General features: G+C 39.2%; 1 protein-coding gene across 3 annotated transcripts; it reads right to left on the minus strand.

Moving 5' to 3' along the window:
- Window positions 1-626: 626 nt before the first annotated feature.
- On the minus strand, window positions 627-41,633 carry GNB1 (G protein subunit beta 1). 3 transcript variants are annotated; one of them, XM_072426620.1, is made up of 11 exons: window positions 41,213-41,633; window positions 18,415-18,515; window positions 14,499-14,537; window positions 14,313-14,419; window positions 13,233-13,296; window positions 8,793-8,955; window positions 7,854-7,920; window positions 6,990-7,191; window positions 5,845-6,061; window positions 3,449-3,560; window positions 627-2,094 (listed from the first exon to the last, which is right to left on the minus strand). In XM_072426620.1, the coding sequence occupies exons 2-10, from the start codon at window positions 18,469-18,471 to the stop codon at window positions 3,454-3,456; spliced, it is 1,023 nt and encodes a 340-aa protein (XP_072282721.1). In that variant the 5' UTR covers window positions 18,472-18,515; window positions 41,213-41,633; the 3' UTR covers window positions 627-2,094; window positions 3,449-3,453. The 3 variants fall into 3 exon arrangements, with proteins under 3 accessions (XP_072282721.1, XP_072282723.1, XP_072282722.1); XM_072426622.1 differs by lacking the exon at window positions 41,213-41,633 and adding an exon at window positions 19,924-20,063; XM_072426621.1 differs by lacking the exon at window positions 41,213-41,633 and adding an exon at window positions 18,858-18,994.
- Between the last annotated feature and the right edge of the window lie 30,456 nt (window positions 41,634-72,089).

Raw genomic sequence — 72,089 nt, forward strand, 5'->3', positions numbered from 1 at the left:
GATGCAAGATCCTCTTTCTACAAGAACAGGCTGAGAAGCATCAACTTAAACCAGGGTAAAAGTTTAATTTCACATTTCCCAACCCTTCCTGAAAAATCGATTTTATTTTTTTGTATGCAATCGTTTGAACAGGATGTTTTTTTTTGTTAAAAAAAGTGAAATCGAGCTACTCTTCAAAGTGCTCATTTTTTTTGCACTGAACTTTTTGAAAACGTATACAGAGTAGCTGTGATTATAAAAAAAAAATGAGCACAACCGCAATAGTCATTTCATTTTTTTTCTGTTTAAACAGGTTTTTCTTCATTAAAAGGAAAAAAAGAATAAACAAAAACATCTAATGACTCTCTATTTGCACATTATTAAGCAACTCTACAGCATGCAATCTTAAGAGGAAAACCCATCCCTATGGCAAAACAAGCCCACCCCCCGACGCCAACATAAGAATAAAAGCTTTCATTAAGTTTTAACTTAGAAAGTTCAAGATCATTATTTTCAAAAACATTAATTTGTACATCATTTCATACACATCTGACTGTATATCCAAAAAGTACAGACATGTACTTCCGTCCACGGCTGCTCCAAATCTATTCTATATGGGATCAGGGTAGTGTTCTCATAAGATACCCTTTTTTTTTTTTTTTTTTTTTTGATTCTTTAATGGTTTATAGCTTCCCAGTGTTAACTGAACTTGCAAGGGGACTCGAGTTTTAATGGTTCAGGTCTACATGAATAAAGGATTTGACATGGGTTGAACAGTGAAGGACAAAAAAAAATAAAAATAAAAAAATATTCCTAACTGGCAACAAGATACAGCACCAACAAGTCCACTAGATCCCTATCTAGCGGTACATATCGCTCAATAGGAGCATGCTGTACCAACCGGTATAGGTGCGTATAGAACTAGAATGAAGCCAGTCTTACCTGGGAGGGGGAAAAAATGTCCCCACCCTCACAAAAAAACAAAACAAATCTATGGGTTACCCTCAATAGCAAAGGCTGAACTGGACATTGTTCTACAATCTAGCATGCTCTCGATCCCTGAAAGAGTTCTAATATTGTGGTGTGTATTTGTTGTGTGTGCAGGAGGAGGAAGTGGCGTGGTGTAGATGCATTCATAGAGATCAGAGGACAGTTCACTGGCTTCGGTGGTATAAAGAACTGTACATGGTTTAACAAAGTCCTTCCAATGCTCCCAAGTGGCATCTGTTGCATTGCTCCCCCAACAGCCATATCTCTCAGATGACAGAGGTTACCGAAAGGCACTCCAGGCATTGGGTTACTACATTTCCCCCGAGCAGTTGGCGCTCTAAAGTAACTCAATTACTGGAGCAACCTAGTCCGGAGTTGACTTTTTTCTTCCTACTATAGGATGACAATTACATGGAGGGCTTGTGGAAGGCTAATTATGATCTTTAATGTTCATATGGTTCTGTATCTGCAACAGATTCACAAGACAAGACAGGGACAGTTTTATAGCATTAAAAGGCCCTGACACAAAGGTCTATCACATCCCACCTTCACTTAATGGACCATAGAGGGAGTACAGAGAAAAACAAAAAAACAAAAAGTTAACTGTTCTGCTTTTTAACAATCTTGGTACTGCTGCAGTTTATACAATAACTGCCATTAACATCCAACTTAAACCAAAAAAATAAAAAAGCCAAACCAGACTCACTGTTCTAGAACCTTCATGTTAACAATCATAAAATGGACTTTATGAATCAATACAGCTACTTCTCGGTTATGTCATACTGCGGATAGTGTTTTGTATCATTATTTCAAGACAAATGAAGGTGAAGAAAGGGTTGAAGAAATAGGAAAAAAAAATATAAACAAAAAAAAAAAAACAAAAACAAAATGGTCCCAAAAGGAATGCACAATTCTTGGTTTCAGAACCACAAAACAATTCTTCCTATAGCAAATAATTGTGCTCTTGGTTTCAGAAAGAAATAATGAGAGGAGAGGTTCTGCCCTTTGATGTATGGGAGTAGGGATAGTGGGTGTCCACGTTAGTATGGTTGGATCGGATATGCTATGATTTAAAATTTCGAAGGTTGGAATGCTCTTCCAGTCATGGAGAAGTCCGCTGGGTATCTAGCAAGAGGAAAATAAAACATTTAAAAAAAGGGAGAAATAAATGTCTGCTAATTTCACTTAAAAATGTACAAACAAATGAATTATCCATAACAACCCTCTTATTTCATCAGTAAGACTATTATTTATTACAAACAGCATCCTCAGATGTCCATTTTCAAAGCTTGCTGGAATTCAAAAATGTATGCATGACCTTGCCGTTTTAACCCTAAAGGAAGCATTTATTTTTTTTAGTATTTCTCTAATTCCTGAACTTTTTCCCTTTAATTGAAAATGAATGGATAAAGGAATTCTCAAGGATGTGTGACTTTTCTTTTCTAAAAGGAAGCTTTGAGCCTTTAAAATTTTATCTATTCATGGTAAAAGTTATAAATGTTATCCATCTACTAACTCTAGGTCAACTTTAGGGTGTCAGGACTCCAAACAAAAAATGTCATGTTCTTTACTCCTAAAGTTAGGAGAAACACATCTGAATATAGGTTACTTGATTTAAAAGATCCATGTTCCAGGGCTCCTCTATTTGCATACTTTTCTACACAGAAAATTCCAAACCAAACACAAATGAAATGGGTGTTAATGTTTGTTCTGGGTCTCTGAAAGCAATGGCAGATCGACTATTTCTATCAAACAGCTTCTTAAAGGGAAATTAAAAATTATTTTTAAAAGGTAGCAATGCAAACACTTAAATTTACAACATGACATATCAAACTAGTCAGCAGCAGGCTCATTGTTTTGTCAAAAATTTTCTCCCTCGTCATCTTATTAGAGATTGCCATTCACTTGTTTTGGGGCAGCAGAAAGTACAGATTTCTTCCCAATTAAATACAGAACCCCCAATGAGACATCCGCTTTAGGAACCGCCCCCATTGTTAGATATTCCCTCATGTCCTGGTGACTAAAGTCTTAGGTTCACCTTGAGATTTTTTTTTTTGGACAGGACTTTAAAAATAATACTAGTGGTAATATCTGAAGTGGATCCACAATCCAGAAAAAGCCAAAAAAGATACATGCAACACAGTGAAAGGGGAGAGTTACAACTCTGTTGGAGTAAAGTGCTCATGCAGTCATGGCTCCAATGACATTGTTTGAGCTTGCAATGTACTGTATGCTTTGTGGAATCATAAGCAAATCTATTCTGGCTTAACATTTGTTGGATGCTGGCACTTTTCCATAGCTTTCTCTATTTATAAAGGCTGACAAAGAAGGGTTTCATGATAAATGAGGTTTGCCAGGAATCGGAGAGAAGTTTAAATAAATGTGCGCTGTTTACTAAACATCTAACTCCACTTGTTGGAAGGAAGTAAACATGCCACAGCAGATTAATACTGTGAGGAGGTAGTTGGCCGATACTTACAGACTTTAGTTCCAGATCTTGAGGAAGCTGTCCCATGACCCTGTCGCCACAGCCATGCCATCATCTGTCACTCCCAAGCAACTTACACGGTTATCGTGACCAGCAAGGACACCTTCAAACAAAACAAGGAAGAGTGTTAGCTTGGCAAGGCAGGAAAAGGTTAAGACATTAACACACTGTCTGCTGAGCTCTGCAGTAGACAGCATTAGAAATGCATGAGTAGTCTTAATGGCCTAAATTATTCACAATGCCATCTCAAGACTTGCTGCACTAACAGCTGGTCAAACTGCTGGAAGCTATTCCAGACCACATTTACGTAGACAAAGAGCCACACTCCAGGCAGCCTCCTTTTTCATTGCTGTATGTAAAAGTCATCTTTCACCTTCAGTCCACTGATTTCTATTAATTCCTTCCGGAGCCAAGAGTGATTTCCAACCATTTCAAAATGATTAAAAAAATCAAATTAAAAAACATGAAAGGCAGTCATACCAAGAATGACTGTGCAACAGCCCTACAGACTGCAACCACAATGCAAAGTGGTCTTTGTTTTACAAGAAGTTGAAATATTGCAGAAATCAAAAGCCTCAAAAGACACCTAACCCATACTGGTCAATAAGCAGTAATTTCTGGTGCATTTTAGGTGAAACATAGCACGTAACAGGCTTACCGCCTTTTGAGAGTATGCAAAACTTAAAGCAAACCTGTCATGCACAAGGAGACATCCATCATGCAATGAGGAGGCTGTCTGTTCTAGCTAAGACATTTCTATTGGTTACGGTAAAAAGAGCAGGCAGGGCTCAGCTCTGAATCATAGGTTGTTTAGCCCCCAGGTAACAGAATGCACCTAGAACACCCCACATGTACAGAAGGGGGTCGTTAGGTTAAAAAGACAGCTTAGCGTCTTCACTCCTTTACAAGATATTTGGCAGATGGAAAAACACACAACAGATTAAAACCTTTCACTTCTTCTTTGCACCAGATTTGAAGAAAAAAAAGGGGGAAAAATGAAATTTTCGCCAAGGTGATATAACAGCTGATTGACAGATGGAGCACTAGCAGGGCTTTCATTTAAAACTGGTAGACTTAAAACCTGCCAATACACCAGTCTCCACAGGGATGATTTTGATAACTGACTTGTTTGTAAATATTTCAGATATCTAAGACATCAGATTCAGTGTAGCTCTAGCTCAATGGTAAAGAAGAAAAATCTGTATGGAATCTCATTGCCTTGCCCAATTTAAAATATACAAAAAGGGATCTCTCTCAAGCACAAATCTCATCTCGTGTCCAGGAGATAATATGCTTGCCATACAATAAAAAAAAAATACTGCTAGAAACCAATCTGCAGTACCTGAAAGATCTGGTGAAAGAGCATAACTCACCAATCAGCAACAGTCACATTAGGGTTAGTGTACACGGGCCTCTACATCCCACAGTGAGCAGGTACCAGTACCAACCACTGCCACACCTATTTATTCAATTTAGGGCTGCCGCATGTAGCGGGCTTCATGACAGCCAGCGGTTCCTGGCGTAAAGCTGTAAAAAGGCCACAACCTTACAGCCGGTGTAAATGTAGCCTTACAGTTCAACAATTAGCTCCTAGATTAAAAAGCCATTACCCAAAATACATTACCCACCATTACCCAATATAATGTTCACAAAGGCATGCAAGCTGTACTTTTTATTGATGTACATATCTATAACCATTTTAAAAAGATAGTCCACATGTCCTCTCACTTTTGTCTTTACAGCGGCTACAAGGCTTTACTAATGCTTACATTGCTTAGGAGACTTTAGTACTTTTACTCTTGCATTTTTCTCGTTTCTTGCACATTCTAGGCCTGAAGATTACTTTAGTGCACGTGTGTGTGTTAGTAGTTTCATTTTATTTTCTCTAGTACTCAAATCTATTCCACTGAAATTAATTTTCAAAAATTAATTTTGAAACATTAAAATTCTTTTTAAAAAGTGGAGATTAAATTGGGTTTGGTAAATACCAAATATGTCAAGTGTAAAAATTGCGTACACTCACAAAATGGTGAAAACTAGGATACCGAACACATACCAACAGGGGTTTGAAAATTTTATGAATCACCAACCTAAAGACAACCTTAAATCATTCCTCACACTTTGATGTGCCCAGAGATACTAAACATACATGATGCAATTTTTTATTTAGGGGGTAAGGATGAGAATGCTTTTAACCGTTTTGATATTTAACGGCAATATGTAGCATCTGCTACAGGTCCTAGAAGTGATCAGATGTCTTTAAAGCCAGTCATGGATCATTTCCATATTAAAGCCTTGAGTGAGAAGACGTACAGTAAAGAAAATCTTGGCTGCTAAAATGACTATTAGCAAATGGCTGCAAATATGAGGCTTCTCATCATAGCTACCTGCTCTGTCAGCCTTAAGTGTGTCCCAGACATTGCAGTTAAAATCATCATATCCGGCTAGGAGGAGGCGTCCACTCTTGGAGAATGCTACTGAAGTGATGCCGCAGATGATGTTATCATGGGAATAGACCATCAGCTCTTGGTCTGCACGGAGGTCGAACAGCCTGCATGTGGCATCATCTGAACCAGTGGCAAAAGCATTACCATTGGGGAAGAACTGAAAAAGAAAATATAATGTATTCATATATTGAAAAACAATGAGAGATCATAATTTAATGATATTCAAGGCAAAGGTAATGTCAAAGATTTATATATTTACACAGTAGTCTACATTCTGAATTTTCCTGTTCTACACAACCACAAATTCAAGAGACTGGATTTTATCATACAGAATTTTTTTGGAGGCCTAAAGAGAAGCTTTATGTTTTTCCTACTCAAAGCAAACTAATACATTCCTATCAGTGGCTGAACCTGATCTTTGCTGTGCTTCCCTTGACTCCATTGGAGCACTCATCCAAGAATGCATAGCTCCATTCTAGCATACACCCGACAGGCCTGTCTGACGTTATGATAAAATGTACGTAATATACGGTCATTTATTACCTCACATCAGAGCTATCACCGGCCATTTTATGTATGGTACATCATTTTGTTTTTTTAAAATAAAAATTAGGTGTGAAGCCCCTTGATATACCTACGTCATGCACGCTAGGGGACTCCTGGCTGCTCCTTTTGCGCATGCCCAATCTCAGGCATGTGCAGAAAAGGCTTTTTTTCTGTAATGGGGGGGAGGGGGATGCTAAACTCACGCATGTGCAGTAAGAATAGCCAGCAGATTCCAGGACAGCGCCAGAGAAATTTGGGGTGGGGGGGGGGGAGAGGTTAGTAACGCTTTAGGACACAAGTAACTTCCAATTTTTCCACCATCTAACCTTAGGACCAAACAGTAATATGCATAGAAGATTTGCTTAACCTTAATAAGGTTTTTCACTATTCCAAAGAACTTTACAAAAAAAATAATCTTCCTTATGTCTCCTGGGCTCCTCCTGTACAGCATAACTTTCTCTCACACGGTGTTATTACAAAAGCCTGAGCGTTCATTCATCACTGTATTCTACAAAGGGCTTTTGACGCACAAAACTTACACAGATAGCATTTATGTCAGACTCGTGTCCGGTGAAGGTCTGTCGGCACATTCCTTCTCGGATGTCCCAAAGTTTGGCTGAGGCATCGCAGGCCCCAGACACAAAGCACCGGGAATCTGGAGCAAGGGACAGACTCATGACATCACCGGTGTGTCCAGTGAAGGTGGTTGTCTGCTGGCCAGTTTCAATGTCCCACAGAGCGCTGCAAGGAGGCGGAAATCATACGAGAATGAATACACATATAAAAGGCTGAAGTGTCAAAACAGCAAATCTTTGAAATCTGTGCATCAATCTCAATACATGTTTTCAGAATTGCTTACCCTTCTCAACTTTCACATTGAGAAATATAAATTAAATGCTCTAAATTAGGAGGATATTAAAAATATCAAGCATGCACTGCTTGTCATGAGGCAACTATAAACTGTGTATGTCTTGCAGTTACAGTGATGTTAAAGCAATTAAGCAGCTATTCTTAACTATACACAGAAGCTACTTTTGTGAACATAAGTCATGAAGTCATAAAAAAAGCATGATTAAAAATAGTTTATTAAAATGAATGCAAAAGAAGCAGCTATACAAAACATTTAATGGAAACCAGCTAACAGTCAGCCAAGTTTTTTGACATTTTCAAAACAAAACAATGCCTGCAATGCAGAAGCCCTGAAAGCTTGCAACGTTTAACAGAAGCTGGGCTTCTCCAGCTATAAAATGCTATGGCAACACAAATTCAAAAAATTAGTCAATGGAATGCAAAATATTAGTTTGGATTCCGCTATGTGATCATATTGGATCCAAAAGTGCTTAGTGAAAATTCTATAGAACTTTTCAGAGGCAAGCTGCATTTTGAGAAAAGCATCCACTTACCAAGTGGTATCTCCAGAGCTGGTAATAATTTGGTTATCATCCAGGAAGCGACAGCAGGACAGATAGCCTAGCAGAAAAGAAAAAAAAGGTGAAAAATAGGTCAAGCCATGAAGTTTTCCCTTTAATCTAAGATTAAGGTAATCCATTCCATAAATTGGGGATTTAGAATACATTTTTTTATTGGTATTACTGAACTATTGATTGTTTTGTAGAAACTTATTTATACAGTTTATTTTATGTTTCCCATGTTTCAGTTTTGGGATTGAGCACCTTTAGTATTTAGTGACCTCGGCCCCCGATTTGATAGAGCGCTGCATAATATGTTGGTGCTTTAAAAATGCAGTTTATTAATATGTAACATGATTATATTGTAGTTTTGTAAACCAGCAAAAATATTATTGCCCTGTGCTTTGAACATGGTCGTTACAGGTTAGGGTGAAAATATTTGACATGTTTTACAGTGTGGAAGGCAATAGAACTACAGATTAGGACTGAACACTAGAAATATAGGACTAGAAGAGACAGAGGCCCCCTTCTTAGATTGTTGACTAGACTATGAAGTTGGACACTGATCATGACATTAGTACATCTCTTTTGGCTCACAGCCAGCACATGTACATTGCCGTAGAGCCTGACTGGAACCAAAAGCTGGCACTCTTCGAATGCTTCTATACATAGCACTACAAATGATGACAAAGGCATTTCGTGTAATTATGGTTATAACAGGACAAAAGTGGGCAGGCAGGCAAGAATAGGATATGCACTGTGTGGAAAGTGCAGAAGCACAAGTTGCCAATAGTTCCTGATGAAGACATACATACATTATAGGGGGGAGATGGGATAACGAAGCTTGAGAAATGGATAAAAAAATATCTTTGTCCACCGTAAGTATTTCATTGTCATTATCCAGCTTTGCTGTTGCTGACTTCACAAGCTTACCTGTGTGCCCAGCCAACTCACGGCTCACCCGCACATTTCCTTCACGAGTTTTCAGGTTGTAAATTGAACAAATGTTATCAAGACCACCACAGGCCACGTAGTTTCCAGATGGGGCATATGCGCAGGTCATCACCCAAGAGGAGCGCAGGGGAATTGCATGAACCTAGGAAAAGATAAAACACTTAATGAAAACTTTGTACAGATTCCTTTAATAAAGAAAACTTTTGTCACCCTTCAAGTTTGGCAGCCAGGTTTCAGATCCCCAAATTCTGGCAGTTCACTGCATTACAAACTAATTATTCAAAGCTTTAATCTCCGTTTTAAAAGGATGCCAAGTTGGGGTGGACTGTTCACTGGCCTGTAATTTCTTACAAAGCTGGACTTTGGCTAGAGGAATATGGGGGTTGTCATTGTCAAACACCCAAACCTAAAGACGTAGATGAGGAAAGTGACATTTTAATGAGCATGCTTTGCCTCTGCAATTCAATGTATTGAAGCAAAGTCAGTATGGCCACCAGACATTTTTAGATGTCATAAATGGCAGACTTGTTTTCTCCCCCAAGGGCAGATTTGTTTAAAACTACATTTATTCTACAACAACAGGTATAGCTTTCCTTCATGGGTGACATCTTTTAGGCCATTCCACGAAACCAGAGAAAGGAGCAGATGTCGTATTCCACAAGCAGATGACATTTTTTGGAGGTTGGAAAATGCAGCAGATTTCACATGTGACCGTTCTGTCTCATGAAATGTAGCCATTTCCGTTTCTCCCATTTACAAAGAATATAAATAGCAAAACATAGATTACACTGTGTGAACCTGCCTAAAATCCAATGCTCAAAATTCTGTAGATTACTTGGTAATCCACCACTTTAGACACTTCAAATTGCTTAGCAAACCAGCATTTTACTGTGGACTGCATGCCTTGTAAATTTGTTTATATTCAAGGCAACTAAAGCTACCTAGTAAAGATCTACTCCCTGGACCAAGATTGTGGACCAGTCATGTATGGATGTGGATTGGGGGGGGGTGGGGGGGTATACAACAGATGGATATTCTATTAGGACCTGTCATAGCAAGTGAGAGGAAATCTTCCATTGGGGACAAGTTTACTAGTGACAGCATATATTGGAATTCCCTCACTCCTGTTGTGTCTCCAAATTCTCCATTCAAAATAAATGCCTTTCTTTTTATTCATGAAAAGCTACTTTTTAAAATTATACTGTTGCAATAGAAAATAAATCACACAGACATGTAAAATTACCAACAGGTCCACTTTTAAAATAAGACTAGCCGCTACAGGAGATGCAGTTTAAATCATATAGGATCATACATTTTCAGGCCTGGAGGTTTGCACAAATGGAGTTTGAGTTACACAGGCACTATGGTTGTTTTTGACAAATCTTTTGCGCTTTTCCCTACTTGTTCAACGCCTTAGAATATTCAGGCAATTGCAGAGCTCAATCAAAACTCTAATCTTCAAATTGCAATTGGGTGTGTGTGTATATGGCAGAAAGAAAATACCATAAGCCTATTTGGGCAGCATTACATCTGAATGCTTTAATGCTCATGGTAAAGTGTTGCAGAATGTGTCAGCACCAGACAAGTGAATAAATTGCAGTAGAGATAAGGGTGCTATATTTAGAATATATCTGTTCTACAACCCAGCTGTTACCACAGGGGCATATAAAAGGATGATTTGTGAGTCTCCCCCTACTATTTTTAAAGTGCCACCATATAAATGATGCTCTCATTACAGATGTTTTAATTGCTTAAAGATGGCAGTGCAAGTTAAGGGAAAAAAATATTTACAGCTGACTTCATGTCAATCATTTTACATCTAATAATTTCAAGGGATACTGAGAACTCTGCTTTTAGATTCCAAGCCCAATATGACAGTCACAACAGCCCAGTTAAATTGTATTTTAATAATAAATTTATATACTTCCCCCAAAATTACCTAAACTGGGTGGGGAGGATCTGTAGACATGTGGCAGCCCCTGTATTGTGACCCATCTTTTCAGTAACCACCCAAACACAGCCAGGTGGTTACTGAAAATGATGGCACCTCTGCTTTTTCCTGTGCAGAGTGGTTGGTCTTATACCCACCTCCATGTCGGTGGACCTCTTACCTGTAAAGGTTATGTGCAGCACAGCAGGTGCATGTCCTCCCTAATTTTTTTTAAGTTGTGGAAAATTGCCAAGTCATTTAGTGAATGCAAACTTTGCAATGGTTTCTGGCTATAAAATAAATTTCAAGGTAATGTTTTGTGTCTGGAGTTCAGCTTCAAGTTTATAAAGCAAATGTCATTTTTACGCAAACCGGCTGATCTTTAAGCTGCTTTTTACACTACTGGATTATTAACGAGAATGCATCGTAATGAGAACCCAAATTCCTCCAGATGTACATTATTACTTTATGTATTGTCAAAGATTACAGTTAAACTACATACAAAGGGTGTAATGTGTGCACATTTACTAAAACCTCTTAGCTAGCTCTTCTTACTAGCTCTTACTTGCTTGTTGTTTAGCTTGTCCCTTAAATGCATTTTTTTTCTTAAGTTTGACAAGGATTTAAAAACACTGAGATGTATGAAAGCATTGTTGTTCAGCTGTGCTGGGGGGGGGGGGGGGGAGATTGTTTTGGCTCTCTTTGGGCCACCTCGCCCTAACCTTAATGGTTCTATAGTAAAACTGTAAGCATGAAACCCAAGCTAAGCAATTCAAGACTAAAGCAGCTCTTAAAAGCTTGAATGTGTCGATTGATGCAGGAAGAAGCTGCAAACCACAAATAAAGGAGGTCAGGAACTCTGCTACATCAAGTAACCCAATCACCATTGCCAGGAAGGGGAGAAAAGTTGCTCATCTAGAAATACCACATTAGAGTTCTGTAGTACAGGCTTCAGATTACACCAGGAACCATTTTCTGCAGCAAGCCTTTTATCAATCTGGATGGCGTGAACCAACACCGAAGAAAAGACATTCACAGAACATTGAATCCACATCTTAATGAACATGGATTTATCTTCAAGATGAGCAACATATTTCTGGCAGAAGGGGTAACTCAGGTATACACTTATCACAAGAGACAGCGAGAGTGTACATTTAACCTTTAACACCAGAGTTTACACAACTGCAGGTTTACTTTACAGCGCCCTTTGTTTCCTGTATTCTGTAGCTATAAATCACAGGAGCTGTGCTGCAGGAAGAGTTGATTTAAGCCAGGCTGCCTTGAGTCCTGCCAGAAGGCTGCACATGACATCAGTAACTATTTCAACACCATTTCACCAATATAAACTGTGCAGACATATAGACTGCACATTGGAAAGACATGGCGTAGGGGAGCAGATATGCACTGGTTGTTTTGACATGCTAAAACCTTTCCTTTCTGATCTGTGACTATGATGTGGACATTTAAGTCTTTATAGATTCTTAAGCAAAGGTCCTTGCTTTTTTATTTACTGACAATAGATCAATGTACAGTGTCAATTCTGCAAACCAAATGCTTCTGTGAGCTTTGTGATTCCCATGCAAATCTCAAAAGAAACCTGCAAACTACAATGAAGAAGTGTTTTTGTTCAAAGAAGTTTCTAATAAGTGGCCATTACAGTTTTAATACATTTTAGCAACCCTAAACAAATGGGGAGCAAAAACAGTGGAAATAATAAGTATTATTGTTCCAATGATATGCATATATTAGACTGAAACCTGAGGAAACCTGCTCTATTCAGCTGGTTCACATCACTGAAATGTGGTTTAAATTTGTTACGGACACATTTACTCAAGTTTTGCTATAATGCAATCTTCTCATACATGATAAATACCCGTCTGTGACGATAATCTAAAGGTTTCCAAATACAAGTCAAACATTCTCAATGACTCAAAATACTAAGGCTACGTACACACGTGCAATAATTCTCTTACGATAATCGGCTCAGGGCCAATATTGGACAAGAATCTAGTGTATGTAGAGCGCCCGTCGTCCGAACGATCATAATGGAAGTGAAGGTGGAGAGCGCGCAGGAGGGTGCCACTCCGTGGTTCTCCCCCTGCCCTCTCCATAGAGCAGAACGCTGTATGTACAGCACTCGTTCATGCATCGTGCAGTCCTTAGCCATTGGAAAGGATCATGAAAGATCCTTTCCAACGACAAATATTGTACCCAGCTTAAGGCTATAGAAAACCACTAGATTTTTTTTCCTGGTGGTCAGCAGTGGCAGCCTTCATGTTTGCCACTACACTTTTTTTAAACAATCCCTAAAAACAGAAAAATCAGGCCAAGAGGCCGATTTAGAAGGGTAAAGCATAAGTTGAAACCCTTTGTACTAAAAACTTGGCATTCAACATTGTACAGAGTACATAACTAGTCCTTAAACTTAGCTTAGCCTCAGTATCACTATCTCAAAGCCTGCATTGTAAACCAGTGATTTTATCACGCACCTTGTTTGTGGTATAGCTGTCCCAGATGATAAGCTTGCCATCCTGGGAGGCACTAACTAGCAGCCTGTAGGGAAAAGAAGTTGGAAAAACATCAGTTAAGTACAGCATTCTGTAACAGTGATTACATTCTGTGTTCATCTTAGATTTGCCACACATTTTTGTATGAACCAAAAATTTTAAATGCAGACCCACTTTCTGCCATCATTCTAGTGACAAAGGAAAGTCACGCATAGCACAAATGTTTTCTGGAGGACAGCAGGTGGATAAGCAATACATACTGACTTCATGTGCATTGGTGCAGCAGAGGGCAAAGTATTAGGTCTATGTTACGCAGGATGGGGGAGAATATTAGCAGACATTACTACTATATTCACTGGTGATCGTAGGGAGTAGTAAAAGAGATGAATTGATTTAAAGAATACCTTGATAGTGTGAACTACACAACAGCATTTAATCATAATAGCACAGGTCTAACACCTGTTATTACATGCAATAGGGAATCACTTATGTCTGTTAAGGGATCCAGTCACTTCTAATGAATGATCTCTAAAAAGTGGGTGGTAATTGTCCGTGATCTTAGCAGCACAAGGGTGCTACTAAAAACACTGGTGTCACTTGCTTATGTGAAGGGTAACTGTCACTTTCACTCAGCATGCAAACAACTGCAAACACTTTGTATAGCATTGAAGTGGTTATGATAGACTTGCACTCAGTTTTTGATCTGCTGTTCCTTGGGAACCAAAATAAAAGTGTGTGTGTGTTATATGAAGTTGTATCTGTATAAATAACACTTATATTCTAGATTTTATAATGAACACTGTTTTTATATGTAACTGTCTCTGTAGATATAAAAACAGATCCCCAAACCAAAAATACCTTGTGCCTATTAAAACAACCGGTAAACACCAATCACCCTTTACGGAGAGTTTACATCGTATGTAATACACAATGTGTAATATTAGTCCCTAGAACTATTTAAAGCTTGTGCAAGTTGGTGTGAAACCCTAAGAAATTTAAAGTATGCTTTAAACAACATTGGTCAACACCATATGCCGGAATAGAAAATCTATAGCTACTCACCTGGAATCTGTGCCCCAGTGCATAGCATAGATTTTAGCAAGGTGTCCCCTCAGGGTACGTCTAGTGCGCATCTGAATTCGACCTACTGGATCAATGTTGGCTGTGATCTGCAAATGAAAAAAATTAAGTGAATATAACACAGCAATACTAAAGCCTGAAAAGAGTAAAATAAAGCGTTCAATTTACCTGAGCCAGAGTGGCATCTGCACATGCTTTCCTGGCATCCTGTAAAATAAACATGATTGGTGATATATAAATTTAAACAATACTATTTAGGTTAGTTAAATACAGAAAATGTTCAGGTTTCATAGTACAACATAGAACCCAACATATAACCATATTTCAGTTTTTTGTTTTTTTTTTTAGTTACCAGAAAAGGTATACGGGCCAATAGGCTTTCATCACATCATAATGCTTCCCTCTCCATGCAAAAGCAGCTAGAGCAGGTCAAGACAGCGATCATATATACAGAAGTAATGAACTTTTTAAATGACCTCAAGATTTTCATACTGATTGCAAGCTGCATTTGGAGATTCCAAAGTGTGGTAGCTCTGCACTTTTCCTGCCCAAAGGGCTCATCATGATCACCGTGCACCAATATATTCACACCTCCTTATTTTCAACATTTTTCATTTAAAACATTAAGTACTGGGACTTTTTTTCAAGCTGAAAAAGTGATTGGCGACACAAAAGCATGAAAAGTCACAAAGGTGAGGCTACATGAAAACAAGCTCCTACTGAAGTGTTGCCTAGTGGTGAATGTTCAAGGATGTATATTACACAACCTAGATTTAAAAACTAACTAGTGTTCAACCCCACCTCATTAAAGGCAAGTTTTTGAATATCCTTAGCTTAAAACTTAAGATACAATAAAAGGTTGGACTATGTACTTTGTCTAAAAATGCAAATATCTGACTTGGGACTTTTTTTTTTTTTTTTTTTTACTATGTTTATTAAAGTTTGACAGACATGTCAGTCAAAAACCAACATTTCTAAGGGCAGGGGAAATAAGGCAGAACTAGTACTAGTCATTTCAACATGTCAGCCCTCTGCAAAACAGGCCTCTTAACGGATACACTAAACTAAAGACATCCAGGAAGTCTGGTTCGGGCTGGAGCCAAGCTTTTAATAACTGTTTAGATGAGACGAGAATTAATGAAGGCATAGAGAACTGTTCGCCTGCAGAAAAGCCGATTTGTACCAAGATAAAGCAAACAGCCAAGAATTTATTTCTAGAGAGGTATTTGACCATGTACAGAAGTAACACTGCTATAGTACTATGAGGCTGTTTACCAACATAGTGTTGGGACCTGGTGCCACTAATATAAGGGAAATTATGTTTATCCACTTAATACCTTTTAAGGACGGTTGCCTGTGTAAACAAATTTAAAAATAACCCCGAATTGAAGGGAAAAAAATCTAAACATGCAATTCAACTTAAGCTACGTACATATGCTGGATTTTCACCAGAGACCATCATGAATGCTGATGAAATTCCTGATGAAAAACTATAACTGCAAGCAACTTTAGTTTAGTGCATTTCCCTGTAAATACACTAACATTAAAGAACTAAAAGGTATCTGAACATTCATAGCATTAGCCAAGGGCAGTCAAGGGTGTTGGGTACGTTGTTTGCCCTATCGTAATCCTGCAATATATAGGCACATTTTACAGACCTAGGAATTGTTTTTTCTAGCCTGCCAGTTTATGTCTAATTGTCATGTTGAATTTGTTTGGCCATGACCAGCTTTGATCAACAGTCTAAACACATTAAAACAGATCAAAAGCATGAATCAGATGAGAGCAAGAATCATGAAAACCAAATCTTTCATGTCAATATTTTAGAATTATATTTAAAAGAGTTTTTCCTTTAGATCCTTTAAGTTCAGTTTGGTTGGTTCAATTAAGAAGTAATGTGACTTTACTGTACAACTGCACAGAAAGAAGATTTTGCTCACACTACACTAAAATAAAATGCATTATATTTCACATTGCTTTGTGCTCACTGGGAATATACAGCTTGTATATCATATGGTAAGCACGTAGGGTACCCCTATCACAGCAAAATTGAGAAAACTTAAAAGATGAACCCGCTATAAAGCTTTCTATGGTGTTTGCCTCCTGCACTCCTTGTTCTGGCACTGCAGCCACTATCCATTTAGTACTTCACATTTTCAGGAATGTCAAATGAAAAATGTCCCCAATCTCATGCAATGGCTCAGTTCTCCAGCCCCTACATGACTATAAGACACAGAACCACCTGGTGCAAGAAGAGAACCAGTGCTCAGCAGCAGACACTTAGAAGTGCTAAATGCTAACAGAGGCCACAGCACTGGACAGAAAGGTAGAAGAGACAGGTCGTTGGAGGGGCGAACTTTGTTTTCCTTCCACTCCCATCACCTTTCCCAACTGTTGCATTACATTATACAATAAACATGCAGTACAAATATGGACAGTTTTACTGAGCTAAATTCAGTATGGCACAAACATAAGTATATTATGCAGCTTGTAGCTGGGGAGGGGATCCTGAGATCCGATAATTCATGAAGCAGCTACAGGATCACTGATGCACCAGGCCGATTAGCATGGGTTGGGGGAGCTTGTCTGCATGATCCAATTCCACAGAGGAACTAATGTGCAAAAGCTTTTACCAAGATGATTCCTCCAATACTACTGTCCAACAATTCTCCTATATACCTTAAAGCTTACTATTAACAGCTTTAACTTGCACCATCCCATGATGTCAAACTTAGATTACAGGAGTTCAAATGTGAAGAAAATGTAAGATGTCGGTTTAGACCTGAAAACTGCTCAATAACATTTTTGTAGGTGCAACACATACATAAATAAATGGGCACATCTGTCACAGACAGCGTTCGAGCTCATCATGATTACACCTACTGAATGAGGAAATGAAGCTTCCAATAACAATTGCAGAAAAGATTTTACAACAAAAATTTGGAAGTTAGCAGGCACTGGGGGGTATTTTTGGGATGCAAATGCTTAGCTGCAACTAATGCATCACTCGGCACGATACCTAGATTTGCATCATATTGTGATATTAATCAGACACATCTAGTCTCATTCGTGAGAAGTCACAGCATTTTATTGTATTTTAAAATCCTATGTAACTATGCTATGAATGTACCAAGATCATGTGACTATAGTGCATAGAAAATGTGCATCAGTTACTTTTAATACTGGTGAATAAAATGCAGCGCATGTTTGGTTTCTTACTATTCTGTTTCAAGAACACCATAGTAGCTTTGGGGATGTATGAATTTATAAAGATTTTATTAAAAAAATTAAAAAAATAAACTGCTTGTCAAACGTGCCACAACCTCAATTTCAAATGCACCACAGATTGCATACTTGCCATCAGTCTTTTTCTGTCAGTCCAAGTTTGACCAAAATACAGAAAGCTTACACAAGAAGTTACTGAGTTGACTGAACAACATTAATGCAAGATTCAGTCTTGCATCCGTTCAATATCAAGCTTTTGAATCCACCAGTTTTATTTACAATTTAGAATTCAGTGGTCAGCTTAGATTTAGCAATAAAGCCCAAAATGTTAATAAATGACCCCATTTTAATTTAAAATTCTGATACTGGGTAAACAGGACACAAATGCTTATTTAATCTGCTTCATGCTCAATATTAACAATTTAATAACAAGTATTTTTCATAACATAAGCCAGCATGCTAGAGATACAAACTTGGGCACAACACATTTACAAAGGCAGTTCTGCAAATACATTGTGACAAGAGTTTACATTCCAGCAGCCATGCAGTCTACTGTCGAGGTACTACATAACCAAGTCACACAGAGCAGACGTCTTTTAGGAGTGTAAAGCTCTGTCACAGTGCTCCAACATAAAACAGTCCTTAAAAATACAGGCAAGTGAAATAAAAATATTGGAATTTGTTGTTTATTAACAGCACTGCATTTTTCCTTTCTTCAAAACCTACCGTAACTATACAAGAAAGGTCCTGTGCCAACTAGTTAGGCTTGTGTGCTTGTAGAATATATATTTTACCTTTTTTTACCAGATAACTCTAAAAAGGAGACTAAAACTTTACAAGAAGACATCAATTTACTTACTCTGATTTGGTTCTTGAGTTGCTCGGCCTCCTGGCGTAGCTGATCGAGTTCACTCATTTTTCTTCACTAAAATAAATCTTCTCTACCACCAACACTCAATTCTGTTAAAAGAAAATCGAAACTTAATACAAGAATCACAAAACCCAAAAGGAGGAAACATTACATTTTTACATTACCTATACAAGCTACCAGGACATTTTTCAGATAACCTATTTAGGAATACGTTCACACAGATACTCCTGGCACAGAAACCCCCATTTGGTTTTGGTATTTTAAAACCTAAACAGAAGAAACTGCCTTCTTCCAGCGGCAAATTCTATTTTCAGGAAATATTCTGAACATAAAGATGTCTATCTATGATCTATAGATTGAATGAGGCAAGATTAAAGAAATATCCTGGAGAAAAAAAAAATGTAAAGTTACAAAGTAGTTGACGTCCATACCAACAGGGTGACACCTGAAAACTATACTTCCTTCTCCTCAAAATTCAGCACCAATGGTAGGCTTGGCAAGTTCTGGTAGAAGGCGCAAGTGTGTGTTCTTTAGCTACATTCCTTTCACCTGTCCTCCATACAATGTCATCTTTAAGCCCGGAATAGAGCTCAGTTACTCATTCAAATCCGGTTAACACAAAACCGGCTGAGAGTCTTAAACTGTCCGCTATCCTTCTGACCCTAATCCATTGGTTGCTTTTGATTCAACTGCACTGTCCTTGGAGTAGCATAACAAGTTTTTTCCATAGGTAAAAACATTCTTTACTTTTTGGGTTTCAGCTTTGGCGTGTTCATAAACATAGCTGTAGATGAAGGGTTTCTAACAGTACAAGAAAAAGAAATGCCTATATGTGGCAAAACTCCTATTCAATGATATATACAATGATACATGCGGTACTATTGAGTAAAAATATCCAACATTTGACAAAGCTTAAAAACCTCTGGATTTGAAAGGACACATCAAGACATTTGCAGAAATAAAAGGAAAAGTAGCTTGTTAGAACGGGAAATGTGTGAGAAATTGCCAGATGGCTGTATTTGATTCCAGGCTAATACACTTAGCAGCTTGTTAAAACCAGCCAGATAAGTGTCCGACTAGAGTAAACACCAACTAAATCCCCCTCTTCTGTGTAGGTCTAAATTGTTAAAGCTTACCATTTTGCCTTGAGTTAACTTCAGCCTATTAATATCAATTTCAAAACCAGCCAGATAAATGTCCGAATGGAGTAAACAAAAATTAAATCCTCTCTTCTGTGTAGGTCTGAATTATTAAAGCTTACCCCTTGAATTAAACTTCAATATCTATTCACAAAACCATTTAGAGGCAAATCAGAATAGAGACCATGAAAAAAAAAAAAAAAGTTGTACAGAAGGACCCTTCCAGTCGAAGAAAAAAAAAGTCTCAAGACTATATGCAAATCAGGTTGACAATTGGGGTAATCATCAATTCTAAAACATTTACTGAATTTGCTGCCCTGATAGTCTATGTCCATTTGTAGATCAATGCCATGCTCACCTTTCGGCTTCTTTCCCACCACTGTTCAGTTACCTCCAGTCATGTCAAATGCAGACTCAATTAGTAAAATGCACCTGAGAGCAAATCCCCTTAATCTTGTTGACGAAAATATTCCTGTATGTTAATGCTCCGTTTGGCAGAGAAGCAGTTTACTTAAAGCTGCATTTACAAGCGTCTAGCTTGAAAGACTGTATGTAACATTACATCAAATGTTTGAGTTTGCATTGCTGCAAAACCATTGCTAAAGCTAAATCCCGTTCCAGCCAGGAGAACCATAATGCAAGATAAAAAGTATGAGGGAATTTCAGGTGGAAAAGCCAAAGCTCCTCTACCCGTCACTAAGGACAGGCAAATCTAAAGAACTGAAAATATAAAAGGCAATTTTATTTTACGTTATATATTAAGATCTGTGATCACTTAAAGATGAATGGAACAATATTAATAGTAAATTATCCCTAAAGCGCCAAAACACATAGTACAGCATTCTTGCAGGAAGCTATAGAATGATCAACATTTGTTAGCTAAAGGCTCAATGGTAGCCAAAAGTTTAAATAGAGAACCTTTGTTTTATTACTGTATTCTAAAATATAAACAAATCTGATAGATGTAAATCCCTCTAAACTTATCTGAAACAATTTTGGAAGGATGCAGGCTTTAATGCAGTTGTAGCCGAATAATGTACACAATTTTGGTGCTAATCTGCCCAGATGGATTAACGGATGCATACTTCATTAAAACCATGACTTCCCCAGGGTAGACATTCAGAAAACTCATCCACCAACGCCCATATTCAGCTTAGCTCAATATATAACTTCCTCTTGAGGCAAATGAAACATGAACCCATTACCTCATTTCCATACACATATGATTAAGGTACAGGTTTATTTCAAATTTTTTCAATTTGTTAACATTTCCTACTAGGAAGGCGGCTCAGTATTGGTAGTAAGGGCAGGTATTCACTATTCCTCTGGTAAGCACCAAACCACAGATAAATAAAGCTATGTACATATGCTAGATAACTATAGACTGTGTCCAATAGTCCGAATTGTCAAAATGCTGTCAGTGGAAACTAACAAAATATTATTTCCAGCAGCCCAAATTGACACCTGTACATAGCTTTAGTGGCATTTTTTCCTAAAATGCAGACTGTCTGCTATGCTATGGTGCACTAAAATGCATAAAGGTTGTGCTGGCTAGGTGCCTTTGAGGTGCTAGGTATTATATATGGGGCACTGCAATGCACAGTTCTAAATGAGGTTTAACAATAGAACAAGCTACTACTGTAATAAAATAAATTCAAAGCTAAATCTACAGCTAGCTAAGGAATATGCCATTCCTTTACTGTTGTGTATTCAATATTTTATACCTCTTGGACTTTCTAATAATCATTATATAGGATGCTAATACATTCTAAACAATTAACAAATTACACAGAACCCACTTTTAAGATCACAATGCACTTCCAGTCAGACAGAATAACGTGGCGTGCACACCCAAATGGTGGAGGAGAGACACAAGCCATTAGCAGTACCACAGAGCTGGAGCACAGATATGTAAGAATATCAATGCATGAGAAGGATTACTGCGTGCTAAAGAGGATCTTCAAAGAAAATGCTGCGTTGGCACACTGCGAGATTATACTTTCTGTGAACTTGATAGTAGTCAGAATAAAGATTGCTAACCTACCAGGTCTTAATAGAACAGGGTTATAGGTTTGGTCACATTTAAATTGTTGACAGATTCCCTTTATTATTATAACAGTATTTATATAGCTCCGACATATTACGCAGCACTTTCCAAAGTCCATATTCATGTCACTAGCGGTCCCCTCAAAGGAGCTCACAATCTAATGTCCCTACTTCAGTCATAAGTCTAATACAGCCTAAAGTCAATATGGGGGGGAAGCCAATTAACCTAACAGCATGTTTTTGGAATGTAGGAGGAAACCCATACACTAACATGGGGAGAACCTGCAAACTCCATGCAGATAGTGCCCTGACCGAAATTTAGGGAGATTTTCCCCTCTATCAGTCTCTGCCCATTATGTCAGAAAAACATAAGGGTAAATCCGAAATTCAGTTGTCAATAAATCCAGATGAAAGGGACTTGTGTTCCCATTATACTTCTCAAAGATAGAAATTTTGTTCACGCCAAAGGGTTTTCCCCTGTCCAGCAAAGCACAAAAAACTTCCCAATAGAGTAAGAAATATTATTTTCATTATTATGTTTTACATACTTTTCCAAATCAATGCTTTAAGTGTCAAAAAATATATGTAGAGGGATTGACACATTAAGCCTGCTAGAATGCGGTACCAAGCCTAAAATACATGCACTTTCATCTTATATCTGGGGTGGGGAAAAATCTTGGCACTTGGAAGCAAGTGTTTCATCTACAGTATGCATCTAGAATGATGCATACTAAATAATGCAAAGACCCCCCCTTCACACACACACTGTCAACTATTATAAAAAGTAGTTCCCAAAGGTTTTGTATCCTAACAATAACAGCACAGGAAACTCAAATGACACTTTTTATGAATTTGCTGTCGATATTCTGTTAGATTATTTCTTACACAGCAGTTGAAAGAGGAAAAGGTGTGGTAAATCAGACTTGGGTGTGGGTTCCTCATGCAATCACAATTACTTGCAGTATCAAGACAAATGGCAACACTTTACCATGCACAGACCTCGAAGAATGAAAAGTCGTGAAAGAAACACAGAAGCACCATTACTGTAAACCTATATTTAGGGGAAGAGTGGGAAAGCGACACCTTCTTCCAGGATTTTTAATGTCCTCCGTGTCCCTGCTGGAGATATTCACCTATTTGTCCTGCTGGAGACATTCACCTATTTGTCCTGGGACCAATATCAGACAAAGAAGAAGAATCCGACACGAATGGATGTCATGAAAAGTAAAAATTCAAGGAAAATCTTTCAACAAGGACAAAAAAAATTAGCTACAACATGAACTTAAAAACCCCTCCTGACTCAAAAAAGCAGAGGAGAATAAAAGGGACTCTGCTGCCAAGTCTAAAGTTTAAATTAAAGTTGTAAATACTGTAGAATATCACAGCACTGAAAACTGTCCTACAATGAACACAAAAATGTCACAGAGGTGACCTTTAAGAGAATGATTAGTCCAGAAGAAGCCAAGGTAAATAACAGCTTTTACATGCAATATGTTTTTGTCCTTTAACCTCCTGAGCGGTAGGTAACCCCAAGTGTGGTAGCTTGGGTAGCTAAAAAAAAATTAAAATAAAGACTTACCTGGTCCCACCGGCGTCTTCCAGTGCCCGGCCCGTCCGATCCCATCCTCTGGCCGCGTCCTCTGTCCGATCTGCCCCCCGGCGAGTGCGCTGACGTTTCCCAGGAGTTCCCGGTGGTATGGTGCGTGGGAGGAAGGGTGGCGGGAATTTCAAATTATTTTGTATTGGATTCAATACAAAATAACTGTATTGAATCCAATACAAAGTAATCATAATATAATATATATATCCTCTCCAAGAGTGACATTATGGCATAACCCCGCCCCCTTTCCCATTGCAGATCTAAGCCTGCAATGGGAGTGGGCGGGGAAGCCTACTTCCACCCACTTCCCCGAGCCTGGGAACTGCATTGGGGATGTGGTCCGCGGCTCTGGCCTTTGCGTCGCCCAAGCGGGGTCCTTTTCATGACCACAGTCCGGGGTGCACAGGCCAGAGCCGTGGACCACCGGTTGGCTACGTTAATCTTGCATAAAATTATACTTTTATTTAAAATTATACTCATCCCTTCCATTCCTTGTGATTCTGCAATTTTTGTTGGGCAAAGCTTTAAAAGAACAGCAAAAACAAACCCACACACACCACAAAATTAGACTTTGCTTCATGCAGAACACTCCTTGAGGTAATTTTGCGTGACAGGCAGATGAATTAGCTTAAGATATTGCAGACTTCATTTTTGTATCCATTTATGTGTATGAAGAAAACCCATTGTATCAGACAAATTTTGAAAAACATTCCAAGCCACTGCAAATCAACACCATCTTGCAAATAAAAGTGTATCCAATATCCAAAAAAGTTGCAAAGCTAAGATGGAAAGGTAGCTCAGTTTTGAAAAGACTTGGCAGTCATCAACAAAAGAGGTTTAAGATCTTATCACTCTTGGTAAAAATCATTCTACATATATAGCTTAAAACGTTCAAAAAAAACTGCAACACTATTTAATAGCAAGAGTCATCTTTTAGAAAGTATATTACTTAAAAAAAAAAAAAAAAAATGCTGAAAACAGATTCCAATGGCGAAATTATTATGAACCAAATTCAATAACCCACAGATGACGATTAAAAAAAGTATACCAAGCTAAGAACTGAAATTACAGACTGATTAAACTGGTATGAACTTTACCACAACTCATAATGTGGCTCTGATGTGCCTGTACGCAGATCCGGATCAGAGCAATAAACTGGTGGGACTGTCTGTGGCACAGATACACTGTCCCAGAAGATCTTGTTAGATTCAATCCTGTGGACCGTTGGGGACAGTTAATGGAATGAATGCCTTTATCACACAGGGACTGCCTACATACTTTGGCCACATAAGACCAGGCAATGTCCTGAACCAACAATGGGTCTAGGGGGTTTACCCAACAGCAGTCAGGATACCATAACCTTGAAGATAACAAGATTGCCAATGGCAAACTTGAAATCAAGTATTCTCTACAAAATGTCAGCCAGGCTGTACACAGGTGCCACCTTAATAGAGTGTTTCTAGCAGCTTGGTCAGAAACATGTGCAAACCTTGCCCCTGAGGTCATTTTATAGGGTTGCATTGCACCCTCTTGTTCCCTGTTGCACAAAGGAGTAGGTCCTGCTACAAAAATGTTTTTTATGTAAACCACTCTACCACACTACCCCATGTCTGACATCATCCATCTGTACAGTTATAAGATTTCCCGCTCCTTTAGCCTGTGGCTGGACAATGAAAGGAGAAACAGAATGATGAGCTCAACTCCTTTACTCTGCTTACATTTCCTATTGGGATGTTTCTTGTGCTGCTCTATTGTACATCAAAATTCAAATTTTTTTTTATCGCGCAGACCTGCAGCAAAGCATAAAAATATAATTTAGAAATGAGAAAAAGTTGCACAAGCAAATTGTCTGAGGAGATTCTGCTGCACAAGCGACTCCCTTTCTTTGGTAACACTGAAAGATTGCAGGCAGTCACATTTGCCGGAATCAATAAACAGGAAGCTTTCAAGTACAAAATGATGTCAATGCAATCTTGTCTTATCCATGTTTACTTTCAGTGGCATTTTTAGGCTTTTTGAAGCAACATACAAAGATACATTGATTGCCAAACTAATAAAAGACCAAGTATTTGGCATACAACATCCCCAATTTACAGAAAAGAACACACGTTTGAGCTGTATATTTTTCATATGTGATATTGGTAAACCTTGTAAAATAGGCTTCAAAATCGCTCTGATCTGATGTTTTCATACACCTATTTCTAGCTGTCGAATGACTATTCCCAAGAGAAGTGGCAAACAAACAAGTTATTCCACAGGGTGAACTTGCCAATTAGAAAACCAACACCTGGTTACCAACACAAATTATCAACTCAAACAACTAAAAAGTTATAGCGCTATAAATAAGCCACAAAAATATATCCAGTGTCCCCATCAAACTAAGCTAACCAAAATCTGCAGCAGATATCAGCTGCAGGTTTATTACATGGTTTTATTCAGGCTCTTCCATACACTGTGGCAGTCAGTTACAGAATGGATGCATCTGTGAGCAGTGAGGCATTGTGAACAGTGGCAGATTAATCTCTATAGCAACTGCATGCACAGTATATATTTATGAGGTTAGGAACAGAACACTTCGAAGATGTCATGATGCTTCCAGCATGCTATGCATTCTCATTTGCAATGCAAGTCGAACACCAATAGGTAGGTCAGGGCTTCTGAACATCTTTCTGAAGAATATAACACAATAACATTTTTATGGATATACAGAAGTCCAAATTTGCAATCAGTGAACTATCTAAATTGGGAATTGAGCTGTCCACTACTTTTTTAAATCTAAATTAGATGTCAACATTATGCAGCAAGCTCCTTTCATTTAAAACATGATGACATTAAGTGGCGAGAAATCAGTGCCGGAAACGGACTTCTGTTTGCATGTCTGAAGTGATGCTAACAGGAGTTGCAAGTCATGTTTAGGCTTATATTCTAGTGTCACATTGTCCAGATGTTCTAATTTCTGAAGAAGCTTAAAACTATTTTTATTTATAAATCGTCAGTCATGGTTTATCTTGAATGTGTGTCCACTACTCTTGTGAACAAAGAAAACAAAAATAAGTGCATTCTGAAAAGTAGTTCACTGCCTTCCCTTGGGGTGATTAGAACAGAAAGGAATCTAGGACACCAGGAGAATTTCCCTGAATGAAATTAGTATTTGGTATTTTTTTCGAGTACCAAATATCCTTGGATATTGTGTTTCATTAAACTGGGTTGTAGTCCTGGCAATAATTATACATTCACAACTAGGGATTACAACCAATCATTCCAGTTTGCCTGATAATACAATAGTTACTGTCAAAGCAAGACTGATGGGCTCATCCCTAGCCCTTTTTGTGTCAAGGAGCTTCAGGAAAAGAAAAAAAAAACAAAACATTTTTTTTACCTAGGTTTACTTCCTTTAGCATGATTTTTTCCAGTCAGCTTAACCATTATAAATTTTTTAATCAATTTTTATGCTTAGTGGGCAGAAACTAATACAAAAGAGTAAAGGATGGTATGGGTGTGTGTGTGTGTATATATATATATATATAAAAATATATAAATTATATATACACATATAAATTATGAGTGACGTAGGCATCCTACTCATTTATGAGTAAGAAAAGCTGCGATCTGCAGCTTTGGTTTACTGACTGTATAATATAAAAACCTTCCAGATTCTGCTCCCTTTATTTAATATTCCTAACTTTTCATTTAAAAACATGTAGATCAGAAAACATAAGCCAGCAGATGAATTCTAAATGCTCTCAATTAACAAAGAACAGCAACAATGTGGCAGCAAACTATTATGCATTCAGTCTTGAACATCCGGTTTCTAATCTTTACAAGTTATAAGTCAGCCTTGGAGAAAAATCCTTCCAGTCAAGAAGAAAAAAAAATCAGTATCCCCAGAGTTGGCACTATAGATTTATTTTGTTCTTCAGCAAGTGTTTAGACAGGAAACAGGAACATACTTCCTCTGAGATTAGAAATACATTTTATGTGAAACCTGGCCTTGATATAAGTCGGCATACTTTTTCTGGAAAAAAAAAAAAATCAGTTTTAAGGACATTAACACTATGACATGGTCAAGCAAATCCTGTAACTATGTATCAAAGCACAAAAATTGCAGCCATATAAATAGGCAGCTGATGACTGTTATAATAGACGGAAAATAGCCAATCAGGTGTTTATCAACAACTTCACCAACTATACCTAACCTACCCCAAGGGCAAACATTACATCTATGCTGCCATAATCATTTAAGGCCTCATCTATTTATACAGTAGACACTCAAACATCATTAAAGACAAAACAAGCTGGAGGAAAGACTCTGGGGGCCAGGCAGTCCGTGATATTTATTTCAGTCCTAACACATTTTAATGAAATGAAAAAGACCCCTAAGTTTCCAAGCTGCTCCATTCTTTAGGGACAGTTGGTTCATAGCAATTCCAGGGTTCCAACCTGACAAATGTTAAGACTCCCCATTAACAAGTTACGTTACTAGGTAAAGAGGCAACAAAAGCCTGTTTATAGCTTAACTTTTAAAACTGGAGCGTAAATTAAGGTTATATTTCTTACTGCACTCCAAGTCCACACCAGTAAGATTTTCCTTCATTTCTTGTCTTGATAATAAAGGAATCAAAAGAAAGTGGAGTGGAAGTTGAAGTCTCCAAAAAACTCAAAGGCAGCAACAAAAGAATTTTTATCGAAAGAAATGCAGAAACATTTAAAGCTATTAGATTTTTAATGCAGTGTCTTTCGGTCTTGGTGACCCCATTGTCCTCATTTCCTGTCATGGTCACAAGGAAACAACCATCACATCAAAGTGATGCCAGGCTTGATATGGAGACTCTAATCTATGCTACAACCCATACTAAAATCCTTATGAACACAACCCATAGGGCTTATTCAGACTAGAAATGAGGTTGCATTTGCCGCTTACTCGTGCTAGCCCTTGGGCTACTCCATGTGGCAGCTCCTCAGGGAATGTATGGGGGCTGCAGTGAGCAGTACTGGGGAAGAAGAAACGGGAAGAAAAGAAGATGGCGGCGTCCAGAAAGTCAGCTCTGGGACGACACGAGACCTGATGGAAGACACCCCTAGATGAATTGGACTGCTCTGTGGAATTAAAGGTCAGTGGTTATTTTGTTTTTGCATTTTTCATTCTAGTTCCTCCTTAAGGGTTAACTTGCCAATATACATACTGAATGCAAATTTTACCAAGCTTGGGTGTGTTTTATCGAAGCACATCATGAATGCAGTACCTTGGCATGGAGGAAAGTGTATGAAAGTATAAAAGTTCTGTATTGACCACATTGATCTTCTACTAGCTACCTCCATTTCATCTGCATCAGAAGGTTTTGAAAGACCAAAACAATGTCAAAACACTCAGAACACCACTCATCACCCATACTAAAAATGGTTTCTTCAACATAACTAATTCTTGAACTATAGTAAAATGACCAAATTCAACCATAGGAAGACAGAACTTGCTATAGCAACATACTGCACTCTAAGGACATCAGCATTACACAGCTTGTAGAAGAACCACAGGCATTTCTGCTATAATGTCCCTCGTATTTTGTCATTGCATACAATACATTTGTTACCACACCCAAATGAGTCACACAACACATGCAGGACAGTGTGAAATATGATCAAACTAGCAGCTATAGAGAAAGTCAAAGTATTTGTCAGACTAACTCCAGTGCTACCATACTGCCTAAACAAGTGTACAATATGCTGGACAAATCCAAAAAAAGAGTGTGACAAAGATACATTAATGTGTTACAATAAAAAAAAAAAAAAAAAAAAAAAAAAAAAAAAAAAAAAACAATTCACATGGACTTCATTTGATAGCGTTACCTAAATGGCATGTTTAAGTACAAAGTAAAGGTAACAGGCAGGAACATAGTGGGTGTGCCATTGTTGGACAATGAAAAGTAAAATACTTTCAAATTAGACAGACCTTTTCAGTATATAATAAAAAAAAAATAAAAAAATAAAAAAAAACAGAATACAGTATGGCCACAGTCAGATATTTGTGTGGACTGGAATGCATGTCAACAATCACATTTTTCAGTAGCATACTTTAAAATCTAAATATTCTGCACTAGGTCTATAGTGCAGTTGTATATATTGTGCACTAGGTCAGCCAGATATAGCGCAGTTGAGTTTGATGCTTATTAAGAGAATTTCCATATGGAAGACATTTTAGAACACAGCACATCATGGAACTCAATACCTTTTGCACATTTCACTTTTTTGAAGGTCTGAAATCTGCAGGAACAAAACTATTCAGGCAGTTAGAAGGAGCCTACATGTCTAACAGCCCTCAAGAATTCTATATATATAGCCCAAAGAGCTAGATCATAGGGGGGGACCGGGCAGAAAAGGGTACACCTTGGGGCAAAAATAATCATAATGTGAATATAGTGTTGGTTTCAAAAGAGTATGAAAATACAAGTAAGCAAAGAAGAGATTAGAGGTCATAAACCATGTATGCATTGCAGGTAGCATAATCCTATAACCTAACACAAGAAGAATCAAAGCAAAAAAGCCTATACACATTTATTGTCCACACTGCCAATCTAATATATCCTAAAATGGAATATTACAGGGCTGGGAAAATTATCAATTCCTTTATGATTCAACAGAAAACCAAAAAAACTATAGAGTATTAAACATTCAAATATTGAAGGGGTTTTCAGATTTTCGATTAGGCCCAGCTTTTAAATGTTAAGTCCAGTCATTTATAAAGCCCTCACATGATAGAAGCTGGTTAATTACAATTACCAAAAAACAACATTACTCAGGAGTGAGTGATCTTCACAAGTATGAACAGAGACATGAAAAACTGAAGTTGTTGTTGGCATGCACACGCAGCCCTTAGGGCTTGTTAGCACCAGCGTCTGCTCGGTGTCCAGGTAGACACTTCACAGCAAAAAGTAGGGAAAATTATAAAGTTTGAAAGGTTTACGTACATTCTAAAACTAAGCCAAGAAAAGTAAAGAAATTAGGACAAAGTTTATAATTAGAATAAAAACAATAGACCCAATGAAAAATTAAACAGGGCAGTACATAAGGTTGTACCAGTAGTAATAGATGCAACATAGTAACAACCCAGATGAGGAAATGAATGGGAAAATCTACACACAAACATCCACAAGGGCACAAAATAACCTAAATTTATTTTTTCACAACTTTTCAAAGAAAGGACATTTAAATTATGTGCTAATTCTGCAATACATGCATTCCTTTACAGTTTTAACACACTACAAGTACAGAATAGTTCTTGATGTGCCAGAAATCTAATGTACTTCCTTCTACCTTGCCTTTTTGACACAACAGTGTATTTTCAGATCTAATATCCCAAAGCACAGAGTCAGACTTCTTTTCTGATAAATTCTACAGATCACAGCCCTCTCCATCTCTGTAATCCCTCCCAACCGCCTAGGAGGAGAACACAGGAAGTTGTCGGCTCACTTGAGTTTTGTCAAAATCAACAGTTGTTTTTTTTGGCACTTGTAAAGCAAGTATATATAAACATGGAGTTTATTGTTATGGTTTTCAGACACTTTATTGCTTACAACCAATATTGGGAGGTCACATACACCATGGGGCTGTGAGGTATTTAGCCTTGTTGAGATGATCCCATCTAAGGCTGGGATTGCTAGGCTTCAATAGCTGAGCTGTGAAGCGCGGCTTTTTTTGACAGTTCCCTTGCAGGATCAGGCAGGTAGGAGATTATTGCACAAGGGACATTGCCTGTTCCTTTTTGTAATATTCACCTGCATGATCCTGTATTCTGCAAAGTGGGACTTAAGTGTAGACAGGAGCTGGACGAGCAAAAAGGCTCTACTGTATTTAAACTGCCATCTCTGACCTGGTACTATAAAGTACCGCCTGCTTGTGTTCTAACCCTCGGCCTTTATCACCAGAGGAAAAAAACCTAGAGAACAATTTTAGCAATGGCACCTTGCATAATCTGTCAGTGGCAGGTCTACTTTTAAGCCTATCACCAGGCAAAAGTTAAATCTGACTGGTTGCAGCTCACTGCACATAAAAATTGCTCATTTTCCTGCCTTACTGATTAAGCTTGTTTATATTGGCCAACTGTCCACTAAGCATTACTCTTCCCATACGCAGACATCCAGGAATTGTGTATCAATAATAAGGCTGCCATATGGTTTTAAGTGGATAGTACAACTGAGAATATTAATTACCAAGATTGTACTTTGACAAGCCAAAATCCAAGGGTGGTAAGAATATAATCCAATTCAGCAACTGATCACTAGCCAGGATACATATTACAGAGTGACCTTTGTTATTTGCAACAAAGCTTAGCGATTACATTAGCAAAAAGCACCAATACAGCCAGATTTCAAATATATGCAACATCTGCTTGGTTTGAAGGCACCATTTTAATGCATCCTGGAAAAGGGTGTCAAAATTAAACGCTGGATTTGCAAATGAAAATGTAAACCACCACTAAACTCTGAATTACAAGCCCCTCCCCCACATATACACCTCACTTACAGACATTTATGACTATAGGAACCATTACATTACCATTACTTAAGTGGTGAACATTATTTTCTATAAAATCACGAGATCCCCCACTCCAAAAGCTCTGCACACAAACTTACCCTGCAGCAAAAAGCAAACTAATAAAAGCTTCACAAAAGCATACAAGTCTTCAAAAGGCTGCTTTGACAAAAAAAAAAAAAAAAAAACATAAGCCCAAGGTAATGTGTTTGCGCTTTGTACCAGAACTCCAAAAGCACAGGAGACCCATTCTTTACCATAAGCATTAGCAAACTGGAGCAGGACAAAAACTCAAGAAGGTGAGGCCAACATGTTCATGGTGTACATAGGTCCCTAGCTGAATTAAGTTTCACCTTGAAGTCAATTTTAGGGAACTATGAAACAATTGCCTAAGCTATAGGAAACAATATGCAGAGTGACTACTCAAAATAAATACATTTCAGGAAAATAACCAAAGCCGAAGAAAGTCAGGTGCAACTAATTTAGTTAACTGAAACACCATGAGGAAAAAAAAACGCACACAAGATGCCGACAATTAGGCACCGTCTATTACCATACCTAGTTACATAACAAGATTTGATGATGACATTTTTACTACATGAAAAAAAAAAAGATTTTCCAAAAAGGAATCTGACACTTAAATCTAAGGGAGAGGAAAAAAAAAAAAAAAAACAGGCATGCAAAACAATCCTCTACAAAGAAAGGCAACGTATCCTTTCCACCACAAGTGTTCATACTGGAAATGCACATTATTCAATTGGGGCTCACAGAGTACACACATTATTACTGCTAAGGTGTAAAAACTGCAGGGTAAATGCACAAAGAACCTACATGACTGGAGTTTTTTTGGAAGATGGTATTTTACAACATTAGCCTTGCATTATGCAATGTTTTCAAGTGACCATTAACCATCATGTCAAGTGAAAATGCTGGTTAATAATCCTTGCATATTTAGATTGATTTTTAAGGTTTACTAAGTTTTTTTTAATACAGATCAAATATAAAACAAGTGGACAAATAAAATGTGTTTACTGGATTACAAATGATTGATTTATAGGTCTATCATAATACCAGCCAAAAAAAAAAAACTGTATGTAAAATATGCTTAAAATTAGATCACCGTTACCCTGTTGTGCAAAAGATTTTTGTACATAGATTGGTGTACTTGACTTCTATGATAATGTGATTCTCAAGACAAGTAATTTCAAACACCTCCCAAGTTTATCTGCAGTCTTATTAAAGTCATCCAATTATTTCAAAAATACTAATTACAGACTTTTACCAATATTATATACTAATTAAAGGAAACCGGTCAGGAAAGAAACATGTGAGTTGCCACAATGGCAGCCCCCATTTTTATTATTAACAGACTGCCTTTTGACACCTTCATAGTAAGCCAGCACTTAAAAGTCTAATGAATCTCTCTTATGTTGCGCTTAAGGTGCGTACACACTTCCAATTTTTATCGTTCCAATCGAACGACGAACGATTGGGCAAAAAATCGTTCGTAAAAAAGTAACCAACGACGCAGACGAACGAGGAAAGTCGCTGGAAACGAACGACCGGACCGACGGATCGGATTGGGCGACGATCGTTGAACATTGTTCGTGTGTACGGTCGTTCGTTGATCGTCCATGTTCAGAGCATGCGTGATGAACGAACGTCCGTTCACTTTCCTGTCGTGCACATAGTTCCTCTATCGCTCAAACGATCGTATCTATTGTGAGTACAATATCTACGAACGATCGTGTCGTTAACTCTATGTGCAGGATCGGTGCTACACGATCGTTCATATATATCGTGCATGAACGTTCGTCGTTCGTTTTCCAACGATAATAATTGGAAGTGTGTATGTAGCTTTATGTTGGACACACAGACCACCATCATGGGAGAACCTGGGTGATGTAGCAAACCTGGAATGGATCCAGCCAACAGCAAATGGTTTTCATGAAATCTATTCCAAATTGCTGGATCACACAGGGGCACGCATCTTCTACAGTTTTGGACAGCTTTAATAAATCAGACCCAGTATATTACACTGAAGTGCATTTGAACTGCAGGTCATACAAGTTGAAGTAAAGCTACAAACAGTGAAAACACATACGGGAAGGTTGTTTTACCAGGGATTATAAAAATGGGTCACTTTTCATGTAAATGTGGGTCACTTTTTTAATGCATCCTTGCAAGACAAGGAAATACTGCCGATCATCTTGCTATAGCAGTGGTCCCCAACCTTTTCGAGCTTTCAGACCACTAACTCCTGTGCCCGCACCCCCCCCCATTGGTGTCCTTCTCCTGACTCCTCTGGGGGGTGCACCCTCCAGAGCCGCAGACCACCGCTGGTCTCTGTGCTTTCAAGGCCCACCTGTCAGAAGGTCACAGCCCACTAGGTTGGGGACCCGTGCTATAGAATAACCATCTCCCAGGCATTACTGTAGAGAGTAAAGTCATTAATACTTCAGTGGGGTTCCACAAAGCACAAGAGCTTTAGCTTTTTTTAAAACTGGGAATTTTAATGTTCCTTTATTACGTTCTGTGCCAGAAAAGAGGTAAATTAATGTTGATTGAAATGACTATCGAAATTTTTAGGCAAAAGAACAAATGAGCTATAGACAACATTCTTCTATTCTCTGAAGAGAACAGCACTAATAGGAAGCACCCTGCCTCGTTAACCCTGTTAAAACACCAAATCTATGGCCAGTTGGACCATGACAGGGTTGTGGACCACAAATTGGTATCAGGCAACAAAGGTACTATCGCTAGATTGTTACCCAAGATGATTATTCATGGATGTCAATCTAGAGTAGTCTTTCTCAATCTTTTAAACATAAGGGAACCCATGACAACTTTCAGGGAAACCCTTCTATAAATACTATATCCACAGCTCACAGTACATTAGTATGGTGGTCAGAATGCCTTTTACATTGCTGGCCAGGGGGAAAAATGGTCCAAAATGCTTATTGCCTAAGTACCCCAAGGTTCCATGAAACCCTGCTCTAGAGTCTTTGCAAGGCTGGAGAAACCATTTTAAGGTGGGGGTGAATTAAGAGGCTGTTGTACTGAGCAGACCTCACTTTAATCACTTGTCTAATTTATGGGCTTAGTTTGTACTACAATCAGAGGCTACCACCTAGCAACAATGTGTCCTTTCCTCTCCTCATTCATTGATACTTTTAACATGTGCCTGTAGTTCCAATGTTTTCAGTGTAGCAGAAGGAAAAAGAAAATTTACCAAAGTTCAATATTCTAAAAGAATTTTGGTGCACACAAAGTAGATTTGCATCCCGATCAACGATAAATATATTACAATTAATATTAAAAAAAAAAAAAAATAACTGCCAACATTGTTTAAAAGGGGACCAGGAAGAAATCAGCATATGATAGCATCCAGGTCTCCTAATTTGGTGTAGTAAACTACATGAAGCCAAGCTGCCTTTCTAGGAAGGGTATGCAATGAGGTACAGATTAAACACAGATACCTGAATGCAAATATAAAATGTCCACTCCAATATAAAACAAGCAGGTGCTACGTGGCATTTCTGCCTCAATCTTTATGTTTTGAAAACCTGCAAAAGACATCTGCAAACCAATTTACAAATCCCAAACGTATAAGGCTTGATCACTAGATTACCATTTTACCTAGTGCTCATATACCACTGGGCAATCCAGGAGAGGTAACACGCAGTAAAGGTTTATCACATACCTGGAAAATGCCACAGGAGCAATTTTCACGTGTTGTGGTTGTCTTGCACATGAAGAAGGGTACACAAAGTGTAAATACATCGTTTATACTTACATCTCACAAACACTTCCAAAACACCATTCAAAATGCTCAAAACACACTTTGAAGGCTGACCATGAGACGCCACATATAGCATCTCTGCAACACCTAGAAGAAGCAATGCAACCATACAGCTTGCTAAAGGCCTGCCAACAAAAGTATACTTTTTAACCACATGTATTACAATGTATACTTTTCAACAAATCTCCTTTGTTACAATGATAACAATTGAGCTTGGCTCTTTCTTCATTGTCTCTCTGAAGCTCTAGGAATCCACATTTAACCTCTCATCCACAAGACCCTAGATGTCTAATCACACCATTGTGTTGTGTGGCAAGCTTTCTAGTCTATTGACAGGCACATTAAAAAAATGCACTCCTTGTAGAATACACATAATTACTACTTTGATACTGTCTCATTGGGCCCTCGCACACTGCCCCCGCCACAATGAAAATAGAGTTTCTTAATAAGGAATCAATGAATAAAATGTAGAAAGCCATCAGCAGACTAATTGTGGATGTGCGGGACAATCACAGGCTGTACAACTAACAAATCCACTTTTGCTCAAAGTCATATGTTTATGTACATATATAAATTTTATTTAAAACAAATCTAGACCCCTGAAAGCAACTGTTTTTCAACAATAAAGGAGCCTAAATTGTGTACACCAAACCTGCAAACAAATGGTTTACACACAACTCAACTTGGTTATCAAGCACCTACAAGAAGATATTCTAAATTGTAGCTCACAAAGGAGTCCATTCTACATATGCACTGGGACTATTTTTAGTTTTAAAGGAGCCCTAGCTGCTATTGTTACCTGTGGAACCTGGAGCTCATAAAAGAACCACAGCCTTAGGCAGGGGGCAATTCAGATATGTCCTTTCCTTTGCCAAGTACACTTATTTAAAAATCTGTGGTTACTGATCTGAAATGTGATTTTACGTGGACTTTCCTGATAAAAAAAATTCCTGATTTATCTTTTCTCCTAAAATTTAACCTAACAAAATTGCACCTCAGGCAGGCTCTTCAACTCCACTCCTCAGACCAGGACAAAACCTTTTTACAATGTACAATCAACTACACATGCGCAGTCATTTAGTGACTTTCTGAAAAACCAAATCTAAAAATCTGTGGACCTGGACTTGAAGATGGTAATGTCACTATGCTGCTCAGGGGTTTTCCTCAGTGGAGAAGAAGCTGTACCTACAACAGCTGCAGCTTCTTGAATATTACTTCACTAGGGGGGCTGACAGAAGCTATATCCACCTCTACCAAGATGGCCAAATCTACACTGATAAAGCACAGACTTACATGTATGTGTATACATAATTTAATAAAATAAATCTGTGTTTTATTACCATCTTTTATATTACCCTGGAGTTCATCTTTAAGGCATACCTGCCATGGCAGAAGATGGCTGCCATTGATGACATTGAAATGTACATTCATTGGTTTTATTACTCCAAGGAAACAAAATGCAGAACATTCGCTCTGACAGAAGTCAGAGGTCCACATCTGCATAACCATTTTGGTCAGCATGTCAATTAAAAATTGCAAGGAGTCAAAACAGACTAAAGGACAGTTCATGCTCAGATGCTGAACACCCCATAAATGCATGCTATTTCAGATCAAACTATGCAGAAAGGAGATGAGGGCCAAAACATTGAAATTTAACCTTCAAACACAAAGCAAGCAGCTACTTCATCACCTGAAAAATTAACAAATGCATAAGCAGTCTGTCAATATATTTGATTCATGAATGGTGGCACTAAACACATTGCATCTCTACAAAATACCTGTGCCAATCTCAATAATAGTTACCTCTGCCACAGTGGACATTTCTGTGTGTAGTAAGCTGTACAAATTCTGAAACCAATACTGTGGCCTGAACGCCATAACAGTTTCATTACTCCTCTAACTAGCAATATTTTGCATAGTTAAAAAGAAATGTAGAGGTCATATGATGATCATCTTAATATGTACCCAGGCTTCATTTACAGCTAAGGTTGTGATAATGTGTGGGTTGAATAATGCTACAGTTTAGGTTATTACTAAATCAATCCTAAAAAAGAACTCCAGACATAAAATGGACATTCTTCAAAACACATGAAGACTGCATATATTTTCTACATAACCTGGAATCTAGTTTTATACCCCCAATAATTCCCTGCACACATGAAATAAGACCGAGAAGGAATGTCAGCAGTGGAAGCCATACATGCTCCAAATATGCTGGATGGGTTTACATGAACTTGCTGGAAAAAAGCACAAGGAACACACGTCAGGCGCATGCTTACTCCAATAATAATGAGTGACACAAGAAACCAGAAATGTCACCCTAATCTAGTAACTACCTGAATAAAATGTTTGGGTATGGCAACATAATAGAAAATCTTGGCAGGTAAAGCTGTCCACACAAGTAGTCAATTCAGTAAACATCATCATCAATCACCACCAACCTGTGATGATCACATGGTACATCACTGTGCAGGGCTGCAGGTCTCCAAATTGCAATCTAACACTGACCCAACTAATCATGACCAACGCTCATTTATTGGCCACACAGGGTATTAGGCTCAATATGTGCAAGGATTTCAAAAGAAAAGGAAAAAAACAAAGAGAAACTAAATGTTTATGTAGAAAAACATACCATAACATTGCAAGCCATGTACGCAATCATGTAACACTACAGATTACAAGTTGCTTTGTCGAAAAAATACAGAAAAAAAAACAAAAAAAAACTTCCTTCTGTATTATTATAAAAAGTAAATTTGGATATTTAGCAGCCAAGAAAAGTCTACGCTCAAAGGCCAGAAATTAAAAGTGAATACATTCTAATTTAAAAGATCTGTCATATGTTATCAGTTTATAAAAAATATGATTGCACATTTGATAAATGCAGCCACTATGTAGGTCTAATTACACAAAGACCAAATGCACCACCTTTACACTGCTCTGTAAGTGGAGCATACAGACAAAAACTGCAGGAGAAATTGAAAAATCCCCAATCCAAATCACTCTGCATTCACACAATCTAAATGCATGCACTCAGCTGCAAATAACCAGTCAGCCATGACACTATTCTAGAACTAGATGTGAAACAGGGCAGAGATCCCTCCCCTCTGTACAATAAATGCAGAAGTGAGGAAAAAAAAAACAGATATGACCAAGCGATATCCACTTGCCATCTATTTTTTTTCCCCCTATTTTATTTATTAATCTTCGTGGATTCTCCTCCCACTAGTATTGTGTGGTATAGAGAGGGCAGGCTAGAAATAGAATTCAGAAAAATGCAGCAGCTCGCACAAGATCAGAAAACGCACGCTGTCATGTGCAGAAACATGTTCAGAAAACAAAAGGAGATGCAAGGCCAAGACGGGAAAAGGGTCTGCCTTGTCATACAAGGAAGAGGAGTTTTACATGTAAAAACGAAATGCTGAGACGCCATCTTGTTGCAGTAACTGGGCCTAGATCTGACACTTCCCATTCATTCACCACTTAGAAACAGCCACCTTCTAGTATTAACATTAACCACTCCCCTCATTAGCTTTTTTTTTCCTTTTTTTATCCAGATGTGCCACAAAATATATACAATGCTTAGGTATTGTGAAGGCCTCTGAAAGTGAAAATCTTGATAAGGATTATTGGGCTGTACTGGTAAATAGATGCCGGAGGGCCACGTAAAGGCTGTCCATTCTACGGGGCTGGATTTAACGGTTAGAAGTCAGCTTCCCCATTTTACCATTTCCTGTCAAAGCTGTACACAGAACAAAAGGGAAGATAAGCAAAAATTAACCTTGGCTGTACATTTACAGGCTTGCAAGCTGAAACCCTGGAGAGCTGGCCGTGCTGGCCCGTCCTGCGTTTATCATACTCGGGCAGACAAAGGGGTTAATATCCTTTTCCATCTGTTAGTCAATACCAACGCCACAAAGCAAGCATAATGTGTCCACATACTAAATGTACTTAGGAAAACATCCTAATCGCAGATGGATCATTATCCTGCTGCAGAATTACAAGGGTGTGAAACTAATCCCAGGTACGGACCACAAATCGGGCTGCAAGAAATCCAGTCCCCCCCCTCCATTCTCCATGATGCACACACTGACATTCCTGCTTTACAGGTCCCTCCCTTTTCCCTCTGCCTTTGAGGGTAAAATCCACCATTATATTGCACCCATGGCTCCTCCAGCACATAAATTATGCAGCACAACACCCAGACACACAGGAAACTGCTCATACATGTTCCGTGCAAATACACGCTGAGATTTTTTTTGCAAGGTTTATGTTCCGAATCTGCTTAATTATCTGCTTTAAAAAATGCAAAGCACCGACCTAGCCGTCAAGCAAAATGACACCATGGTGCAAATGCCTGGTTATTGTAGCATTCTAACAAAATGTCTCCGGTAAGACACTCCTTCCAGCTTGTGTCCTCCACCATACACCCCCAGCATGAAGGATTACTAAATTATGTGCCCACAAGCCTGAGGTAGAGGCTTCCTCCATGATTACAGACAAGCCCCCACCCCCAATATCGCCTCCATCGCCACCCCCCATTCCCCAATCCTTTCCCTATCACCATTTACTGCATTGTTTATGAAAACTGCCAGCAGATGTAAATCTTCCCACAATGCCCAGTACAGCAAGGGTTAGTGTGAAATAAAATAAAAGCAAGCATAATACAAGGAATAAATATCCTCTGCCCTTCTTCCCCACCCCTAAACAGCTGGCTTCCTCTGGTCTAGTAAAGGGGGAAGGGAGGTCGGGGGTGGGAAGAATATATATAAAAAAGGCTTAACCAGCTGATGTAAAACTACAAATCTCAGCATGACAGGGTGACAGGGCATGCTGGGATTTGTGGCCCCCCCACAGCAGCTGGAAAGCCCCGATCTCTGACATGTAATAAAAAAGAGGGTGTCACTTCAAAAGAAATGGGGTGTGCGGGTGTATATACGTCCATATAAATGGGGCCTGCGTGTATATGTATATCCCTATATAAGTGGGGTGTGCAGGTGTATGTATATCTATATAAGTGGGGTGCATATCACTATATAAGTGGGGTGCAGGTGTATGTATATATAAGTGGGGTGTAGGTATATCTATATAAGTGGGGTGTGCAGGTGTATGTATCCCTGTATAAGTGGGGTGCGGGTGTATGTATCCCTGTATAAGTGGGGTGTAGGTATCCCTATATATATATATGAGGGAGGGGGTTAATCATGAATAGGGGGGGGGGGTGAGTATGCCATAAGGAAAATGTCTGATCTTGCACTGATCACCAGGGTGGGTGTAGCACAGGGACAAAAAAATGGGGGATGTAGGGCAGGAGACTAGGCTGTGTCTGGAGGGCAATTTGGTAATGAGGGGGGCAATATAGGAGGAAGGGCAAATTACCCTTGTGTAAAAAAGTGGGGTGTGATGTAGCTCTGGCCTACAGAAATAAAGGGGGTCAGGGGCTGTGCCATGGGGTACCTGGGAGAACCACAAGGGGGGGGGGGCAATATGGGAGAGGAGGGGGGTGTCTAAGGCCTGATCTCCAAACATAAGGGGGTCAGAGTGACAGGATGGGGGTTCTGTACCAAGGAGACAAGAAAGGGCCTGCCTTTGTGGTAATGAGAGGGCAAAGATGGGGGTGCTGTGACCGGGGGTTGCCATGACAGGGGGCGCTATTAGGCCATGGCTTTTTTTTACCTGCTGTCCGCCCAATGTGTGACCATCCACGGCTGTTCAGGCTCTGCCCTCCTCGGCCCTGGTCTTCAGTCCGGCCCCAAGGGCTGCAATCCGCCGGCAGCGAGGCCCGCGGCGTGGACGGAGGAGGTGAAGGGCGGATGGACCGGGGTGGGGGGACGGGGAGGATGAGGGGAGAGCAGGAGGTGCTTCTGGGCGGTGACGGGGAGGGCGGCGGCCGCTTCCTTTTTTTCCTCTCTCTTTCTTCACTCGGTTCCCCTCCTCGGTGTGTCCTTGCCCGCTCCCCGCACTGCCGCTTCTGTGTCCGACACTGGAGCGAAGGAAAGACGCCGCACACCACTCACACACAACGTCCCCTCAGATCCCTTCAGCCATCGAGCAGAGATGGGCGCGGTAACCCTGCGGACAGCGCCGGGAAACCCCACGCACGGGCAGGCGGAGCTTAGTGCAAGTGGTGGGCGGGGACTATGAGACGACGTCAGCGCGCAGCACGCAGAGTGCCTGTGCTGCCATGGGAGATGGCTGAGGAGAGGCAGAGCTGACCTAGTCCTCAGCCCTGACAGAGCAATGGCAGTGACCCGGCAATAGGCTGACTCTGCCACTCTGTCTGTCCCTGGCTTTCTCACACCCCTTTCACCATGTCTGTTCAATAAATATATTGCAAATGGAGAATGTTCAGAGTATTTACAGCACACAAAATAAAAAGAGAACCTGTCATACACCCAGTCTACAGTAAAGCATATTACATGCATTGGTATGCTATAGTGGCCTGCATTCACATCTGAACTGCAATGCATCAAAACACTGGCATGCACTGAAGTAGAGAGAGTGATATATGATAATGTTCATATGGGGGTTAAAGAGAGGGTTTACTGACTCTCCAAGCACTCCCCTTGGGGCCCTCAAAAGTTAGGTCTATTGATAGGGTAAGGTGCCAGTGCCTGCAGCACAGAGCATCTGAGAGAAGAGGCTGCAGGGAGCGCAGAGAAGGAACCTGCAGGAGCGACGGGGATTTACCTGTAATAGAAGTATTTCACTTTTAAACTTGGTACTAATTCACATTGCGTTTTCTGCTTCCTCACACCTGGAAACACTGCGACATTACACGTAGTGTATCCCCATACAGAATGAATAGGGGCGCTAGCTGTCACATGCACACACGCTGCATGGGTACTTGTGAACCAGCCCTTAGACTTTATTCCTTAAACATTAAACCTGAATGGCTTAATTAACCAACATTGTAAAACGAAAAAGTGATTTGGGCCCCTGGTCCCTCTGCACTCCAATTGTATGCAGCATTTAGATGGCTCATTAATTAAAACTCCAACGGATGGTCCCAGAGATAGACTACTGAAGGTATATGCAACATTTACACGGTCATACCCTTTCCTTCCGACAAATCCTTCTCTTATGTGATGGTCGGCTCCAACAGGACGGGGATTTTACATGGCTTGAAGAAGATGTAGTAGGAAGGAGCTAAGCCATGTAAAGACATATCTAGAAACAATATTTCCAGTGGCCAAAGAACACACAGCACCTTTCTAGTCTATAGGGAGAGGGGGAAGACATGCAAACAATATCCCTCTATGCTTTCCAATAGAGCGCACATTCCTGATCAGTCGTTTATCAAATCACCAGGGCAGAATATTGCACGACATGGGGGGACCACTGTACACACTCCGGATTTATTCCCAAAATTAAACAGGACAACAACTTATGCGTACACAATTTATGGAAAGTTAAACTATCATCCTTGCCTTGGGGAAGGAACCCCACTGCAAGGGTACACAACAGAATACATCATTATAGATTTTTACTTTATTTGGCATTTATTTTAATAAGGGTTTATGGCTTGCTAAAGGGCCTCTCAGTATTATTGCATACTTTAAGTGCTATGTTTCATGCCAGCAGGCTGGGCTCATGCTTATTTATTAAAATGGCTGCCTATTGCACCAGTTCTTTTTGCAAGATGCATTGGGTGCCATTGGGAACAAATTGTACCACAGGGATACCAGTATGCAATTTGTGTACGATACAGGGTAGCAGTGTGAACCCAACCGCAATGCCGTGCAGCTTTATAAATAGGCCATGGTCTTGGCAGGTTGTGGCCGACTATGAATGCATACCACTGAGGTTTTCACATTACAAACCACATTTAGCCTAAGGTAAATGTTCTCCTTGAAACACAACTTGGTATTTTGATGTTATACAACAGCTAGAATCCTAAACAAAGTAAGGATAGCATTCATTTACATGTGAATTTGCATCGGATACATTGTAGCACAAGCTGTATCTAGGATTTACATTTTGAAGAGTATGCAAATTCTAACAAATACATTTTCTATGGCTAACAAAAACAGCTGTAACAGGTTCTTGGAAATCATGCACAGGAAGGTTTTAAGTGACGGCAGAGATTTTTATTGACTCTTTTACATTGGTACACATAGGATAGAATAGGCTGTAAAATTAGAGTTAGAGGTATCAACGCTGGTTTAGCTGTATATAAAGTAATGTCAGTTTTGTTTAGGATGAATCTAAGAGACTAATGCTTTCTTTAACCTGCAGTCCCTCAGCTACAGTCATCTGGTATTCTAATAACATTAAGACGAAAAATACAGAGCCAGTGGTGGACACATTGGACCTGATTTATTAAAGATCTCCAAGACTGGTCATAGATAGACTATCATGGGAGAACCTGGGTAATCACCATGGATTAAGGTTAAAGGATCAGTCCACCCAAATTGGACATAAAGAGACAAAATAAATCTGATGGGATTAGTCACCACTTGTCTTTTTACATGTCTTACTTACTAAAAGTAAACCTTTACTTTGCCACCAATGGTAATGCAATGCACAGGAGTGTATGCAACTGTACATTGTGCTGTAACACAGGTGTTTTAGGGCAGTGGTGCCCAACCTTTTGGGGCTCACAGACCACTAAATATACGGACCCTGGACCCCGCATGTGCATGGAACCGGGTGTCACTCAAATGGGAAGAAACTTCCCCCATAGTGACGTCATGATGCCAGAACCCGTCCACTCAGACCTGCGATAGGAGAGTGGGTTGTGTCTAGAGACACAACCTGCTCACCGCCCTTAGGTTGCGATATGTATGGGAGACATGGACCACGTCTCTGGCCGGTGCACCCAAAGACCGGCCAGAGCCATGGACCACAGCTGGTCTCTATGCTCTTGCGGCCTACTAGTGAGTTGAGGACCAGGTTTAAGGGTGCTTTTAACTTTGCATTGTAATGTACTTCTACAGTTCATTATTCTGCATTACATTGATGCTCATTATAACATGGGTCATGATATGTAACAAAGCATGTTATTGTATGAATCTCTACACCACAATCTCATACAGGACCCAAAAGATTTAAAATATTAGGCCCATTTCAAATGATGACATTGGCAAGAGGGATAACAAAAAAACCATAAAAGAAGAGCAAACATGAGAAACCAATAGTTACTACCATAACCGGTGGGGAGGAAGACTGCAGCACTGTGGATAAAGGTAAGTAGTCCTTTGCATTAATTCTCACACAGATAAAAGTAACAATATATTCTGCATATGTGTGGGGGTGCCTTGTCCCAGCCTATAGTTATAGGTCATATGAAATTAGCAGGTATGTATTCAGCAACAAAATCCATATAAAAGAAGATTTTTTATGATAAAGGATGGAATGTGCACTTTTTAGGTACACAAGTAGATCATAAAAAATAATAAAATGAACTCACATACATGAAAATGTTGAGCAACATTGATGGAATTTGTCAGTTTTCCAGTGCCACTTGTACATCTATCATCTTCTTCTCTCTATATATAACATCACCATCAACCGATTTACCTTACCCAACATCAAACCATTGTCACTGCATTCCTCTAAATCTCTAGATTAGTTTATTTATTTTTTATCTATAAAAAGTCTGAAAGTGTGTGTAGTATTTGTGTGTATTTTCAAGAAAAACCTGTATATGAGCGCTTACTTTGGAAGGAATGCTGTCTTCTTAATCTTCTTCGTCTTAATATTATAATTATTATTATTATTATTATTATTATTAATATTTTTATTATTATTATTATTAATAATAATAATAATAAACAGGATTTATATGACATCAACATATTACGCAGCGCTGTACATTAAATAAGGGTTGCAAATGACAGACAGATACAGACAGTGACACAGGAGGAGAGGACCCTGCCCCGAAGAGCTTACAATCTAGCAGGTGGGGGAAGTAACACACAATAGGACGGGAGATATGTAGTAGTGGGAAGTCTTAGACTTCAAAAGAAGTAGAGCTTTCAAAAAATGGAAAAAATATATATTGTAATAAATGTTTGAGGTATCCAAGATAAAGCCTGATTTACTAAAGTTCTGCAAGACTAGAGAAGATAGAACATAGAACCTGGGTGATCCAGCACACCTGGAATTGATTTTCTAAAAACTAATTTGCTATTATTAGGCATATGTTTTCAGTCCTGGACCAGATCTTTTCCATGATTGCTGGATCACCCAAATTCTAAACTATAGTCTATCTTAGTGTTCCCCAACCAGGGTTCCATGAAACCCTGGACTTCCTCCAGAGGTAGCTAGGGGTTTCTTCCTCTGTAATGGTGACATTCTCTCCACTGACCAGCAACGTAAGAGGCATTCTTTCTGCGGATCACCACATAAATATACTAATTATAGAAGGGGTTCCTTATGACCTCAAAGTTAGGGCGTTCCCCAATGTCGAGAAACACCCGTTTATCTTCTCCATTCTTGGAAAGCTTTCATAAATTGAGCCCAATTAGTAAGATGGTATTTGGGGGTCTAGTTGGTGGCATCTTGTTAATTTCTAACAGATCTGTGGTCTGTGTCACTGTGTTCTATACACCATTGGATGCACAGTAATAGACAGCAACATAAAGGCATAATAAACTCATCTTTGTAAAAAGAGTTTGCTTATTTAATACACAAATCCGAATATTGCAGGAACTCGGAATATCAATAGATCTCCTCATTGACCTCTGACAACGGATTGACCTGTAGTATGTGGCCAATTCAAGAAGCTGGCATATCCAACAAAGAAGCTTGCTGAATAATTTCAGCTGTTTGTCTGACAGTAAGTAAGAACTTTACCTTTTGTTGTAGTATTTGTTCCTGAACTTTGGACTTGACTGTAGGCTGCAGTAAGCGTTATTTATTTAGTTGTGAGCAGCCACTGTTGCCCACTATTGAATATTGAATACCATCTTTCATTTCTAACCACCTGTTGACTTGATAATAAGGAAGTTCCTGGAAACCATATTGGGCCTCAATGACGGTGAGATTGTAATGTATTTTTTTATGGTTCCAGTGTAGTCTAGGAGGATAAATGCTAAATCCTGATTAGCCAATGATGTCTAACAGGTGGCACAGTTTACACAAACCTTTTTCTGTGTTCAGTACTGCACACATATAACCGTCCTGCCCTAATCAGACATGGCTTAATATAAATCATATCAAAAAGAAAATCATGATTATTTGCGGTAAGTTGTGTCCCTTTGTGTTCCACTATGACCGGGATTTGCACTAAAAGTCAGGAAGGTTGATTTACTAAAGGAATTTGGGCTGTTTACCGTGCAAAGTGAATTATCACTCTGCAAGGGTCAATTCACTTAGTGTGAAGGTGAAACATTGCTGACTTTAGACATCCATTCATGTGTTTATTTCTTACATTTTCTTGAACATAGTTTGGCATTGTTTGAGAAGTGAATTTTCACCACATTCACCAAGCTAATAGAATTATACTTGCAAAAAAAAATTTAAAACAAATTTACATTGCTAACTTTAGTAAGTCCGCCTCTATGTCTGCGATATGGAGCAGGAAGTTTATAAAATACTTTTAAAGGAAACGTGTACACAAGCTGTCATTGATGCCACCTCTGTTTGCCTACTTGCTAAATGAACAGCCCAAACTTTCTTTAGTAAATGTATTATTATTAATATTATTATTATTATTATTATTATTAATAAACAGGATTTATATAGCGCCAACATATTACACAGCGATGTACATTAAAAAGGGGTTGCAAATGACAGACAGATACAGACAGTGACACAGGAGGAGGAGAAGAGCTTACACTCTAAGAGATGGGGGAAGCAGTACACACTAGGAAGTAAGATATGGAATGATGGGTAAGTAGTGAGGGTTTAAAAGACAGAAGTAGACAGGTAAACAAGTTTTGACATCCTTGGATGTCATCAATAGTAACGTCCATGTCCCTTGACAGGTTGTCTTTAAAGTCGATGTAAATTCTAACTGGATTACTCTATTTTCCATCATACCTAATTGCCATGTACAGGGCTGCCATCAGAGATGGGACAAGGGGTACTACTGTACCAGACCCCGGATCAAAAAAGTTTGATCGTTGCAGTGCTGGACCTTTATAGACATGGGCAAGAGGGACCTAGGAAGCCCACCTAGTATGGGGCCCAGAAAATTTCTGATGGAGGTTCTCACCATGTATCCAGTTTAAAATTCTTTCACTTTTTTTATCCTTTGTGGCAACAGTTGATCTCCTGCAATCTATTTGCCACGATCCCCTTCCAAATGTACTCCAACAATGGTTGCATGACATTTTTCAAGGCGAGCTTGCTGATAGTGACTACACCGAAACACGTCTAAAAAAAGTTTGCTAAAGTTGCTACTTGTGGTTTCCATCCAAAGCCCTCTAAGACATTATTACAGGGATACCAATCGAAACAAAGAGCCATCACCCTGACACAGTAGGCCTGATTTATTAAAGTTTTCCAAGACTAGAGAGGATACACTTTCATCAGTAAACCTGGGTGATCCAACAAACCTGTAATGGATTTCTTTAAAGTCATTTGCTGTTTGCTAGCAAATGTTTTGAATCTGGACCAGATCCATTCCAGCTTTAATGATGAAAGTGGCCTCTCTAGTCTTGGAGAGCTTTATAAAGTCGGGCTCATCAAGTGCTAAAACAAAGGCCACCATAGCAGGATCACCAGGTGTTATTTGACTAAAACTGGGGGATTTAATTTATATACAAACAAGTGATAAACTTTTTAAATGTTATCGTTATTAAAGATAAATAAGTACTTAAAAATACAGAAACAGCAAACAATCAGTAATATTTTTTTTCTGAGTGTCTGTTAAAATATAAAATCCCAAGCTACAGTTGCTGTGGGGTACCACAGTTTGCACTTCATCGTTGCTTTCTTTGCTGCCTTATTAAAGTGAACCGCATGGAACGATTAACCTATTAGTTAAAAGGCTGCTTAACAGAGGGAGGTGTGACATGATACTCTGGCTCTTTGTGCCAAAGTGGTGGATTACGGGAGTTCAGGATCAGGCTTCTGTGCCGAAACATGAAAATCTGATGAAAATCCAATTAAATGTAGATCGGATTGCATTATGCCTTTGCCAGCCTGCTATAAATTGTGTAAACAGCCCATATGTTTGTTAATATGCTTTGTTGACCCCCAACATGAGGTTCAAGTCCTTTGATTGCATGGATTGTCTATATTTTCCTGCCAAATACCATTTAAGAATAATGTCTAGTTAATCTCTGAGGATGATTATATGACAGCATAATATTTAAAAAATATTATTATTTTGGGTAACAAATAGGCTATGATGGGCTAAAGTTTTGCATTATAATATGGCTAACAGGCAATGTTTTTATTGCAGCATCTCTCTTCTACAATAAAATGTACTTGCTTGGTTGCAGTCTCCTTTTTTAAATACACTGAGCTGTGCATGCGCATGATGAGATAAACTGGGTGTAACTGAATGAGCTCCCATACGCATGGGCAGGAATTACATCATCCCGGCCTGGCTAATCAACATAACCAAAGATTTGACACCTGCAATGAAAAGAGGACAGGTAAGTAAAAATAAATAATTGCAATCAGGCAGGTAACAATATTTATTATAGAAGGGGCTTCATCTGAGTCTTCTGCAATGAAGGACCAGCCTGGTTGCTTTTTACTTTTAACTTTTAGTTCCGCTATAAGAGAGATTACTTATGGTTGTCAGAGGTATGGGAAATTCTCTGTGATTGCTTAATCTTGGTATTCTTTTTAAGGTAAAAAAAACAGCAGTCTATTTACTGCAGTGGTTGTTATCTCAGCAGGTATAGAGGACCTTAATGCAGCCCCTGACATTACCAAAGGGCCATGCATTATTTTAATATTTTTATTGATATTATTAATATTATTATTATTATTATTAATAAACAGGATTTATATAGCACCAACATATTACACAGCGCTGTACATTAAATAGGGGTTGCAAATGCCAGACAGATACAGACAGTGACATGGGAGGAGGAGAAGATATGAAATATTAGTCAGAACCCAACGAAATGCAAAGGCTAGAGACATGCTTCAGAAGTAAGTGAACGACTGAGGACCTGTTACACAAGCCTAGTAGAGATCATAGCTATTTCCCTATTACAAAGCAAAGCTCCCACTCCCAGGACAGACTGCTGTGGTCCAATGGTCACAAAACAACAATCCAAAGGCCGCACGTGGCATGTAGCTGGAGGTTAGGCACCTTTACTATGTGACTGATCTGAATCAGAGCAAAAACACATGGCGGTTTCAGTGTTCTGGTCATTGAGAAGAGTACAAGCTTTTCTATCCTACTCAATATGATTCCTATCTAATTAATATTCCTGACTTGCCTAAGCCCTGCCAAATGCCATTCCACTGTCCATTAAGATGTGTAGCTTGCTTCAAATAATTAGCAGATAAAGAGTTCAGATTTTGACTTTTCTAATTCACAAGTGTCAAAACCTAATTTTTTTTTATTTTAGACATTTGTCCCAATAGAAATATTTTGCCTCTTCAAATTAACTAGTAAAAATATATGTACACACTATATACAAGAAATCTGGCAAATGAAAAAGTACTTTTCCCATTCTGACAATGGGGATTTTCTTCCTTTGTGGTTGCCTTCTTATTTGTGTTACATAGTATGGAGCTGTAATAAGAAAGGCTGTGCAAGCTTTGCAAAGATAAGAGATATAATGTCCTCTTTTTGGGTAATGTTTAGGCTAGACATTATCTATGTGTCCAGAGGAAGGATACCAGGCTGACAACACTGCTGCTAACTGGGAGACAGTGATTTGGTGGTGTCAACCAGCAACAGAAAGTGATGTTACTATCATGTACTTTAGGTAAAAAAAAATGTCCAAGGCAGTTTGTTGAAGAAAACTGTATACAGACATTATGCCATATATACATACAACTTTAAGGGTTACATAAACTTTAAAGGAAAACTCCACTTTAGTTTTAACCTGCAAGCTTTCTATACACCAACCAGCCTCCAGAGAGGATTAGAAGGGGAAAGGCCCTAGACCAGACCAGATAAATCAATTTAATAGTTAACAGTTGTCATTATTTTATTAATCTTGATAATAATGATTTATATCGCGCCATCCTTTTCCATGGCACTGTACAGTAGACAATACATAGCACAAGCCTAAACAGCATGAAGGAGATGCAGCTAGGCTCAGATGAACAGCTATCCACATTGTACATAGAGGTGGAAGACAATGAATATAACCAAGAGAGGTAAACATATTAGGGGGAGATACTAGAAGTGCACTACTGAGTGGCTCCCCTATAGCAGTGGTCCCCAATCTTTTGGATGTCATGGACCACTAGATTTATGGACTCCGGACCTCGCAAGCCGGGGGAACATGTGTCACTCAAAGGGGAAGACACTTCCTCCAGAGTGACGTCATGATGCCAAAACCTGCCCACCGCCCTGAGCCTGCGATGCATAGGGGGACATGGTCTGCGGCTCTGGCCAGTGCACCCCACCTAGAGGAGTTCATTTTCTGACCCCGCTGTGGGGTGCACCAGCCAGAGCCGCGGACCACCAGTGGTCCACAGACCACAGGTTGAGGACCGCTGCCCTGGAGTATATTACATATAGGTAGGGTAGAGCTGGAGATGTACAGACAGCAGTTATGGAAACAATGATAGGGAAAGCTTATCAGGGATTGACGGAACCCTCCAGTGATGGAGTTCCTCCAGTATTGCACGGGGTTCCTTGAACTGTGGATGACTGACCTCCCTTCTGATGGTGCCTGCATAGTTCAGGGTCTAATGCCACAAGAATGACCCCAATAACATTTTTACCTGTCTATAATGATTGAATTTGGACCACCATGGTAAGAGGAACATTCTTCATATTGGCCATCAATAAGAGGGGTATTTTTCCAAAGCATGGGTTCCCTGCAACCTGAACATTATGGCTGGCTGGAAATTTGTTTAATACCTAGAAACAAGATGGAGTGGTAGTGATTGTGCAAGTACCTACCATCAATCACTGATGTAGCCATGAACAAAGTTGCTGGGAAAAGGGGGAATGGACTTGGACACCAACAAATCACACAACTCATGGGTCATAATATAAAAATATTGTAAAAACTAGGATTTCCTTAGAGTAAGAGAAGATCTATGACATTATTATTACACAAGTACAGGCATCATGTGTGGAACTTGATTTAAGGGTACATCATTCAATTCTTTTGGGCAGTGTAAACTCTAAATACAATCTTGTGTAATGGGATATAGCTATTTAGTGAAAATAAGTATATTATACTTAATAACTATTTACTATACTTCAAGCCTTTATTGTGTTAGGTCAATAGCATACCACTACTGGGAAGACTCTCCAGAATCATTTCAGATCCACAGTGCTGACTCTTCTTAGTAGGTAAAACAGTGAAAAAATATACATTATCTCTATCCTTGTGGCATGGACATTTATTACACAAGATATAACTCCCACAGGGATGACTCAGCCAGCAAAAAGATTTTATTTATACCGAGTGAAAATTTGTTTGGTATATTCCCCATGACTGTAACATATGCTTCGCCTCAGACTCAGACAATTATTTTTTTGTTAAAAGAGGTGTTTGTTGGCAAGCAAGCATCACTATTTTCTTTACTTGAAATTGCAACACCTACACCTGTGGCCATGGTTTTATCCTGTTTTATAAACAATATTCAAAGCCATCTCCTAAGCCAATGATTAATAGTAGGGATCTGTAGAGATTTAGAACTGTTTTTGTTATATAACAGCATTTTCGTATATCTTCTGAACTTTTTCAGTTTGACCCATAGTTTGACGAAGGCAAGATAGCAACTTTTTTAGGTAACTGTGTTGGAGGAAAGGATTGGTTCCAAGAATGATCCAAGGTTCCAAGGCAGAAGAACGATTTGTCCCACCCACAGCAAAACTGAACAATACATTCTTCTTTTTTTCCTATTATTATTACACAGTATTTATATAGGGCCATCATATTACGTAGCGCTGTACAAAGTCCATACTTATGTCAATAGCTGTCCCTCAAAGGGGCTCACAGTTTATTGTCCCTACCATAGTCATGTGTCACTACCACAATCTAAGGCCAGTTAGAGGGAAGCCAAATAACCTAACTGCATGTTTTTGGAATGTGGAGGAAACTGGAGTACCTGGAGAAAACCCATACGAACACAGGGAGAACCTACAAACTCCATGCAGATAGTGTCCTGGCTGAGATTTAAACCTGGAACCTAGCTCTGCATAGACCAGAGTGCTAACCGCTGAGCCAATTACCTTACCCCCTCTCTCAACTCTCTTCCTTTACTCCTTCCTCCCTTTGTCCTTAGCCTCTGCTCCCCTTCTATTCTCTTAATCGTTTTTTTCATTCCTCTGTTTTCCTCCGTCTTCTCAGTTCCCCTTTCTTTCCTCTAAACTTCTCCCCTTCCATTTATCTTATCCATCTTTACACTACCCCTTAATTTCCCCTACCCCTCTTCAATCCTCCCTCCCTTATGTTTGCTCCTCTTCCATCCTGATCGAAATTCTTTTCTCTTTCCCATCTTTCCTTTTTTTATTTTTTTTTTTACCCTTAAGCCATGTACATATGTCACATTTATGTAGCAGTAAACCCTCTTTTGTGTGTGTGTGCTAGGTCCCAGGTTTGAATCTCAGCCAGGGAGCTATCCTCAAGGAGTTTGTATGTTCTCATGTTTACGTGGGTTTCCTCTGAGTACTTCGGTTTCCTCCCACATGCAGTTAGTTTAATTGATTTCCCCCCAAAACTGGCCTAGGACTGTGTTATTGACATGTGGCTATAATAGGGACATTAGATTGTGAGCCCCTTTGAGGGACAGTTAGTGACATGTAAAGTGCTGCGCAAAATGTTGGTGCTATATAATTGTGAGTTTATAATAACGATTACCAGTGATAAAAAAATTAATGTAAAGTGCTCTTTAGGTGAAAAAATGGGGGGGGGGGGATGAATGGGAGTCATCCTGCTGCATCCTTCCCCACTTGAAATGGCAGCAGTCATCCCCAACTCACTGTGGATTGGTAAATGACATTTGAGGACCCCTGTACACATGTTAAATGATCCAAATTTTCTAGCTTGGCCAAAATTTCTTCAATGTAGCTTAAAGCAAAACTAAAAAATAAAAAAATACACTTAACTTTAATTCTGCAGATTTCTGGATTGAGCTGGAGAATTCCTCAATCGGGTTCAGTGCCATCCTGGAATTCTTGTCTCGGTGCGAAGGAAGCCATCTTCGGCCTTTTTTTCCTTCTTTCGGCTACATCACCTGATCTCGCACAGCGCAGGCACAGAATTGGGTGATGTAGCCCACCGTAAAAGGGGAAAAAAGAGCGCTGATCTCACTGTGCATGCGCGAGATTGGCATCTCTTTCCTGTTAATTCCTGAACTCCATTTTTCCTTTTTTTATATCGGCTACTTTTCAATTCTCTTCCCCCACTACTGTTTGCCTTTCCTCTTTTCTTTTTAATTCTATGCACATACTCCCCTTCTCTCCTCTTTTTTTTCCCTAATTTCTGCTTTCTGTCTCCCTGCACTATGTCCTACCTTCACCTGAACCTCTGCTATCTTTCCCTCCTCTCCCCTTTATTCCCCTACTTTTCCTTTCTTTCCCTTGCTCCTCCCCCTCTCTCTCTTCCCCATTCCCTTCCTGATTCATTTTTTTCCTTTCCCCATGTCTTTATTTTCTCGCTTACATTTCAAGAAAGCACAGATCAACAGATCTCAATATTAAAAGCCATACGAGATAATAAAAAAAGCAAATAAAATTAAATCTCAGTTTTATGTGGCCTGAACTTTTAATTGACTTCTGGCTTAACATGCTTTGGCATTATATGTGTAGTAATTTAAATAAACTGATAGTCTTGCTGTCCTAATGTAATAAATAGGAGACCCAACAGTTTTCAACATATATAGTTCTGTAGGAAAAAGGTAATGATAATATTTAGATAAGTTTCACATTGAAACTGTTAAACCCCCAGAATGGAAATTGTGATAAAGCAGTCTTGGATGTCTCTGAGTATTCTTCTTCTCCCTCATATTCTTCTCCCTTGTCTCCAATTAAATCAAAACAAGGTAACTCTGGATACAAACAGGTGTGGTCCCAGGAGGATCCATGTCCTCTTGCCTTTAAAAACAATACAAATGCCAATTCTACTGATTATAGAGTATCACAGCAACGGTTTATCTGAATGTAATCAAGTGTTAAAAATTCTAGGCAGAAATAAGCCATTCCCTGTTATCCCTCTAAATCCTGAGGTCACATGCAAATGAATGCTGTATAGAATGCTCCCCATAACTCTAAATTTAAGACATTATTATTGGGTTTGTTAAAGAAAATAATAAAAAATACAAAAAAGTTACAAAGTACAATAAAATTTAATCATTTTACTGATCTGACAGTTACCTTAAATTTGGTTGTTTGTTATAAATATGGCACATTATCAATGTTATGCCTTTAAATGTGTCAGAGAAAGCTGAAAATGTTTTTTTTACATCTCTTATATGTCTATTTTCCCAAGTTTTTAGTAATTTCAATTGTTGCAAGCACAGAATGTAATTTATAGACTGGATTAAGACCTATCGCAGGATGAAGCAACCCCATGTGGCTCCCGGCTGCTGGCTCCTTGCCAGCCACTTGGTCATTCACACTACAGCACTGGTTTTTAAAGATCCAGCATCTGCAGATTTGACAGCAAATGACTGTACCACCCACTGCACCCCCCATTATTCCTCTATGGGGCTGCTGCAGGTAGAAGGTACTTGTAGGATCCCCCCCTGGGAAGTAATCGTGTTCTTCCAATCTGGGAGTAACAGTCTGAAGAGGGACCTTTTATGTTCCAGTATAACTTTGACCTGGTATGGAAAGCCAGCACCATAAAGATATCTCTTCATTGGCTTCTATTTAGAATTAAATTCAAACTCCTGTACTTTGCCTTCAAATCCCTCCACTGTTCTTTTCTCACTTACCTTCTCACAACACTAAAGTTGCCCCGACTCTCTGGAATGGTCGTCCTTGTCCTATTCAGCTTGCTCATACTTTCTGCTCATTTAAAAGAGCACTCAAACCCCATCTTTTCAAATTTGCCTACCCATCTTCTTCTGTCTCTTAAAACCTCTACTACTTACCCACCATCCCATACTTCCCCCCTTCCTACTGTGTGCTACTTCCTGTACCTCTTAGATTGTAAGCTCTTCTGGGGAGGGTCCCCTCTTCCCCTTGTATCACTGTCTGTATCGTTCTGTCATTTGCAACCCCTATTTAATGTACATTGCTGCGTAATATGTTGGCGCTTTATAAATATTCTTCCCTTATACATGTAATAATAATAACACAGCTCAACAAAAAACACTTGCAAAGGATTTTTTACATTTTTTTAGGGTATTCCAGGAATCCAGGAATGACATCAGTTTTATTGAATCGGCTATAGTTCTTGTAACACCAAATGACACCAAGTAACACCAAATGTTAACACAGCATATTATTATCAATCTTTATTCACACCGATGCTTTGCATTTTTTACATTAAATGTAGCATTATTTTCATGGAACTTTCATTTGCCTTCTTTTTATTCATACATTTCCTTTTTTACAGAAATATGAGTTCTTCAAGAAGAAGTTGTGTTAATGACCTAATGTATTTTGCTACATTTGTGGTGAATATTCTCAGCAAAAACAGAGAAGAAACATAGCAGAACTTGTGAAACAAGCATATCTTGCATATTTTGGTATTTACCTGGGGGACCAAGATAAGTATTGGGCTCCCCATATGGTATGCAAAACTTGTGTAGAGTGTCTATGTCAGTGGAAAAATGGAAAACTGAAAAGTTTTGGCAAGTATGGTATGGCAAGAGCCCAGAAATCATCATAATGATTGTTATTCTTGTGCTGTAAATGTAAAAGGTTTCATTTATTACAGGAAAAACAAGTGGGAGTACTCTGATTTGGAATCAGCAAGACGACCTGTGCCCCATGGTGCTGATGTTCCCATACCAGTGTTCAGTACACTCCCTGATATTCCTGTATACGATATGGAGGATATACAGGGTTTCAGGTGTAATCCAAGAGTTAGCAGTGGTAGTGAATATGAAGGAAGTGTTTTATCAAACCAGCAGTTCTCCAAAGAAGAGCTCAATGATTAAATACGTGACCTAAGTCTGTCAAAACAAGCATTAGAACTTTTAGCATCCAGGCTAAAAGAAAAGAACTGTCTGACACCGGAAGTTAAAATAACAGTTTATAGGACAAGAGAGCTGACACTCCTGCCATATTTCAGTGAAGATGGAGACTTTGTGTACTGTTGTAACATCCCTGCACTACTAGCCCATATGGGAGTACCAGAATACCGAGCAGAAGACTGGCAGGTTTTCATAGACAGTTCCACTCGAAGTTTGAAATCTGTTTTCCTGCATAATGGCAACTGCTATGCATCAATTCCAATTGGTCACTCAAAAAACTTAAAGAAGAATATGAAAATATCAAAATGGTCTTACAAAAGCTTTGCCATCATGAGCACCAATGGTCCATATGTGTTGGTTTAAAAATGGTGAACGTCCTACGTGGACAGCAAAGTGGATACACACAGTACCCATGTTTCATCTGCTTGTGGGATAGTGGAGCAAAGCAGGATCACTGGAAAAAAGTGACATGGCCTCCAAGGGAACACATGAAAAAAGGTGCAGTGAACATCATTAACAAGCAAATGGTTGACAAACAAGAAATCATTCTCCTCCACTACACATAAAGTTGGGATTAATGAAGCAATTTGTTGGCGCTCTGAATAAAGATGGTGATTGCTTCAAATACATTTGTAGATTCTTCCCTGGATTGAGTACTGAAAATTTTTCAGGAATCTTTGATTGACCCCAGATTCGGAAACTGATAAATGATTCAAATTTCACAAGTTACATGATTATACTGAAGCTTCTGCCTGGCACAGCTATGTCATGGTTGTCAAGAACTTCTTAAAAGAATGGTTGTCAAGAACTTCATAAAGCACAAAATTATGAAGAACTGGTACAAAACTTGCTCTTAAACTTTACAGGTTTGGGTGCTACTATGAGCATAAAGGTACACTATCTCCATACCCATTTGCAAAAGATTCCAGAAAACCTTGGCGATTTCAGTGAGGAACAACAGAGGTTCTATCAAGATATAAAGGTGATGGAAGAAAGGTATCAGGGCAGATGGGATAGACACATGATGGCAGACTACTGCTGGAGCCTTCAATGTGATTGTCCTGATCATCAGCTAGAAAGGTAATCATACAAAGGGAGTTTTTCAATGACTTCTTTGTGATTAGTTCTGTAAATATACTGAATATAGAATATATTGACATTAAGTATTTCAAAAATTTAATTTTGTATATGTAGGCATATCTAGGTAGATTTTGCTTAATTTTCATGTTTCATTAGTTTTTTATGAGGTTATTATTGAGGTCATTATTTCAAAAACTAGAGCAAATCTAGCAAAATCAATACCATGTTTGGAATCATCAAACATAATCTAAAATGACTTTAATTTGTTTGGCAAGAAAATGTTTGTTGACCAGTATAATAGATATATGAGTTTGGTGTAATGAAACTGAAAGGGCCTGCACAGAGCCAGGACCATAACCCTACTGCACCTTTAAAGTAAATTAGAACCCTGATTGTGAACCAGGTCTTCTGTCTAACAACTATACCTGACAAATTAAATTGGCCTAATGAACACAAATTCTACAGGATCTCAAAACTTAAGAAGATATTCTTGCTCTGTCTTTGGAAATTATTTGGGGGATTTATTGTTTCCCTGGAAATTTGCCAAAAGAATAGTGACGTCACATTCCTCAATGTTGAATATGGGGTGAGTTTAGTATATAATCCAATATGCAGCCCACTTTGTCCTTGAATAGGATATTCATCCAGCTCATATAGCCTGTTTAATGTAGCACTGCGTAATATGTTGGCGCTATATAAGTCCTGTTTATTATTAATAATAATAATAATAATAATAATAATAATATAGGTGTAACGTTTGGCCATACATTGTATCATGTAAAATGTGTCATATTAAAAGGTCTGCAACACTCAAGTAAGTAAAAACCCATAACTAAAAATCACATGTGAATTGGCAAACATTTATGGAAAAACATATGTACACAGACTTGCATCACTTGTGTACTGTATATTGGCCCTTTGTAATGTTTTAGAAGAGATTTTAATGCTAAAGAAACTTTTTTTTAATCTTACTTGGCTCATTATCATTTTTCCTCATAATCAAATCAGATATTTAATCTGCCAAGAAATCAGACAGGAAGGGTGTTGCATATGTATGTTTCATTGGCTGTTAATCAGTCTGAGAAGCTTGCAGTCATTAAATCAACTCAATAAATGAGATACCAGAAAGTACAAAATGTTGATACAAAATGTTTCTGAAGGACAGGTAAGACAACACATAAAACCAATCACTGACCTGCTAGGGTGTCCAAAACAATTGCAGCTAAATCCAGAATGTTCATTTAAAGGAAACCTGGTACTAAGAAATGGTTGAGCCTACCATTGCTCATTCTCCTTTCAAACATTTTAGTTGTCTGCCAAATGAATAGTTCCATTACAAGTCAATGACCCAGGGCAGGTATGCAAATTAGAAATGTTTACTTTTCTCCGGCTCCCCTGGACTTTTGTGAGTCCGTGAATGTTTTAAAGCCTTAACAGCCAAACCAAAAGCAAAAACTACCAACAAGATTGTGAGTTGGTCAGCCTATCACCCATGTTTCAGAGATTGCCCATCTTTTTTTAGTTTTAGGTGTTGAAAAGAGATAGATAGAAACCAGTCTGATGATATAACAATAAAACTAGAAAAACCAAAATATTAGAATAGACCTAAAATGGGTGACGAAAAGAAAAGCCACCAGTATAGATAGTATAACCACTGATGTGGTAAAGCTAGATTTTAAGACCCAAACTAACATCCTACACTCCTCTTCAAACTGATTTGGAATGAAGAAACTTTGCTTGAACAATGTCTGTAAAATGCCTAAAAAGGGGAATATACCAGATTATAACAGGGAATTACTCTTTTTTCTATGCCAAGTAAGGTCTGCTGGGCCATTCTAGATCGGAGGTCCGCAAACTTTTTTGGCCACTAGGCCATTTATGGGGTGGGCAGGAGCACACTAGGCCGGACTCTCTGAGTCCCTCCTATTGGCTCCCCCCCCACTAAGAACGCCCCCTGAAGGGAAATCCCTCTCCTCCGTATGCATTGCGGAGAAGATGGATTTCCCTTCGGGGGGCGTTCTGTATTTACCGCAGTGGCGGAAGTGTTAACGCCAGCCGCGATAAATAGGGAAGCCAAAACAAGAGGAGGCTCAAGAGCCGCATGTGGCTCCAGAGCTCTGGTGGCTCCGGTAGTTTGTTCCGGCCTATTCCCGGCCGGCAACCCGCGGCTCCGCAGGGGGCGTTATGCAGGAACAAACTACTGGCTGGGCCGTATCTGGCCTAAATGACGGAGTTTGCCGACCTCTGTTCTAGATCATTTTAAAGAATATTTCTTGGAAGAACATTCTAAAAAAACAACCAGGAATTGAAAACTATTACAGTTGTGTGGATATAATAAATGTACTTAACATAATACATCACTAAAGAAGTGTATAGCATAGCAATTTTATTGATTTGTTAACTTCTTTGACCATAAAGAAAGGGCATATCTGGTACATACCTAAGGAATATGTTATCCCCAAAAATATTATTCCAAAAATACAGGAAATGCAAAAAAGATTTTGATTGCCAAGACTCATTCAAGAGAAAATTCAGTAGTCTATGAATTCTCTTACTAACATTATTTTTGCTGGTGTTATAAGAAGAGGAGAGAACAAGAGAAAGATGACTGTAATTGGGCCAGTTGACAGGCTCAAAGATTTGGACTTTGCAGATGACTTTTGTTTGCTGGCACAACGCCTTGGAGATATGCAAGATAACTTGTTAAAATTAGAAGGAGAAGCATCTGTTGTGGGATTAAAGATTAATGACAGAAATACAAAGGAGAAGAGAGAATATATTTAAATATAGACACTGCCCTCAAAGTGTCAGGGAAGGAGCTAATGAGTGAGGAGTTCTTCTCCTAAATGGTAGCATGGTACCCAAGTACAGATAAGCTGAAGAAGATGTTCAAGTAACAATGAAAAGAGCAAGTTGTGTTTTTGTTTTAAAACATCCCCAAATAGGCCAAGATTAGATGTTTAAACACTAATGTAAAATATGTCCTTCTATATGCATGTGAAGTGAGGAAGGTTACCAAGAACCAATTGCAGAAATTCATAAACTGATGTCTCCATAGAATTCCAAATGTAACATAAAAGGATATTATTCCAAATCAAAATGTGCTGCAAATGACAAACCAACAAACCACAGACAGCAAGATTCAAAAGAGAAAGCTGGATAAGACATACTCCACACAAATGGGATGGAGCCATAGAAAAAAAACTAAGGTTCTGGAAAAAAAGTACAGCCAAAGATGACTTGGGAAGGAATTATAGAGTGCTAGGAAAAAGTAAAGGCCCTAAGAATGCCCTTCAAACCTCTTGCAATGCAGTAGAGACACACCCACCATTCTTCTCTTTTCATTGTCCTGGGTCTTTCATAAATCTTGCATGCCCCAATGCAAAAAATCATTATGGATCTGTTTATAAACCTTTTCTTGGACAAGTAGTCATAGGCAGCATTGCCATTAAAGCGGACCTATCAGCACAATTTTTACTTCAAATAAAAGGGTAAATAATCAGTTTATAAAAAACAAAAATGTGACAACATTAAAGACTCAATGGAAGCCCAGAGCTTATCCCAATATCCTAGGGGGCTTCAGGCTGCTCCTTTGTACATGCCTGATCCCCACAAAAAGTGCCAGTCTCCGCATGCACTTGGCTCTCTTTCTTTTTTCATTTACAGGAGGATACGTCACCCAGTCTCGTGCCTGCGTAGTGCGAGATAAGATGACGTAGGTAGAAGCTGGAAGATGAAGAAAGAAGATGTCGGCACACAGTGATTTCTCCGAAACAAAGGAAGAATCCAGGATGGCACTGGACCAAAGGGAATCCAAGTGTGGAAGGACTGCCGGCTCTGCAGAAGAGAAGGTAAGTGGTATTTTTTTATTTTAATGAATGTTCTGCTTTAAGTTTTTTTGAATGTCACATAAAGCTTCCAGGTATGATTTGCCACCCCTGCCTCATTCATAGACTTTAATTGGTACTGCTTGCAAATGCTTAAAATTGCAAGTGCAAGCAGGTAAAATAAAAAAAAAATGTGAAAAGGATTCAATCACCTAGGCTTTTGCAGCTACCAGCCTGAAAAAAATCAAGCTGGTACTGTCCATTACTGCTACCAGTTGTCCAGTATATCACAGTAGGCACCCAGAGGTGGTAAACACATTGGTACAAAACAGTCCTGCTTCTGGATCGAGCAATCTGGCACGGCTCCCAGCCTCTTACACCATAGCAATGGTTGTAAACCAATGTCTGTATATTTGACAGCTGGTGGCAGTGAGCGATAATGCCACCATTTACTGCAGCCCCCATTCATTCTCTAAGAGCCTGCTGCAGGGGTAACTAAATGTAGCATCTCCCCAGAGGCAGCAGTTCCCTGGCATGAGGAAGAAGTAAATGCACCGCAACCTCAAGGCTAGTATGAACATAGCCAAATGCCTGAATATCAACTGCATGCAGCACAATGATGGCTACAGTTTATACACAGCATTTTCAAGCAATATGTATTTAAGCACCTGCTGCCTTAACCAGTTCTATCATTTTGTGCTTTGCAAGCAATATACATATATTTTCTCCTGCGCACATTTTTTAACATTGATTTAATCTATTTTACTGATTGGTTAAAAATGCTGCTAAATTGTGCAAAAAGAGTGACAAAACAAGGCTGGGTACTTCTACCCTCCGGGGTAATCGGCTATGGTGGCCCCTTGGTACAGAAGTTTTATAGTTACATTTATACATGAACATGTCAGGTTGGATGGGGGGAGTGTGGCATGGTGAAAGGTGTGTAGCTTTTTAAATGTAGGATGTAGCTAATTTGATTAAATATACTAAATTCATTGTATAAGTCACAATACAAAAATTTCCCCTTACAGACAATTATTTTAATTATCAACATCCCTGAAAGTACAGGGCTTACCAAATCAGCTTCTATACAGGATAAAAGCACGGGACTTTACCTTGCAGGTAAACAAAGACCTTCCAAAGTGACTCCATAAAAACACATCCGCAGAGATACAGAGGCCTGAACACGCCGTCAAAGATTATAATCCTTTACAGAGATTCAAGCAATTCCATCGTAACACCCCAAGGAACAGGTCTGCAAAGATGCAAACCAATAAGCATGTTTTTGGATGACCAGCCATTTACTTATTAACCTCCCTGGCATCTGATTATATCAGTATTTTTAAATGTCAGAAAGGTACATTGTTATTTTAAATTTCCCACCAGGTCTCCCCCTCCGAGCGCACCGTCGCCAAATACTCACACATCCCATTGATCATGCCAGGGATGCAGATTCTGGACGGGCATCGCGGGAGGAAGCCGCCGGCTCGTGGGATCAGGTAAGCCCTTTATAATTCCACCTCGAGTGTGGTCCGGGTTTATCGTTTTATGTACTGAAAACTAACTCTGAGCCACACTCAGGAATACCACCAGGGAGGTAAAAAGCACATTTGTACTGTATAATACTCTTTAATCAGTCTGTCAGACTCTGTATAGAGGGCAGGGAAAGCACACCTCTTTTCAAACACAAGTATACAGCGAGTGGCAAAATGTGCAGATGCTTTGGTGCAGCTTTCTGTCTCCTCCATTGGGCTGGGACTTTACTGTGACTTTAGGACAGGAGATCTCTGGTCCCACATGTTCATTATTCAGAATGCTGTAACACAAACATCACTCAATCAAGCTCAAAGGCCACCAACCCTAATGTTGAGTGAGTTTCCCAGGAGGCTTGACCAAACTGGGCATAGAGATATAAGAATTGTTGCAGGTGTAGTATCTACTGTATGTACATTATTACTCAGTACACCGTAATTATATAGCACCATTATATTATGAAGTGCTGTACAAAGTCCAGAGTTGTGACACTAACTGTCCCTCAAAGGGGCTCACAATCTAATGTCCCTACTATAGTCATATGTCTTTAATACAGCCTAAGGTCAATTTGGAGGGGAAGCCAATTCACCTAACTGCATGTTTTTGGGATGTGGGAGCAAACCAGAATAACTGGAGGAAACCCACGCAGACATGGGGAGAACCTGCAAACTCCATGTCTAGATTATCATTACATGCTCTCTAAGACTGGTTTTATTGAGCTTTCCCTATGACCAATATTCTTAGTGTGACATTTTGAAACCTACCCTGAGAAGCACTCTTCACCTAACCTAATTAGGATCTCAATGCATCCCCTGAAGAAGCCTTTCTTCGAAAAGCATTGGCTTGGATTTTTTTTTATATACTCTGACCATGCAGGCATTTATTGTCTAGTTGATAGACCCTACCCCTAGTATGTTTCACAGGTGAATTACCTTGGGTTGTTCTGTCACTAAAGTTGTGTTTATGTGATTTACACTTTGTTACTATTTGACAAAAAAATACAGACTGATTTTTGCCGCAAAAAAAAACAGCTTTCCTCTTTCTTTGTATTTAATATTTAATTTTGGGGTCGGCAACAAAGGTATTAGCAACACTGGAAGGATGTTATTGACATATTTTAGATTGCTTAGAAGTTTCATAGAAGATTCAGCAAACCAATAAAAAATGAAATACAATTTTGTTGGACATACAGCTAAACCTTTGCCTTGTTTTTTTCATTGGCATCGCCAAGGTTAAAGTGTTTTTCTCTTTCACTGGAGATTGTGGGAAATGAATAGAATGGCAAACCACCCCTTAAAGAATTGTGTGATCCTGTAACCAAAGCTGCTGTCACAAAAAAAGCTCTCAAAGGACATATTGCCTCATCACAATGCAAGAAAATAAAACAAACAAATAGGCACCTTGGCGATAAAGGGAACATGAGACCCGCAGGACTATTATGTAGATTGGCTATACGCTATAGGGGACCATCTTTACACAAAATAGCGATGAGAATGACAATATTAAGGACTCTTTCGTAGCCATGCACATTAGGAAATTACGCATTATACTGGATGTGTTTTTGCATGTACTGTTTTGTGCTTTAAAGCATCCCTGTCATGTTAAAAAAAATTTAGGACAAAAGATCTAAGTATCTAAGTAAAAGGACCATGGTCTCCAGTGGAGAATACTGGCAACTGATATTCCTTCGAGCAGGGGTGTCCAAACTTTTTGCAAAGAGGGCCAGATTTGGTGAGTTAAAAATGTGTTCCTTGAACCATTAACATTAGGAGTTAGTGTGGGTGTAGTCTGTGTGGGTCCCGCAGAGCACACCTGTGCTCCCTGAGTCTGGTGTCAGTTCGGGCCCCGTGCAGAGCACGTTCTAGACTGGGTGTGGTCCGTGCGGGTCCTGCTCAGCACACGCCCACTATAATGATGTAGGGGATTCCCTGTGCAAACATAGGGAGTCTTGTCCTGCCGATTATGCCTGCCGAGTAGCGGGTCGATAATTGCAAGGCGGTTGATCAACTCTTTTACGCATGTATTTTATACTGTGGTCAACAGTGCTAGCGGGCCGCATATTATTGATTTTTTGACAGAGGCTGCGGCCGGTGGAAATCTGAACTTGGGCCACAATTGGACCCCGGGCCGGACTATAGACATGCCTGCCTTGGAGTGTTCATTAAAGGGCTACAGCACTGGAATGGTGGGAAGGAGACATAAGCCATCAAACAGGTGAGTACAAAAGCTCTTATTTTCAGAGACTTTTCATCTGGATTTTTGTAACCTAGCTGTATTGCAACAAATAATCTACCCTGCCTGGAGTTGCTAATGCTATTTTATATGTCTCTGAATACATTAAAAAAACCCAATACAATTCAATAAATTCAACCTAATTAAAATATGTAATTTCTGTGTCATTACTTTTAAGTTGGTATACATTGTAATAATACCTACATTTTCACTTTACAGTCATGTATACCTATCCAAGCTGTTGCATTGAAAAACATTAATAAAGCATGTTTGTGTTGTGTGTGAAAAGTGAAAGTGAGTAATTGGCATATGCAGGGATGAAAACTGGTGGAAGAAGTTATTCATTGTCCCTTCATACCCTGTGTATGGATTTGAGAGTGGTCTCACAAGAAAAGTTTAATATTTTGAGAAGAAAGGAATTAAAGCAGGGGTTCCTCAAGAAACCTGAAAGTTATTTCAATTGTTTCCCTATGTTCTAAAAGGTTGAGAAACACTGGATCTGGATCACTAGATCCTGGACAGAAATTCACTTGTACCAGCAGACCCCTGATCATGTCGATCCACTTCTGTTTTAACTTGATTAGAAGCACATCTACAAACAACACTGGAGACCATCTCTACAGCAGATTTCTACTTTTTTGAACCTGATCTTTCTTATCAGTTATATTTTATGGGGATTACCACTTACTACCTACAGGGGAATGTCCTTATCATGTCTTCCTCCTACTAGGGTGACCTTGTTCTCCTGTGCTGGGTGGATACTGCATGCTTTTAGTTGCTTTGTTCTCCATTTCAGATACCATATAAATATATATATATATATATATATATATATATATATATATTTATATATATATAAAATTAATTTGCTCCCATGCTCCTGAAGAAGCTACAGTCAATGGCATCAAGCATTGGGAAGGGCTATCTGTTGGGGTCCTTTGAAAAGGTTTTCTTGGGGCAAACAGGAATTTTATTGTATCTTTGTAAAGATATGTTCGTTTAATATTTATGTTTTTAATCTGTTCGCTATAAAACAATTAGTGTAAGGCCCTGGTCAGCACCAGTCCTCCCCAGACAACAGTTCCCCAATCTAACCCCAGTCTTCACCTTTAGTAAGCCCCCGCTCAGCCTCAGGAGACCCCCAGTGCGCAAGGGATGGTGTCTTGGAACGGGTTGTCAGCAAGCCAGGAGCCCACAGATAAAACAGTACCAAGGTTCCAACAGACAAATCCAGAATACAGAGCAGAGGAAACAGAATATCTGTCCACCAAACAAAGTACAAAAAGGCAAAACACAAGCAGAGTAGGGGTCACAGGCAAAAAGTCGCTCCAGGCTGCGTATTAATGATAGGTCAGGAACAATAAATCACATGAATACACACCAACAGCAAGTCAGCCTAGCTTAACGCTACAACAGGCATTGGTGACTGGGAGCAGAGAGCCAATAAAGTCCCAGCAGCCAATGGCAATGCAGGACTGAGTCAGGAGCTGATCAGCCTCTAGAATCCCCTTCAGCTGTGCACAGCCTAACAATGGATGCTGGGGATGCCATTAATACATCAGGCTGCATGGCTAACGGGAAGCAGGGGCTGCTGCTATTTCTTTATACTCTTCAATGCTGCAAATGTCATTGCTGGGCAAAAAGGCTGTGTGGGATACTGCGGTGGCACACAGCATAGAATTGCTGGCCCAATAAGCATTTCCTAACAATTATCTTTTAAATTTGTATTTTTCAAATACTTGTGGTACCTTAAAAGTCTTTTTTTAATCATCTGTATGTGTCATATTGTAATTGGAAGAAAGGTTTGCATAGATGCATAGGTGGCACATTTTTTTTTAACTAAAGCACTCAACACAAGGGGAGTAGCACTATTCGAAACAAAGCACACTGTTTTGTGTTTATGCATTATGCTATCTTAAAATTGGTGCATTAAAACAGCGTTCGCTAACCGGTAATCCGCCAGAAAATTTTGGCCAGGAGAAGGACCCCGCTGGGGGGGCGCACCGACCAGAGGCAAGGACTACGTCCCCTGTACAAATCCCAGGCTCGGGGAAGTCGTCGGGCTGTGTCCCTGCACACAATTAGCCCACGCTCCGATCATAGGCTCAGATCTGCGATGGGAGAGTGAGAGGGGTTATGGCATCATGACAGGACCGAAAAGGTTGGCAACCACTGCATTAGAACACATCGGTGTGATTGTGCACATTGTAAATGGACCCCATCATGTGCTGTGTAGGGGCCCTGGCTCATTTCATAAACTGGGTTACAAAATATTTTTTGTACAAACCAATAGCAGCGCTATATATAAATCTCAAAGTATACTTACTCTAATGGCAGTTTTAATTTGCACAATTTACAATAATTTTGTGATATAGATAAGGAAGCTGCCATGGTGCTATACAAAAGGGTAAGACGTGTGAAAAAAAGGCATCATCATTCATGTGTGCCTATGGCATTATATTATAGCAGATGGGCATGAAAAAAGTATAGAAACTGTATTTTAAATCAACAATTCAGTTTCAGTTAATTTGTCAGTATATAATTAGGTGGCTGGGGTTTATCATCGAGTTCTTATAACAACACGCTATCATGCTACTTGTATTCCTTCCATTAAAATGATAATTATGCAAATGTGGCTTTTGCTGTTATTGTCCTGTTGTTATAGTAGGCTGTAAATCAGGCAGCGTTAGTGTGTTGGGCATGTGTTTGAACATAAAGAATAAGAATGGGAGTCTTTTTTTTTCTTGCAAGTGACAAAGTTCAGTGCACACTGGCTAGTGCGGAAGTATTGCCTGGTGATATGGACAAAACATAATGACACATTTTATCTCTTCCTGCCCTCCACTGATTAACCCAGGACAAAGCACTTACTTTGTGCTCCATCCTCTACAGCTTGTTTATGCATCTTTCTAAAGAGGTTTACCATTTCAATTTAAAAATTGCATTAAATGGTTAAAGAGGACCTGTCAATTGGCAGTTAGGATTTAAACATGCAGTTCATAATTTTTTTTCCACGCAACATCAGCAAGAATAAAGAAGAATTAATAAACTGCAGTTTGTTTCAGTTTAAACTGTTTGCCTACTGAAGCGTCTATTGAAAGCTTGACCCACCGATACTCCCCTGCACACTGATTTCCAATTGCTTCTTGCTTTACCTATGTTTGTGAAAAATGATTTTAGGTCTGGGGTGGTGATATCTAACCCTTCCCATGTGTCACTGATCAGGCCCAGAGGCCATTTTTAAGGACAGGTAAAATGACGGTGTATTTTATTTTTTGGGGGACCAGGACCTAATCACCGTCCTTTCCATTCGCTCTCAAACCAATTAATTTGGCCACTGGAAGCAAAGAAAAATAGTACCAATGAATATGGAAGCATGTGACTCCCTCCCCTACCTTCCTCATGACAGTGCTTGGTGATTGGTCGCCCATGCACTCAGAACTATTGCATATACTGTAGGAAGAAGGAGCGGCAGTTCTGATCCATGTCATAACTTTTGAAATGAGATGTTCCTTTTGCCCTATAAAAGCTGTTTTTTTCATATACAAAAAAAAAGTTTAAAGAATGCTGTTCTCTAAACTTTGTAGTTGTTGCACAATTCTCCTTATCCCCTGAGGAAGTCAAATAGGCAAAACGCGTCGGGTAGGAGACCCACTTGACAACCTTGGTAATTTTATGTTTTGTGTGCAACTAGAACTTTGTAAAAAAATAAGCTCACCATGAACAAGCAATATGTTCTTTAATATCTTTTATAGAAACTTATTTGTGTTTAAATAAACTTTATGTTTTATCAGTAGTTGCAATCATGCCAAAAAAGCCTCTCTTTCGCTACTTTTCTACTTAACTATATCACTATGAGGCTTGGCAACCGCCAGATTAATCTGACTTTAAGAAAGAAAAAAAATAATTTCCTGTTCAGGTATACTTTCTATAGGCAGGTCTGACCAATATCATGGTTGAGGAAGGTTTGTTGCACTGGGTAGGGCTTCTATTAAATTTGACTTGCTTTGCTTTTTGTGTCCTGTTGTGATGTATTCCAGGCAGAAGAGCCCACTGTGAGGTAGCAGGAATTTGGCATTTAAAAAAATGTTGGATTCTGAAAGTTCTTCTGATAAATGTTCTTCTTACGGCTGATCTAAGTGATGTGGGCAGCTGAAGATGTAAATATTTTCAATCTTCTTTACAGGGGACCTTTTTGATCTACTTTAATTTCAGCATTACTGTAGGGGAAAACTTTATACAGAAAAATATGAAGAATGTCACTGTTGACCCCAAAGCTAGGGAATAAAACTTAAAGCGTACCTAAACTCAGAAATTTCACTTTACATAAAAGCTTAGACAACCCTTTTATGGTAAGTAAAAATTCTGTTAGTTTAGTTTTTTTTAAGTGCAACACCCTTTTTTTTTAAATAAACAGTGCAGCACCGCCCCCTAATTCATGATCGCAAAGCCTCTCGGTATACCTTCGTCATGTGTCCTGGGAGGCTCTTGGGTGTTCCTTTTAGTGGAAAGAGAAAAATTTGCCGATTTCACTGATGTGCAATGAGATCGGCAAGTTTTTTTCCCAACCTACATCACCCAATCTTGTGCCTGTGTCGGGTGACGTAGGAAGAAGAACCAGGAAGAAGAGGCGAAGATGGCACTGCCCAGAGCACCAGCTCAGAGACAGATACGTGGAACCCGATGAAAGACACCTCCAGAACAATCGGCTGTGCTGCGGGATTGAAGGTAAGTGTATTTTGTTTTAAGAACTTTTCTGTTTAGATCCTCTTTAACTTATCAATGCACTACCTTTATTTTTTTTAAAGTCAATTTAGTTGAGTGGAATAAATTCCCAGAGAGACTGAGAATTAAATTTTACATCTGGGTTGCAAAGGTAGGTGTCACACTTACCTGTTCCTCACTAAAGCGCAGGCATTTCTCTCCTGCGCATGTTTGCAGTTTTGATGCTGGGCGTGCCTTTGTTTCCAAGCTTTATCAACTCCGTCCAATCCGCTGACCAATCAGAAGATAGCCTCTTGAACAGCCCTGGCTATTTAGCTGGCTCACAGACTGCACTTTGTGTTCGAGCAACAAGTCTTCACTAGTGGCTCAAGCTCCCTAGTACCGTGATCCAGTTCCTGGTTCACCTGTGTCCAGCTCCTGTGTTAACCCCACGTTGTCCAGTCTGTTGGCTCCCAGCCAACTTCCCTGTGCTGTTCCAGTATTCCTGTCTGTCTGTGGATATTCCTGTGTCACCTGTGCCTCCTGTTGCTTCCAGTGTCTCCTGTGTTCCCTGTGCTCGCAGTGGCCCGTGTCATTGCTGTCTGTCTCTTGGATCCCTGGCTATTGACCCCTGGCGTGTGACCTGACCTCTCTTGCTTGCTGCCTGCCTCGGCCCCAGCTTTCCTTTACTAACCATTCTGCTTAGTGATTTGGTACCGTGCTTTGCCCACTTTGGTGTGCCTAAGGACCGCAACCTGGCAGTAACCAGCAGCGCAACATCCTCACCATCAGAGGCTCTGGAGAAAACCTGGTTACAGCTTAGACTTTGCGCCTTGGCCCTTCTCAGGGCTCGCGGTCCTGTCTCTCTGTGCGTGACAGTAGGTATTAGGTTGAAATCAGATAAAGCTAGGGAACTTTTTTTAAATGCTTTCCCAGATTTACTCAACTGCTGACCCAGAAAAGCTATGCAGATACAAAGGTTATATTGAAGTCAGAGCTCCTAATATATTCCATATTTTTTCTAGTTCCTGCATAGAAAAGACTAAAGTCATTGATCTCACATCCATCAATTACTATTTTCATTAATGACAGCAAAGGCTGTATTTATCTTATTACAAAACTAAACAAAAACCTTTTATGACTGAACAAAATCTTACACCAACAGACTATGATTTGGGTTTGTTGTGTAGCCACAGGACCTGGGCACTTTGTAGTTATTGAACCCACCATAAACTCCTCTGTATACCAATATATCCTCGGTCAAATGTGGGGCAATCTAAACAACAGCAAAAGCTTTCCTGGAGTTGGGTCATGCAACAGGGCAACAATCCCAAGCCCACCAGCAAATCAACAACAGAATGGCTGAAAAAGATTCAAAGTTCAATAGCCCAGTCCAGATCTGAACCCAATTCAAATGATGTGGTGGCACTTTAAAGTGGAACTGAATCTGTGCTACTCACCTATCTGCAATCGAGCGCAGGACACTGCCATCTTCTTCCTCTCCCGGACCATCTTCATACATCTTGATTGGCTGCCCTGGGATGACATAATCCATCCCGACACTCACAAATGAAGCCAAGATTCCTGGGTTCTGCTGGCAACCAAAGCTGCCGCTGTGCATGCACAGCTCAGCTTTGTCTCCAGGAACCCAGATTGATCAGGCACATAAGATGCATTATTGCAGAAGGTGCAATAATGACTTGCCAGATCATGCAAACCTAAAAGTGGAACTTTAGTAGAGACCTATGCATGAACAAATGACCACCAACCTCAATGCAAGTGAAACAATTTTGCAAAGTAGAATAAGCCAAAATTGCTCCACAACCATATGAGAGACTGATAAAGTCATACAGTAAATGATTAATTCAAGTCATTGCTGCTGGTGGTTCTACAAGCTTTTAAATTATGAGTGTGCTGAGTTTTTCATGCACACATGACTTCTCCTTTTGGACTTAATAAATAATGTCATAGTGAAATCTGTT

This window comes from Pyxicephalus adspersus, chromosome 11, assembly GCF_032062135.1.
Source record: "Pyxicephalus adspersus chromosome 11, UCB_Pads_2.0, whole genome shotgun sequence".
Taxonomy (NCBI): Eukaryota; Metazoa; Chordata; class Amphibia; order Anura; family Pyxicephalidae; genus Pyxicephalus; species Pyxicephalus adspersus.

Coding starts and splice junctions, on each gene's coding strand:
- GNB1 (XM_072426620.1), bottom strand. CDS start 18,471: ATGAGTGAACTCGATCAGCTACGCCAGGAGGCCGAGCAACTCAAGAAC. Junction 14,420..14,498: donor CAGATGCCACTCTGGCTCAG/GTAAATTGAACG, acceptor TTTCATTTGCAG/ATCACAGCCAACATTGATCC. Junction 8,956..13,232: donor ACAGCTATACCACAAACAAG/GTGCGTGATAAA, acceptor ATCTTTTCCTAG/GTTCATGCAATTCCCCTGCG.